The 69,523-nt window shown below is 39.5% G+C and overlaps 7 protein-coding genes across 13 annotated transcripts in view; 4 read left to right on the forward strand and 3 right to left on the reverse strand.

Annotated features, from left to right (window-relative positions):
- The window catches only part of LOC110042942 (uncharacterized), a 15,138-nt gene extending 1,073 nt beyond the window's left edge, over positions 1–14,065 (reverse strand). The window contains exons 1-9 of one of the 4 annotated variants that reach the window (XM_089275560.1): positions 13,956–14,064; positions 10,391–10,472; positions 7,239–7,840; positions 4,953–5,210; positions 4,130–4,204; positions 3,897–3,971; positions 3,695–3,769; positions 2,952–3,026; positions 1–2,469 (exon numbers count right to left, since the gene is read on the reverse strand). The exon at positions 1–2,469 is cut by the window's left edge and continues 1,073 nt beyond it. In XM_089275560.1, coding sequence (XP_089131686.1) covers positions 1–2,469; positions 2,952–3,026; positions 3,695–3,769; positions 3,897–3,971; positions 4,130–4,204; positions 4,953–5,210; positions 7,239–7,840; positions 10,391–10,410 — 3,649 coding nt within the window. In that variant the 5' untranslated portion in view covers positions 10,411–10,472; positions 13,956–14,064. Of the gene's footprint in view, positions 2,470–2,951; positions 3,027–3,694; positions 3,770–3,896; positions 3,972–4,129; positions 4,205–4,952; positions 5,211–7,238; positions 7,841–10,390; positions 10,473–13,955 lie in introns of those variants that run through there. The other 3 variants (XM_089275561.1, XM_089275564.1, XM_089275563.1) reach the window with 3 other exon arrangements.
- Positions 14,066–15,047: 982 nt separating this feature from the next.
- LOC110043030 (WD repeat domain-containing protein 83-like) lies at positions 15,048–20,301 on the reverse strand. Its single transcript, XM_020748437.2, has 4 exons — positions 19,897–20,301; positions 17,639–17,817; positions 16,675–16,851; positions 15,048–16,284 (listed from the first exon to the last, which is right to left on the reverse strand). The coding sequence occupies exons 1-4, from the start codon at positions 20,200–20,202 to the stop codon at positions 16,026–16,028; spliced, it is 921 nt and encodes a 306-aa protein (XP_020604096.2). The 5' UTR covers positions 20,203–20,301; the 3' UTR covers positions 15,048–16,025.
- Positions 20,302–21,843: 1,542 nt separating this feature from the next.
- LOC110042997 (uncharacterized) lies at positions 21,844–25,171 on the forward strand. Its single transcript, XM_020748388.2, has 4 exons — positions 21,844–21,938; positions 22,733–22,794; positions 22,935–23,618; positions 24,794–25,171. Exons 2-4 carry the CDS (start codon positions 22,758–22,760, stop codon positions 25,075–25,077), a joined length of 1,005 nt encoding a protein of 334 aa, XP_020604047.2. The 5' UTR covers positions 21,844–21,938; positions 22,733–22,757; the 3' UTR covers positions 25,078–25,171.
- Positions 25,172–26,862: 1,691 nt separating this feature from the next.
- Positions 26,863–34,040, forward strand: LOC110042943 (uncharacterized). The gene is made up of 9 exons (XM_020748332.2): positions 26,863–27,021; positions 27,179–27,259; positions 28,149–28,169; positions 28,900–29,016; positions 30,112–30,330; positions 31,357–31,476; positions 32,179–32,298; positions 32,709–33,068; positions 33,312–34,040. Exons 1-9 carry the CDS (start codon positions 26,994–26,996, stop codon positions 33,587–33,589), a joined length of 1,344 nt encoding a protein of 447 aa, XP_020603991.2. The 5' UTR covers positions 26,863–26,993; the 3' UTR covers positions 33,590–34,040.
- Positions 34,041–34,897: 857 nt separating this feature from the next.
- Positions 34,898–37,998, forward strand: LOC110042998 (Golgi-associated plant pathogenesis-related protein 1-like). Of its 3 annotated transcripts, none has more exons than XM_089275061.1 (6): positions 34,898–34,965; positions 35,780–35,855; positions 35,960–36,022; positions 36,453–36,736; positions 36,974–37,132; positions 37,758–37,998. In XM_089275061.1, the coding sequence occupies exons 1-6, from the start codon at positions 34,960–34,962 to the stop codon at positions 37,824–37,826; spliced, it is 657 nt and encodes a 218-aa protein (XP_089131187.1). In that variant the 5' UTR covers positions 34,898–34,959; the 3' UTR covers positions 37,827–37,998. The 3 variants fall into 3 exon arrangements, with proteins under 3 accessions (XP_089131187.1, XP_089131188.1, XP_020604048.2); XM_089275062.1 differs by having other exon boundaries at positions 34,917–35,075; positions 35,767–35,855; XM_020748389.2 differs by having other exon boundaries at positions 34,917–35,075.
- LOC110042996 (uncharacterized) lies at positions 37,710–47,511 on the reverse strand. Of its 2 annotated transcripts, XM_020748387.2 has the most exons (12): positions 47,332–47,511; positions 47,061–47,156; positions 45,442–45,890; positions 43,376–45,104; positions 42,993–43,106; positions 42,410–42,472; positions 41,886–42,005; positions 40,533–41,399; positions 40,146–40,199; positions 39,524–39,822; positions 39,190–39,333; positions 37,710–38,735 (listed from the first exon to the last, which is right to left on the reverse strand). In XM_020748387.2, the coding sequence occupies exons 2-12, from the start codon at positions 47,119–47,121 to the stop codon at positions 38,640–38,642; spliced, it is 3,996 nt and encodes a 1,331-aa protein (XP_020604046.2). In that variant the 5' UTR covers positions 47,122–47,156; positions 47,332–47,511; the 3' UTR covers positions 37,710–38,639. The 2 variants fall into 2 exon arrangements, with proteins under 2 accessions (XP_020604046.2, XP_089131185.1); XM_089275059.1 differs by lacking the exon at positions 40,146–40,199.
- Positions 47,512–50,400: 2,889 nt separating this feature from the next.
- Positions 50,401–57,361, forward strand: LOC110042938 (uncharacterized). The gene is made up of 5 exons (XM_020748328.2): positions 50,401–50,799; positions 51,546–51,710; positions 52,078–52,293; positions 52,900–53,783; positions 54,365–57,361. The coding sequence occupies exons 1-5, from the start codon at positions 50,706–50,708 to the stop codon at positions 55,331–55,333; spliced, it is 2,328 nt and encodes a 775-aa protein (XP_020603987.2). The 5' UTR covers positions 50,401–50,705; the 3' UTR covers positions 55,334–57,361.
- Positions 57,362–69,523: the final 12,162 nt, after the last annotated feature.

Genomic DNA, 69,523 nt, shown 5'->3' on the forward strand with positions numbered 1-69,523 from the left:
CGTGCGCAAGATGTGATGCTCCTACATCGCAGATTCTGTTGCCTCTCAGTTGCAAGTGTGTAAGGGTGCAGTTTGACTGAAGAGCTTCCCCAATCGCTGTAGCTCCTAGGTCACTGATCCTATTATTCTGAAGATTGAGACGAGTAAGCACACAATTTGAACGAAGAGCTTGCGCAATTGCTGCTGCCCCTGAATCACCAATCTGAAATGCCTTCAGGTCCCTACCTCGCAGTAACTCGAGGAAGCGTGGTATCCGTAAAGCCATGGTTGTCACTTCATCTGCGTTCTGTGTATGTCCCAGATCCAAAAATGTTAGGCTACGGTTGGATTCCAAGGCCTTAGCAAGGGCTTGAGCTCCTGAATCACCGACCCTGTTATTGCTGAGATCTAAATACATTAGTGCACAACTGGATTGCAGAGCTCTGGCAAAATCTTCAGCTCCAGGATTGCCAATGAGATTGGCCTGTAAATTTAAATGAGTCAAACTGCGATTCGATTGAAGAGCTCCTGAAAGTTCTTTTGCTCCTGAATTACAGATCCAAGTAAAATTCAAATTTAAATGAGTTAAAGTGTCCTTCGAACGGAGAACCTGTGAAAGACATGTTGCTCCAGCATCACCAAAGGAAGAATTCGATAGATTTAGATACGTTAAAGAACAGTTTGCATTAAGAGCCCGCGCGAGTACTCGAAGTCCGGAGATACCTAAGCATTTGTCACCCAATCCTCTCAGATCTAAGTATTTAAGTGGGCAGTTAGACTGGAGAACATGTTCAATGGTTGCTAGTGCTGACTCATCCAATGCATCGTCCCACCGTAAATGCGTCAGTGAATGATTAGATTTCAGGTACTCGGAGAGGATGCGAGGATTGCTGTGAACAGTACATAACTTGTGGATTGGGAAGCATTCCGCTAGGGCTCGTACCATTTTCTTCTGGCAGTCCCCTAGTTCATTCGTGCCACCTGAAGATGCTAAAATAAGTCCGAAAACTTCGTTCAAAAGATTAATCAAGGTCTCTTCAGCAGCAGTAAAGAGTAAAAGGATGGGGAAATCATCCAGAGTGTCTTCACAAATGTTGAAATCGTAATCATCGTGGACCTCGTAATCACCGTCATCATCGGAATCACTGTCTTGCTCGTCTTCCAATTCCGCTTCTCTGCGGCAAAGAGCAGCACAGAAACATGAAATTACCATAGCTGCTGTACCATCACTCTTACTTGCTACCATCGTCAATAGAAATTCCCACACATGCCAGTACTTGAAAACAGGAGTTAGCTGAGGAAGCAGCGCGTCAGCTTGTTCTTTGTCGCCAGTTAGAAGCTGATGGGCCAAGTGGTGCGCAGCAAAATATTCCTGAAAGGTTTTGTGTGTAAATGCATAGCAAGGCATTGGCCTGAGTTTGCTTGCACTAGCTTCTCGGGAAAGAAAACATAATCTAAGAAAATCAATTGACTGGCATTTCACCTCATTTTCACTGAAATGCATTCGATCGTCTTTAAGAGCTTCGAGAGCCACCTTTCCCAACTGATTGAGCTGATCTGAACATGTCTTGACAGGATCTCTTGTATCCAAAGGAACACCCTTCTTTGCGAAATACCTCCTCAGAGCACATGAAACAAGTTCGTCATACAATTTGGTTCTGTTTGATGGAAGAACTCCTTTTGCATCTTCAAAGAGAAGGCATAACATAGCCGTATTCAGTGGATTAGTAGTCAATTCCCTGAGCTGTCTGTCACTTTTTAATCTTCCTATCACTTTGTTAGCAAGGTTCGGATCCTCGTGACTGGCGAAATACTTTGTAATATAACTATCAGCATCTTCATCAGTGTAACCAACAATTTCAAAAAGAGTGTCGCAGTATCGTCGCACTTTCATTCCTGCCTCATGGCGAGCTGTGAACAAGAGATAAGTCATGGGGAACACTCTGCCTCGAATCAAGGGTAAGAAACCCTGGAATAGATCATCAGGCAACTCATCTAGTCCATCAAGAACTAATAGGATCCTAGGCTGATTGCAGCGAACAAATTGGAAGAAGTTTTCCTTCTCCTTCTCGTCTGCATCTTGTGGTAGCAGCTGATCATTTATAGCTTCCTCAATGTCAGCATTCTTCATGTCACGGCACTTAAGCAGGAGCAGCATCTCCACTTTGGGAAACGAAGCTTCAGGTGGAATTCCCGCCACGGACCAATCATATGCAAGCTTCTGACAGTAAGTGGTTTTACCCATTCCAGGCTGCCCCTCAATCAGCCCCACTCTTGGTTTGCCACATTCGGCAAGTGGTTTAAACACTTCCGCCATTTGGACGATGTCCTCTGTTAGCAATGCTCGTTCTTTTTTCTTGCTAATGATTTTCAATCTTGTGAAGACGTTCGACAGTTCCAGTTGTAGCTCATCCTCGCACCATGGAAATGGACAAAGAACAGCACCTTTGTAGTCTCGTTTGATGAGTTCTACAAGTTTCTCCGGACAGGCTAGAAAAACAAATAACTGTGTCATAAAAACACCTACATAGCGTCCACAATAAATAAAATAATCCAAAGAGTACGCACAAATACTTCCGCCTCAACTTTGGTTTGATATAAAATAATCATAATTCTCGTCACAAGACCTGAAATTTAACGCATCGAAGCTTTCGACCGCATCTTACGGTCCTCTTCAGCAAAGTGAGCTCCGCCTTGTCACGTGGCTTCATGTTCATTCAGCCAAGTGACAAGTGGTTAAACATGGTGGGTGATTCCCGATTTGAGGGAGCATTATTTCGGAGAGGCAGCTAGTGCCCCGTCCAAGGCCAACCACAAGGAGACAAGGAGACCGTTGGACATCAATAGGAAAATAAAAGAGGTCATCCACATCTTGTGACGAGAATTGTTCATACTTTTATCCAGTGAAAGTAGAACTTAACATACGTCAAACCAATAACCCACTTGTAATGCAGAATTGTGACAAAACTCACCAGTTGACATGGGATTGTCTTGACATGACGTAGTTTCATCGGATTTTCTTGATGATGCTAAGTCTTCCACTTGTTCTGTAAGATGATATCCAGAAAATAAAATCGTTATTCATGACACAAAAGAATATTAATAAATCTTACATGTAAGATCTTCACCCAAATCAGATCACATATTAAAAAGTACACGTATATCCACGATTGTCTTGTATAATAAAAGACTCTATGCTCAACTTTAACATGGTTGAGGGAACAATTGCCAGTTGATGGTAAAATCCGTTCTCCGAGAATTGATCGACCTGGCGGTTTTTGACGATTTAGTTTCTAAGCAACGTGGCACGTCTTCATTGTGACACACTAGCGCGTCAGAGTACTTTTAACTGTCATTTTTTATTGGGTATATTAATAATACCCTTTGAATACATTGTTGAATGTTTGTCAAATATGACTCTGAATTTGATACTAATGTTCAGTGGTTGCATACCAATACTACAAAAATGTGGACTGGCATCTATCAGATCAGACTAAACAACGTGCTAAAGAGAGCGGAACCTCGTCCTAATAATTACATTTTCTCGGTAAGGTAGGGTCGGGTTGGGTATGGGTTGGTGCGTGGGAGGGGTAAAAACGTGATCATGACCTGAGTACCAGTACAATGTCTATTCCTCTAACATTCTAAACAAATTTAATATAATTCTCTTTTAATTTTACAAGAAAAAAAGTTCTCATTTAAATACTTTAATCACCTTGAAGATGATGCACTTTGTCTTCTGTGCTCTGCTTACTTCTCTCAAGTTTCTCCATCCTCTGGTTTACAGCTCCTGTATTACACATACACGTTACAAAATGTAAACATGACATGAAAAAGAACACTTGCAAAAAAATATCACTCTGAGAACAACTCATCAAACAACTAAAAGTTTTTTTTATTGAACGTGTTAATTTTACCTTGAAGATGATGCACTTTGTCTTCTGTGCTCTGCTTAATGCTTTCAAGTATCTCTATCCTCTGGTTTACAACTCCTGTATTACACATAAACGTTATCAAATGTAAATATGACATGAAAAAGAACTCTTGCAAAAAAATATAACTCTGAGAGCAACTCATCAAACAACTAACAGGTTTTTTTAGCACATGTTAATTTTACAAGAAAAAGTTATAATTTAAATACTTTAATCACCTTGAAGATGATGCACTTTGTCTTCTGTGCTCTGCTTACTGCTCTCAAGTTTCTGTATCCTCTGGTTTACAGCTCCTGTATTACACATAAACGTTGCAAAATGTAAACATGACATAGAAATGAACACTCGCAAAACAAAAAAATATAACTCTGTGAGAAACCCATCAAACAACTCACAGTTTTTTATAAAACAGGTTCAAAACTAAACTACTCTGTTTATTTGAAAAAATACAACTGTTGCTGACAGAAATTAAATAAACAAAGTAAGCTTTTCCAAGTATATTCTTTTGTCCACAAGTCATGTTACCCCCTTTGGGCTGGCACAAGCGTCCTCAGAGGAATAATTGTCCAGCCTACACCCCTGGTATCAGGTTAAGCAGGTTCTTGTTTCATTTTGAGTCAGTCTTGCAAATTTGGATTGGCTGTGTTGGTACTATTTTGTCTCTGAATCCAACTCATCCACCCATCCTAGGTATTTATTTTTTAAATTCTTGTAATGAGGCGTGGCAAAGAGGTTTATTGGGATTTTTTATTATCAGTTGTTGTTTAGTAGTTCATCTTCTTAACTACCCTTCACTTTGTACCAAAACCAAACTTTGTGTTGCTTTTATAGGATGTTTAGTTTGGTGAGTTATACTTATATATCAATGTGTTCATACAACTTTGTGAGCATCGTCTGTATGCAGCATTTTGAACAGTTGTCAGTTTATTATTGTTGTATCAATTTACTATAAGTTCCCAGCTCCAGCCATTACTTTCTCCAACAAATATTTTTTTAAATATTTAATAAATAGTAATCATTGCTTAAGATTTAATAAGTCACCTTCAAAATTATCCATTCTGTCCTCAAATAATACACTACGATGCTCTAAGGTCTGTTGACCAGTCTCCAGCATTTGCACCCTCTGTTCCATGTCTTCTAGAGTTGTTGCAACACTTTTCAGTTCATGTTGTACCTTTCTCTTCTCATCTTCAAGTTCTACAGACATGCTTTTCACATCATCTTGTAGTGACTTAAGTTCTTGTTGAACCAGTTGTAACAATGTTGGGTCTATAGGGGAATTCATGCAGAGATGTGTTCCTGCCAAACAGGAAATAAAGAAGATCACTGCCAATTTAATGATTACTATAATGGTAGTTTAGAGAGACAATTTTCTGCTGAAGGTATTATGCCAAAGTCCCACCACACACCTGTGTTTTCTGTCCAAAAGGTATTTAAAAAATATATTTTAGGGTAGTAACCTCTTTGAATAGATTGAATAAGTCCAAAGAACATCTTTGAGACCTAACGGAGTTACCTGATCACCCCAAATGCCAAATGTGGTCACTCATGGGAGGTGGTCACTTACGAGAGGTCAGACTGCACAGGGCCTAAATATGAGTCATAACCTGTAGTCCTTTCAGAGGCCTAACGGATGCACAAATGCATATGTAAACCCAAAAAGGCTTTCAAAAGAACAGATTGTCTGAATCAGGTTCAGTAAACTTGATAAACTCAACAGAACTTTATTTTGACAACAAAAGCATTGCTACATGGCTATGTTGTAAACTGAACTGACGACAAGAGCATATCGTCATCCTTAACACTGATTGGCTGATTTTGACAATTGACATTATTTTCACACACATCTTGACTCATATAATAACTAATAAGAAAAGACTTCATTGCCTCCAGTGTGATTTCCAAATAGTGACACTAATTGCTGTCTTTATGAACCAAGAGTCACCCAGAAACATTGAGGATGGGAAATAATTAATGCCCTCATGTAAGGACAAACTTTATCTTCATATAAGAACTTGTAAGGCATCTTGTTACCCAATGGCTGCCCATTGTAATGTCAATATCAAAAAGACAGTCATGAACCATCAGCCCTTACGAAAGTCCTGAGTTGTCTGTAAAAACTGGTTGCATATGAGAGGTGCTAACTATAGTGACAATTTTTGACAAGAAAAAATTTGGTAGTTTGGAAGAGCATATACTTAAGAGAGGTGATCATTTAGATTAGAGAGGGTATGCAGGGAGGTTTTGTGACTACCAAATTATGGTTTCAAACTATATAAAATTATGTGGTAAATAATTTTAGCACTTTTACTCTTATTTTATTTATATGTATTTGTTGTAGCACATGATTTAGATACATGTATTACAGTCAAGGCAGTATTACAACCTTTTTGGTTTACACAAATATACAGTGACTGTACATGTACAGCCCATAAGATAAATGTAATTATAAATGCATGCATACAAATACATCCTTTATTTAACAATGTAGGCTACTAATACAGGCAGCTAAGCAGGAGAGCTGATGTGAACCTGCCACTAAGTTATCAAATAACAATATATATCATTAATAACTGCATTGTTAAATGGAGGTTGGGTGCTTGAGAAATCCACTGGAGCTCATCCACCATTGGCAGCCAGCTTCGAGATGGAGACTGCTCCCATGGCAAGCTACTCCTGCCAACCCAGTCAAGGGCCCTGACACAGAGGGGAAATACAGGCACCCATCACACTAATAAAACAGTAGAATGTGAAGGAGGGTATGTAGTGGTGGGGAAAGAGCCTAAATTGAAAAAAGTCCCCACACTTGAAGAAATGCTCGTGCTTAAGGAAACTCTCACTCCAAGCAAACCACTAAAAGGCACTTTGATCCAAGAGCATGTGGAATCTTGGTGCACATGCACATCTAAATACCACTGACTGCAAAGGTAAGGCTGGTAGTCTTTGTTGTTTACTCCATGAAAATGCATTAAACTGTATCAAAAGTAAATAACTAACTAATTAAAAAGACTTACATTTACTGAAAAGAGTTAGATTAACATATTAATTTTACAGTGCATAAGCTAAAAAAAGTTCTCCACCAAAACTCAGTAGTTAAGCTTGGTCATCAATCACATTTCTCACACACGCTTAACTTTTTTTAACATGCAGTGGAATTCTGATTTTTCAAAACTCCGAGGAAAACAAAAATTAGTTTGAAAATTTGGGTAGTTTGAGAAATCGGGGAGAATTACAGTGTTTGATAGTGGAAGGGAACAAATTTTAGTTAAAGTTATTGGGTGGTTCAAGATATCAGGATTCACTGAGTGTCCATTTTACCTACATTACCTTTAGTTTCCCAGTCTTTTAGTTCTCCAAGAAGTTTTCCTTCATCTGCAGCTGGCAGGGACATGACTCTCACTAGGTGTTCCATGTCAATAAAACTTTGTTGATACTTGACTTGATCCCATTTGCTGAAGACACAGTGTGCCCAATCATTCCTCCCCATTCTGACATCAGCTGCAGCAGTTTGTACAGGTGCAGAGAATGCAGGGACCCCACCAAGTAACGTCAACACAGCAGAAGCATCACAGTGGTCGTCAAAGGCATTGAAGTGGGCCATGTAGTTCTCAACATACAGCCTGGCAAAGTCAACATGAGACATTACTCGACAGTCAAACAGAGAATAATTGAATCTTCCACCAGGAAGTCTGGGATGAACATTATTTCCATTGATGTTCTCATATTTCAACACCTTTCTAGCTGGCCACCGTTGAAGACGTCCTGATGTGCTCTGTCCCTGAATATTGTGGCTGGTCTTGAGGTTGTTGTATTCAGTGTTGATGCCTTGTTCCACAAACGGACGTATCTGTGGTATGAGGATCTTGTTGAGTGTTATTCCAGCCACAAGCCATCGTTTCTGATTTTCAGTCACACCAAGATGGCTTGGCCTGAAGGTATAATGTTACACATTAGCCAGGGGATTACAAAATTCCCAAAAGATGGCAGTTTCTCAATAATTTATTGTCATGCTGGTTGGAGAGAAGGAATATTACCTGATTACTTTCCAAGTAATTTCAAATGCAAATTACTTATAAAACTCTTTAGGGATGAGTTATTTAAACAAAGCGTAATTTAATTTAAGATTTGGTTTACTTGGCTAAATCAAGGTTGAGGTGACTTGGAGTCCTTTGTCTTCGGGTTACCAAGGTCAGATAGATAGATAGATAGATAAACTTTATTTAAACATGATAATAATTAAAGCTAAAAGCTTGTGGGGTTGTGTATTTAAATTTAACTTTGCTAAAAATTTGAAATTACGATTAAAATGTTTAGATTACAATTCCAAGATTTACAATAAATTAATTATTTAATTAATTGCTAACTAGAACTATTACTCAGTTAATCTACTATATGATTACAATAACTAACTAAAACTAATTGTATATAAAGTCACTATGTTTGTAGCGGGTTGTCGAAGCCGACAGGGCGTTAAAGTTAAAATCTTTAAAATAGGCTCTATTTACAACCTGCTTTCTAAGGTCGAAAAAGCTTGAAAAACTTTTATGTTGTTCGTGGTATAAAACTATGTTCCAAAGGACAGATCGCTTATATCTAAGTGAGTCTTTCATAAATCGCGAGTTAAATCATGGTATAGAAGAAAGTACTTTCCCTCAGAGCAAATAGCCGTGGCTGGAGTTTTCAAGTATCGATTTCATCAGGGGCTTGGGCAGGCTGTCGTTGTTTGCCTTATAAAATAGTCTTAGGATGTCGAACTTATAATACAGGGAAAAGGTAGACCACTGATCATATTTGAGCACGCCATTTGCCGACATGTCCTTGGGCAAGTTGAAAATGATTCTTGCCGCCCTACAATGTAGTCTTTCTATAGAATCAAGTATGTCGGAGTTACAACACGACCCCCACAAAACTAAACCATATTTTACAGATGGTAGTATTACTTTAAAATAAAAATCCTTTAGCACACCCTTTGGAAGAAATCTGGATCGTTTCAGTAAGTTCAGCTTATTAGCAAAACTTTTCTTGGTCTCAAGTGCCTGAGGTACCCAGCTTAGATTTCGATCGACAGTCATGCCTAGCAGGCGCGTTTTTGTAAGGCATCTAAGAATTGAGGTTCCTAGTTGAATTGGTGCATGTGGTCCCATCGGGGTTCCTTTACTAAGTAGCATCACTTCACTCTTTCCTGGGTGAGGTGTTAAACGATTTGTTAGACACCACGTGTATACTTCCTTCAGGGTCTTGTTTAACTGCGCAATAGCGATGTCCATAGTTTCTCCTATACAATAAGCCGTTGTGTCACCCTCCTCTATTGTTTTTCCTGGTTTTCTTTACATGCAAGATAAGATTACCCTAGGAGGGGGGGTAACCCTATTTTGCTTGCTTTAAGTGTTGCCCTTCTAGGTTAGGGTCAACATTTTATTCATTAATTAATTAAACCATGTAAAAGCCTATTTTTATGTTGCTTTGTTGTTCCTAGAAGTCAGTCAATTTGAAAGACAAGGTTGATAACATGTGGTCTTTTAATTCTTCGTATCAAATTGATTCGTGAACGATACATCACATTTCATCATGAAAAGAAGCATAAAATTAATGTTTAAACACCGAAATGTATCCCTTAAAATATACTCAACCAACCTTGCGAAGAATCATTCTCCTTCGACCTCTTTTGTTTTTATGCTGGGGCAAAATATCCTAATAAGAATTGCCTTTTAGCAGCCATAATAATTCATGCTTAGACCCAGTTTCCTTTCAATTTCAGCTGAAGTGCCTTTTTTCACCTCCAATTGTTTTTTCTTGTACCTTTCTTTTTCTTTACCTATAACATAAGACTTATTTTGCCTAATCTCTTGAAGAGAATCCTTAGCCGTGAGAAAATTATCTGATCTTAGTTATTTGTGTTCAGCTACCCGGACGACTACAAGCGGGTAGTCCGCTCATATTACAAGGGGTAGATCTACGTGCTATCCAGCTATTATTGAAACCCCTGGTCTGGGTAACAGTTTGGCAGCTGGAATAGAACATTCTCCTGACTAATTAATAAGCAAAATTAAGTCTTGTCCAAAACAAAGGTTCGACAGATGAAGGTCCTTCTTGATCAGCCACACAATAAATCAAAAGATAAAAAAAAAAACCAGGCTCCTCTTTGCCAAGGAAATGGCATGGACTGCTTCTCAAATATATCAGACACAACAAGATGAAATGCAAATTCAATGGTGTCAACTTAGTGGCTGATCTATCGAGCATATATACATGTGTACAGCTATGTCAGTAGAGATAAGTCCCAGAGATAACTGTACAAACCCAACACATGTAAAGGAAGCCCTAGAAGGGTAATCCCAGCTCCATGTTAAAACAGGCTTTATTGGAAATTAGATTACTGGTTTCAATTTCCATCATATGTACCTAAAAAAAATTGAAGTCTACTACATGATTTTCTAATAATAACGTTACAAGACAAACTGACCATTCCTTTAACTTACCCAGAGGAAGCTGTAGCCATCTCGTGAATTTTATAATGATGATGAATTACATGTCTTTGACCATCACATTAACTAGCAATGCCTAAATACATTAATTTTGTTATACAATATAAATGACAATCATCTTAAAGTTGATTTAAAGTGATTTTTAACTACAGTTGGACCCCACTAATTTGAACGTGTTTATTTCGAACTCCCTCAATTTCGAACAATTTTTTGTTTCCCCAACGAGTTCAAAATAGCAGGGTTCAACTGTAGATGTACGTGTAATAAAACCAAACCAATTTAGTAGTCCCCTAGTCCAACAAAATTGACAAAAACAACACAACAAACCAATCCAACCTCAGAGCAATATACACATGACTTAAGCACAAAATATGGGAACAGACACGTAACCAAGTCACAATGGCTTTTAAGTTTGACATCTGATTGGTTCAGAAAGGCATGAGTTTTGAAACCAATCAAATAAAGAGCACAACAATTACAATAAAGCATTTAACCTATGCAAATCCATGTACTTTCAACTCTTGATTGAAAACCACTCTTATCAAATACTTGCAGTCAACTCTCTCTCTTAAGTGACCACTCCATGCATGTGCAGCAAAAAGACTGGTGGTCTCAGTTTTGAGAAAAATATGGAAAATAAGCCAAAAACAGCCTGAGAATGGATCCACTGTAATACAGAATGGGTCCACTTATACAATTAACCTCTTACTTAAACCATGTGTGAGGGCCAATTACTCAGTAATATTGGCCTGAGGATGTGGCAGTACAGACTGAGCAGAGTGAGGTTTGTACAAAAATGACCGAGGGCCATTTGAATATTCCTAATTAGTACTGCACAAGCAAGCTTCAATAGGTTTACTTAGTTAGTAGTTTTTTATATGGCACTCTGGCCTTAAATTTACTGGTTTTCAAAAACATAAAATACAGAGCTAATGACGGCCTTTCTATAGGAACAGTCTGTATGGCAAAATCCTGATCAAGAAAGAACCAATCAGAACACTTGGATTTTCTACCTTGCTACTACCTTGCCATATAATAAAGCCAGGTATACCAATGTAAGCCTTATTAATTAAAATGAAGAAAATATACAAAGCTCCTTTGAGAAAATTGTATAAAACACATCACTGTCAGTAAAAGTTTTGTATCGCAATAACATGTATACACGGCTCTAAAAAAGTGCCATCCAGTTGTCTGGGACAAGATTGTAGATTCTCCTTCTGGGCAAGTAACCCTGCACTCTCACTTGCTCAATGCGCAAGGGATCAGGCAAGTCATCTGCCAACTAACTCATCAAAACACCAAATAAGAGCAAAGTTTTAGAGCTACAATACTTGTTCCATTAGGGCAAGCTGGAATTTAATTTTTATTGCTGTCAGATAATGAGTTACCTGTGTCAGAAATGAAAAAAAAATTGGGTGTCACCAACTTCATTTCAGAGATAGAACGTGTAGAAAACTACCCTGATTTTGAAAAATTGGCGCACATAGTTCAGCATGGTCTACAGGAGTTTATAGTTTAAAAAAGTGTTGCAGGTGAGTCAAGGGAGGCAAACGATCTTAGTCATATTTTGTAGATTGAATTCCAAATGTTGCCAAGGTTTTCACAAAACTTAACCCCTCAAGAGGCATTTGAAACCACCGCACAGATAAACGAAGAGCTAAAAAGAACAGAATTCCATGGTCCACTTTGCCAAAAATTCAAACTTATAATCGATAGTTTTGCTTCATATTTTCGGTAAATGTAGAAAATTACTAGAAAAAATTATCCATCAAAAAAAAAATAGGGGTCACCGAACATCCAAGATCATTATTAAGTCCAGGCAAAGCTATAGCAATGGCCATCTGCCCTATCATTGTTCATTTTATTACGTGCACTCCATGCATGACGTGATGTGTGAATTTGCGTGTGCAGTAAGGACGCATAGAAACAATTAGCGCGAACATCCTTAAGAGAGTGGTCATTTAGAGATAGTTTCACTTTTTCACTCAAGTCCAAGTGCTTGATTTCATGTCAGAGTTTGTAGAATACAAAAACAATTCATTTTTTAGCCCCTCCCTCAACAAGTATAGGCCCACTTTTGTAATGGTAGGCTCACCCACAGATTTTTGTCAGGCATAAATGTACTATCTTGTCAGATCAATTACTGTGGATGATGTGGATTTGACAAAACATGTGACATGCAAGAGAACTTAAGAGACGTTTAGGATCGAAAGTTTAAAAAAATTTACATTGGAAAGCATCGGAAAAGTTGATTGATGCATTATGGCCTACATGTATTCCTTATTTTAGCCAACAGGGTCAGGAAAATTTGAATGATGTGGTGCCAGAACATCAGACAAAGAACAAAGTCAACAAAGAGAGGGATAACCTAAACATCATGCTCAAGAGACAAAACACTCAATCAAACTGATGTATAGTCTTCTGAAGAAAAGTGACACCAGTCTCTGACGAAACCAGATCGACACAAGTGAATTTGAACTGAACTAGAAAAACACATTAGGCAAATTACAGTGTGTCAACTTAACAGCAGGAACCATGCAGGCCTACATGTGACATTCTGACATGACATTTGCTATATACTACAATCAAACAGCTCTGCTCCACTTTAAACATTTTCTTAGAACTCAGACAAATTTCGATGTTTTAATATACACAGATAAGAGTTTTAAATAGCTCTATTTCATTGTACAAATGCATACAAAATTGCAACTCTTCCAGTGCAATATCCCAGTTCCCAAAGTAATCATTCTTGGAAGTTTGTCTCGTAAAACTATTCAAAGTTTTTGTGAAGTATAATTTCATAAATTGCTTCCGTTGAACGACAGCAATCTGTCCTAAGCTACTTACAAAGGTTACAATTGATAGTCATTTCTTTCCTTTCCTGAACTGACAACAAATTCTAACAAGTTCTCTTCAAGAGTGATGAACATCTCATAAGTCAAGAGAAAATCAAAAAATACATCTAGTACTATAAGAAATGTAGAAGAGACTTGCACTACTTCTAAAAGTCTGAAAACAGAGTTTCGGCTTTTGAACTAAGTTTAACATGGGTTGTCGAAAATCGCATATTTTAGTCTCATTTGGTCTGTTTCAAGGGAAGCTCCACAATTTAACACAACAGAAAATGTTTTCTATATAAAGGACAGTCGGAAAGTTTACAGCCCTTAAAACGATAAGTTTGCAATTCAATTAAGTTTAAGCTTAATATATGAAATGAACTTCAAGAACTCCTAGTTGAAGTTCTGTTTACTTCCGGGACAATGGAGCTGAGGACTGAAGCTTATAATGGAACAGTATTTCGACCTTTTTGAGCATGGACTTACCAGTAGAAATATGCTTGCTTTAACTTATATTTCAAACCACAAACATTCAGAGAACGGAATTCTTGATTGTATCGAATCATTAAGTCGACACGGCCCTGATCAGCCCCTCTGGATTAAAAGTTCATCATTGTACAGTTTAATAATTGTAGAGCGATCCTTGTACCGAAGGGCCTCTTTAACCAACGAGTAAACAAGATCCCAAAAGCAGGATTCTTACCATGTCTGGAGACACTTACCGCTGAATTATTGCTCAAAACTGCATCAAATACCATCGTCGTACGGAGTACGAGGGCCACGGATTTTCAACTTCCAATTTTCATTGCCTTGTAGTGTCACGTGACCCATTTTCTTCCCCAGGGTCCCCGGGCTCAGCCGGCGAATAGCGTGGATTAGTACGCTATGTAAGATTACGTATAATGTCCCGAGAATATGGCTGTAGCACTAGTATACCCCTGTATACCTCTTTATACCCTTGTATACTTTTGTATACCCTTGTATACCCTTGTATACCCCTGTATACCCCTGTATACCCTTGTATACCCTTGTATACCCTTGTATCACCTTGCTTACCCTCGTATACCCCTTTATACCCTTGTATACCCTTGCATACCCCTGTATACCCTTGCATACCCTTGTATACCTCTGTATACCCTTGCATACCACTGTATACCCTTGCATACCCTAATTTACCCCTGTATACCCCTGTATACCCTTGTATACCCTTGTATACCCCTGTGTACCCTTGTGTACCCCTGTATACCCTTGTATACCAGAGTACACAACGGTATACAGGGGTATACAAGGGTGCACAAGGGTATATGTGCAAGGGTATGCAAGGGTATACAAAGGTATACAAGGGTATACAGGGGTATAAAGGGGTATACAAGGATATACAAGTGTATACAGGGGTATACAAGGGTTTACAGGGGTATGCAAGGGTATACATGGGTATACAAAGGTATACAAGGTTATACAGGGGTATACAAGAGTATGCAGGGGTATACAGGGGTATACAGGGGTATGCAAGGGTATACAAGGGTATACAGAGGTATACAGGGGTATACAAGGGTATACAAGGTGACACAAGGGTTTACAGGGGTATACAAGGGTATTCAAGGGTATACAGCTATATTTTCAGGACACTATGCATAGTCTTACATGAAGTACATACCATGGGTGGTTTCATGGGTGGTATTGTTTCTCTGGCTAACGACCCTGATATGCATGGTCATGGGTTCAAATCCATTGATATCGGGAACTCGGGTTTGTTTTTAATTTGCGCAAGGGTGCAACATGCTTGACATTTTATCCTTCACAAAACACTAAACTTTCAACAAAGTGGTCAAGTTTAATTTTTTGGCCAACAATTAGTGACATCCCATATGCAAGGACCCCATATGATGAATGTCAAAGCATTGTTAGTCGTCAAACTTTGAAAATTAAACAGAGATAAAGTATGCCAGAAAGAACTCTGCATGGCAATCCGTTTGAGGAGAGAGCAAATTAAATGGTTTTAATTATTGTCTCACATACAGGTATTATGATAGTAAAAATAAGTTTGTGTGATATATGTAATAAGTCTGTGCAGTAATTAAAAGACAAAATTATGTGATTTGTGGATTGACAAACAAACCTGTTACATTTAAAAGTGTGTGAAGAGTGAATTTTGTCAAAATCTGTGCATGAAACAGGATCTTAATCCCCCTACCCCTAACCCTGGCAGCCCCCACCCTAACCTGATATTCCACTATATCACTTCTATTTCAACTCTCCTGATTTCATCTAAGTGACACTGGCACTGATACAGTTATACAGTCTCCTGCTTTCACGTGACACATCATATGTAAGTATTGTTTCCAGGACCAGCAACAAAATTCTCTATATAAATGGTTATACATTTTAACATTCCGTTTGGGAGAATTGTTTCTGAACACTACACATAATGTACTGGAAGAACATGCAGATATCAAAGATGCCAGACCAAAAAAAACAATAAATCTGGGAAATCATCAAATTTATGGAGTGCAAAGGTATATTTTCAAAGGCAAAAGGGGGCTTTGAATTCCATTGAAAAATATATAAATAAACACCCATTGTTTTGTCATATCCAGGAGATTTGACCACCTGTCGTTATCCACAAGCATTGCAGGTGTGAAACTGAATATATGGGCCAAAGACACCTTTTCCTTGCTTTGACTCCATTTTAAAATAGCTTATCATAATTTGTGGCAATGTACATGTACAATGTACAAATCAAGAAACTGAATGCTTGCAATCTTCTGTCAGTAAAGTGACATTAGTCTTCTCTATTCAGGCTCCCACTTTGAGTCACGCCAAACTTTGACTTTTCCATCTGAAGAAGCAGACAGAAGACAAATTTCTGTTGGGTGATAAGACAAAGAGTACACAACAGATTGATGAGCTTTCTCCAGGGTGTGGATTATCTTGGCTTCCACCAGATCCCAGAAACAGATTCTGCCATCCTCTGAGCCACTAACAACCTGAGCATCGCTGCTACTCAAACAGCTGTCTACTTTGTAGTCTTTGTTCACATGACCTGTAAATCTGAAATATAATTTGAAAAAGTTGTTAACATTCAATGATAACTACATGTATGTCAATTACTGCCAGAGGTTTCTGTATTAGCAAATTAAGCCAGAGGCAAAATTGTGTTGAGTTGGAATTTAAAAAGAAGAATTATACCATCCAGTTTAATTCAATAATTTATTTTCCAGAAGACCAAATAAATGTTTTGAATAGCCAGATCTGTAAGCCTTAATTTGATCTAGGGTTTAGGGTATGAGTGATGTAATTGAAATGCACTACACCACTTGGACTGGAGACACCACTGAAGGTACACGGTAACCTTAATCAATAGGTTTATGTTGGTTAGGCATGTGCTTACTAGAGTAATAAACATTTGTTATACCAAGAGGCACAGTTTATATAACTTACTCATTTAGTAATTCCCCAGTGTCTTTATCCAAAAGACGAATGGTATCATCTAATGTTGATGCCAGCACACACTGACCATCCCTGGTAAAGCTCACACTAGTCACTGGCTGGCCAATACAATCTGCTTGCAACTTACCCATGCGGATATCATAGTTACGGACCTTGCCATCGACAGAACTTTCCAGAGAAGGGTGAAAAGAAAAGAGGAAAAATAACACCATGAAAGTTAGAACTATTGACAGAACTAAATCTTGTGATCTACTAAATCTTTTATTCTTCACTTCATTTTATCCACTAAAATCTGTGTTTCAGTCAGCATTATTCTCAAAACAAACACCATACACTGTTACTAAAAAGCTCCTTAAGGAAAAACCTCCTAAAAAAAGACCTCCAAAAGGAGAGACCACAAATGTGATTTGAAATAACATTTAATGATTGTTAAATTATAAATCCTGTAAATAGTGATCCCCTTAATATGTAATAACACCCAAACACCAAATTAACTGTACATGGGTCTAAATAAAAACAATCTTGTTTTAGAGACCCCTAAATCTGGTAAAATAGAACCAGTAATCTCCTGAAAGTCATGACACTGTGGAGAACATCACAAAACTGGCCCACGCTTTCATTGTTTCACAAAGATTTATATTGTCAACTGAAACAAACTTCCTTCTAGACAGATTCTAACCACCTTATTCTTTAATCTTACAAATATAAAATATATACAGTCATCTCTAACACTCAATACATCAGCAAACAAATATGTTATTTTCTGACTGGTCTTTAACTCTTACTACATGTATACACCTCAATATATTCATACATAAACTCACACTTGAATCTTCTTATCACACCTCGCAGTTATATTAGCAAAACAAAGAGACACTGTATCATTTCATGCTATTGGAGAATCCATGACAACCTGTAGGTGAATGTAATAACCCTCAATATATCCAAAACATACCCAGAGAGAATTTCATGCTGAGAGACAGCCAGTGAAGACACACTGTCCTTAGCATCATCAAGGATCTGTATGGGTTCAAGACTGCGAGATCTACAATCCCAGCAGCGCACTGTGGCGTCATATGAACCAGATATTATAACGGTGCTGTCTGGCTGGTTGAACTTTACACAGTTTACTTTCTGAAAGTTGACAAATAATGATTTACAGTTATTTGGGAGAGTGGTTTCTCCAGAAGATGTCCATATACAGTTTCAGTTTCAGTTTTTTTATTATTGCACACTATTTACAGAAAAACAAATTAACATAAGATGGTTTAAAATGATATAGGAAAAATAAATACAGATAGAAATTAACTAGAAGAAACAATATTTAATTGTGTACAGTGACAAAATCAGCCAAACGGTCTGATAATAAAAGGAGACTACTTTATGGTAAAAGGTTGGCACATAAAATATAAATTGGCTGCATTAACAGCCTTATGCAACATCTTTTCAGCAGACAACTGAACTTTTGTCTTAACCTGTCTAGATAAAATAGTAATATTGGCACTGGACACTGTCACTAGACAATGACTATCAGTCAGAATAACCATCACTCAAATTCTCCATTATGTGTACTTTGAACTGTGACAACAAAAAGTAGTCATATAAAAACTTGGCATTGTGAACTGAAGGCAATGGGCCAAACTACAGGCACAGATTTTGAGGACTTGAGGAGGTATAATTTTAGTGAAAAACACAGAAGAAATCAAAGGAATTCTCTAGTGGAGTCAAAAGACCATTGGTGAGCAGATAGAATTCTTTGGTGAAGCAAACTGAGTGGAGGGGGACAGGGGAGTGGGAGACTGGGAGAATAGGGGGTGGGAGGCAGGAGAGGAAAGGGTGAGAGGGGTGACTTCTGAGAGGGTAGGAATAGGGAGAAAAAAGCAAATATAAATGCCAATTTTTGTCACTTGTTAAGCATTAAAATACTTTCAAAAACAAGAACCCAAAATGTTTTAAGCTTGTATTCAGCATATTTTGAAACTTCTGGACCAATGAGCAAACAAAAATTCTCCCCTGAGCTAAAAAACTAAGGCCTACTTCTGGTAAAATTGGAAACCCTCTTATGGTAGTTATGTCATAGGTCATGAAATGTCGTCGCTTAAGCTTGCAAAAGATGCCAGTAAGAGGAGCAAGGCTGAAAACAAAGGAACAAAATGAAAAAGAAACACATATGTGAGTCTCCTTTAATATTTACAGGGGATTGGAGCAGGATGGATAAGGGCAGGAGTAGGGACATGAAGGTGTGGAAAGTAGGAAAGCAGGGTACAGGAAGCAGATGGTTCTGACCCCCTTGTCCCTCCCCCAGTCCCTTCTTTCCCCTCCCCATTGAGTGCAGATGCCAAAGTTCTTTTAAGGTCATTCCTCACATTTGCATTGCGCATCCTTACTGCGCATAATTTATGGCATCATTAACATGCGCTCGTGCATGCGCATATTGAAAACATGACAGATTTGCCTTGATATTGAGCTCTGTCAGCTGAAAATTGGCTCTAGCTCACCAATGAGCACAGGCACCCCAATTTTTTTTCCAGCCATTGTAATCAACTAATCATAAGCTTTGCATGAGAAAAGACTGATCTAATTTCCATTGCTGAAAATTGAATAAAATTAATAAGAAAAATAGCAGATACACTGTGGTCTTTTCTATTTTGCAGTCAGTAACCACGTCAAGAAATTTGGTTCAAATTTTTAATCAAGGATATATATTTAGCTTTCTGCCTGAATCAAACTTAAAATGTTTATTTGTGTCCGACACAACGTATTGACTGTAGTTTAATGCGTATTCTTATGAGTCTGGGTTCACAAAGGTTTTACAATTACTGGGAATGCGTTCTCATAATAAACATTAAATAATACCAAAATGGGGCATTTTCAATGCCTCACTGCTCCTTAATGAACACGGGCACCCCCCTTTTTAATTTCAAAATTGAAGTTATCATATGACAAATATTCAGTGGACAAACTTTGAACAAAAATCTATTGTCACTTTTATTTCAGAGGAATTACCTTAATTAGTCTTTGAGGGGTTTTCAATAATGATGTTCCTCAACATAAAGGCGGGTAGGGACTGTGTCAATACAAATGTTCATGTACCAGTCATTAGGCGTGTCAGTGCTAAGGGCACATGTGGTCTGAGATCTACTCTGTTTGCTTTCCCTGAGACCCTTGAGATAGTCTACGTATGTTTCTGGTCGTAGCCACATGTACACTTACACTGGTGTGTCCTCTGAAGCGGCGTATAATCTGTCCAGTTGCTACGTCCCATTGCGCTACAGTCTTATCACCTCCACAGCTAACCACCCTACTGTTATCACTGGATCCTACAGCATCCAGCACCTCATACCCGTGTCCACTGTACGTCTTTAGCAATGTGCCTTTGTGAGGGTTCCAAAGCTTCAGCAGTTTATCGCTTCCACATGTAAGGCAGTAGTTGCCATCATAATTGAATCTGGCCGCCCGAACAGCTCCTTGATGACCTTCTAGATTTCTTGTTTCCTTGCATGGAAGGGGTAAGTCCATTTCTTTACTACTCACTGGTCATTTTCACCCGTCGATTCGTACGTTCTTTCAACGAACTCATCCGCCATATTGTTTTGCTTGGTAACCTTTCCTTCCCATTTGTTCTTGTTCCCAGGACTCCATGTTGGTCAAGCGCAGCCAAGTTGTAATCAAAGGTGGTTTTGTGCTACCTTGGTGAACAAGTATTAACTGGCAGTTCATTTTTTCTGCAGTATAACTTGGTTTTGACAATGTTATTGCTTGTCTGACTCTCTGACTTCCGCTCTGATCATAAATCAAAATTGCATTTGCCAATAATGATAGTTTTCAATCAGCCATAGGTGTAACCTGTGGTCTCCCAGGAAGAGAAAAGAAAAACAAGGCGGCGCGATAGAGGGAATGAAGGAGACTCTCACGTCCGCAGAGCTGCGAAAACTCGACGGGAGCTTGGTGATGGAATACCGATCAATATGCATGGTGGCAAAGCGGATTACCTTGCCCACCTACCCCACAGTCCATTATGTTCAATCAGTAAGGCATTCCATTTGCAAGATAGATGACCATGTTCTTTTCATTCACAAACAAACGTCTGATCTGATCTGAAGCCTATCTACTCCATTTCGTCTGTCCCTAGCAAGGTATCCCATCTCGGTCCAGGACCATTTCCTTTTCATAATGTGTTGTTGCACAGGTGCTTGTCGTGTGATCTCCCACAAGGTAGAATAACTGATGGTAGAGTGGATCTTAGAGTAACTTCAACTGTTTAACTATTCTGGGAACGACTCGCAACTATAAACTCATATATACTTCCACGATTCGAAAATCGACGAAGAGAAGATAACAGACGAACCTTAAGTAAGTATCGTTAATTTATTTTATTGAAATTATACTTGGCTCTAATACCTTGTTTGGGTAGCTTAATTCTTATAAGAAATCTTAATATCTTGATAACCTCTAACAATAGAAACAGAGAATGATAATCCTGTAGTAATAACGACCACATTATAATGAACAGTGGCCAAGTTATGTAACGGAGAAATCTACTTGAGATTTCATCGACGAAAAATGTCTGAACCCTTAATAGAAAGCATTATCAATTCGCACAGTGACATTTCCATGGCGTATAGAGAGGCTGGATCAACAGGTGTTACTATGGAGGGCGAGGTCTTGTTCACGAACCTGAAAATATCGAATTCTTTGATTTCAGTCCTACGCAATGCAGCTAGACCAGGACACGAGAGAAAAAAGTACTGACATTGAAAGAAGAACACGAGAACACGAAAAGCAGGTCCTTGCGCTTAACTCATTTTTTGTCGATTAACGGTTGCAAAATCTTCGGGTCCAAAGGTAATTGACAGGTGTCAAAAGACCATCCATGAACTTGACAAATGTCATTTATTTTTCATATTCTAGTCAAAGAAGTAAGTTTGCAGACCGTTCAAAACTCAGCGGGAATTAAAACAAAATGCGCTATAACTTTATTTGATTAAACACCAGCCTAGATACTGTGTTTGTTCTTATTCAAGTGTACAAAGTATACCATTATCCAACTAAAACCGAGTAATTTCATTTTTTATTTTCAGGAAATCCAAACTCTGTGATGCAATCGATGGGTTGATCAAATTAGTCATTCAATCGTGAGTCAAAATGACCTCAAGTTTTGGCGATTTTCGTAATAAACCTGAGTGAAATCTAATAGGAGCAGATATCACTACCATCAAAGAAAGCTATCTTGACCGCATCACACGACAATTCAGGTACCGTTTATTGCTTATTGTTTTATACTTTCAAGCTTGCCTACAGCTACTTCCTTAAATGCGATGTTTTCTTTGAGACAAAGCGTACGATCCCTCAGACAAAGCAAACAGTGATATCATTGTGTTGTCTAAAACAAACAACAATGCATAAAGATATTTCATCTTACCTAACTAAGAAGCTTAACGTAAATTCAGTTCCGTGACAGCCATATGAGAACCCATTTCCTTATGTTTTATCATTCTGTGGATTCTTATTTAAGCTTAAACTGAATAAGATATCTTACTAAACTCAGTGGCACCTGCTCTGAGATAAAACTAGCTTCAATTTCATTCTGTGAAGTGGAGAAATTAAGGTTTCATTTATCTCGTTTCAATTCAATGAGATTTTCAACGTATTACGTAAGTCTATAGAAAGCATAGAAAATCGCAGATTTTGGCCTGAACCATTAAGTCACCACGGTTTCTCCAGTGCAAAATATGGCCAAACCTTAAAGAAGAATAGAATGAACTTTATTCATGTTTATTTAAGTGTCGGAGTATTTAACTTAACAAATTGTGAGCACTCCCTGCTGCTGCACTCGTAGGCCAGCCTCTGGAGCAGCAAGAACCAGTCACGGTCTCTTAGTGTCAGCTCCTTCAGCTATATACGTATTGTAATCATTTCAGAAATATTTTTTTCAATCTAAAACGTTACTATTCACCAGAAGAACGATAATTTTGTCTTCGATATATTGTCTTGAGCTATACGTTTCTGCTCAAATGCGTAACTAACAATGCCTACAATTTTTCTTTAGAGGTGATACTCGGTGAGATAGTAACATGAAGGCTATACTCTGGTTGGCAGCCATTTTACTCGGTAAATACAAAGTTTATTAGCTATTTTAATAGTTTTTGAATTAGCCGCGGTATGTTGAGAAAAATACCTGGATGTAGGACGAAAGGCTTTTTGGTTTCCCTCCGAGTCATTAGGTATTTACTCTTTTTATTACTTTGCAGTGGCTGTGGCTGATATCTCGGCTAAAAGCATAAAACACCCAAAACAACATAAGTCAGAGAAGAAGCGCCATCACGACGAAGGCCATCGCCGACAACCACCTGCGGTGGCTCCTACTGCCGCTCCTGCACCTCCAGGTCCCACTATCGGACCACCCGCTGCTCCAGGCGCCACACCTGCAGTAGCACCAGCTGCTGCTGCCCCAGCACCTGCTGCACCAGCCCCTGCTCCTGCTGCACCAACACCTGCAGTTGCACCAGTTGCATCTACTGCAGCCCCAGCACCCGGACAGGTGCCAGCAGTAGGAGAACCAACCACTGCAGCACCTGCCCCTGCCGCTGCACCTGCAGTTGCCGCTGGAGCAGCACCTGTTGTAGCACCAGGTACATCTACTGCCGCACCTGCCCCTGCTGCTGCTCCTGCCCCGGCTGCTGCACCCGCAGCTGCCGCTGGAGCAGCACCTACTGTAGGACCAGGTGCGTCTACCGCGGCACCTGCTGCCGCCGCCGCCGCCGCTCCTACTCCAGCTGCTGCTCCTGGACAGGCACCAGTGGCAGGAGTAGCTACTACTGCAGCACCACCAGCAGTTGGTGCTACAACGGCCGCCCCAACACAACCTGCTGTCGAAGCCGCCACCGCCGCGGGTGCACCAGCTGCAGCCCAACCTACCACTGCTGCGCCTACTGGTAAGCTGATAATTTGATAAGCTGATATTTCAATTTTCACCGGATATTTTAATCTTTATAATTCCGCTGTGTAGAAGCTCTTTTCAGGAAGCTGGTGTCAATTATGTCAACACTGATAGATTATTTTCTCCAGGTTGAGACTATGTTTTTGAAATTGTAATATTTCTGTTTTTCAGCTCGTTGGCTATATTTTAATGTATCGAAAACCTGTTAACCCGACCCTAACACTAAGTAAAAAACTCAATACAAAACGAATCATCATTGCTACCGTCTAAACCGTGGTAGTTCTGGAAATTTATAAAGACATCATGGGAATTTCACCGAGATTGTGTTTTTCGTTACGTCTCCTTCCTGGGAGGACCCTCTATAAACATGACAGGACGTTATCTCTCTTCCTTTTAAAGAATAAACTTTGTCGGTACCGCTCAGGGTAGTGCTTGAACCTAACTGACTGCTGTTAGAGTCACGCTCTCATCGCGATAGCTTTTGGCGTCATCGGATGAATTTTCTTTTCTATTTTTCCGGCGAGCACCCTGCTACTTTTTTTATGGGAGGATTCTCCTCTCCTAGTGTTATTGATATTGTACGGAGAAACAAATGTTGATCACTTGGGATTCTTTCAAGTCGCAGTCGTAGTTTAAGTGGGCGTTAGGTCTTGTGGCCTGCAAACCCAGCCAGTCATTAGATTGTGAACAAGCTTTCCTTTCCCTCCCCTTCCCCTCTCTTTGTTAGGCAGCCTTATAAATGCTTAGCCTGTTCATGGGTTTAGCAGAGATTCAAGCCAATGGTGATTTTGGTGACGTTTTTGTTCTCCACTATTTGAAAACGTGATAAGATTCAGTTGCTAGTATACATAATGACGTGCCTAATATCTGTTTAACAATTAAACCTCTGAAAACAATCACATATCAAATAGTGATTGCAAAACAAGGACCATTAACCAATCAAAGCCTGAAGATAATTTGTGACTGGTAAGCGTGGGGAAGGTTAAGTAAGCCAATAGCGTTAAAGGTCAGTTTAGTTCTGTACCCAATTCGCTAAAAAGAGAATATCTTCACTCTCATAGGGAAACCATGTTTACGACGTTTTTCGTCCGATTTTATAATTTTCTACCGTCAATCGTCAGCTTCTCTATGAACAAAAGATAGCTGACTTTTTTTGTTGTATTATTACAGTTCCGCCCGAAATCACACCAAGCCCTGTTCCCGCCAAAGACAAAGTGAATGATAAGACCGAGGAAAAGACGCACGCTAAAACACAGGACAAGAACAAGGATAAACACGAACACAAGGAGGACGAATCTGAGGAGATAGAACCTGAAAATAATGCTGAGGATGAATCTGAGAAGAAAGTAAAGGACAAATCTGAGAGTAAATCAAAAAATAAATCTGCGGAGAAGGAAAAAGACAAACCTGAGGAGAAGAAAAAAGACAAGACTGTTAAGAAGAGTCGTCATTGATAGGACAAATATTTAGTAATATCCAAATCAATGATCCTGGCTTGGACTTTAGAACAAAACCACTAATAAATATAATTTTGTCTGTTTTGGCGTATATTTTGTGACTGTTCTGTTCTGAATCACCAAACTGATCGAAAGAGAAGTAAACCTTTCATGATCGATTGGAAAAGAGTGACTTACGAATGCATCTTTTATTTTTACACATAGCATTTATTTACATAATGCAAGAGGCGCTAGTTGGGACAGCAAAAATACGAAGACAAAGATCATTGCATCGCGTAGTAAAGAAATGGTATAAATTAACACCACGAGTTCTTTTTCCAGTAAAAAACACATAAGTATATGGCAAACTAGTCCAATATGAAAAGGAAAATTCTGATTGGCTCCTTGAGCTTGAATTAAACATGTTTAACTTACACGAAAGAGACCTGTAAAAAGTGAATAAATGCTTTACAAGAAATAACAAGAAAACCTGCGGTGATAAACATGAAGATAAAACGAATTGTTGGAAAACAAAAATTTTCTTTTATTACTTGACGTTTCGTATGTTTCAACATATCTCTTTAGAATGCTTTAGAATGCTCAGCTTTGGCGCAGGCGCGTTTACCGAGAAAGGATCGCGGGAGAGTCATCGTAATGAATACTCTATTAAACGTCCGTATTGGGAAATATTGGTTTCGTTCTTTTTTATGCAAGCTCCTGGCGCGTTCCATAAACTAGGCTTGAATACCAGCTGCTGTTCGGGAAAGGAGCCCGCGCTCCTCTCCCGAAGGGATTTCTCGGAGAGGAACGTAGACCGGACTCGATAGAGCGGCGGAAATCGAGCTTATTCATGAACCGAATTGGACGTAATTTAATCCTTGCTCCTTTTCTAGAGACAAAGCGTAACTTGACTGCTGGTATTTTGCTAGAGTTTTGTCGCGTGAAAAGCCGAACTCAGAACAACTTACAGGTAACTGTCGAGAAACCCACATCCAAAGTAGCAACTGAAGCACTTGACCGAGACAAATTGTCATGAAGCGCGCACAAGCTAGGCTTGGTGTTGATCAGCTCAGTTTGTTTGTGATTGGTTAACAGAGCTCCATGTTAACTGTCATTGGCCAGAGCGCATCACGGCACATTTTTGTATGACAACAAATGTAAGATCATTTCGTCGACAGTGAATCGAAAGCTGCACTGATCAGTAAGCTATCCTCCCTCATTTTCGTCTCTAAAATAGAATAATTACGTACAAAAACAACGAGACTAGTCGATCATCGGGATGCAATTGAGGACCTCAAGTTTAACAAGTTGTGCATAAAGAGGAGTGATCCTCACTGGAAGTTATAATAACGATATTTTGTGAAAGCTCTCTGTGACCTCTCAAGAACTTTCAAGTTTGTAGATTTCCCACTTTTGAAATATGTTTACCGAGTCAACCTTACTACGTTTAACAGTGGTTGAAATCTTTAAGCAACCTACTTTGTTTAACGTCCGTTCACCCAGCATAAGAGAGAAGGTATATGGCTATTCCCTCTGGATAGGATGTTAGTCCATGGCAGGTCACTCCACAGTCAGGGCAGTTTAAACCACTTAGACCTTCAAAGCCGACTTACAAGCTTCTTTAAACTGTACAGTTCCACAACGTTACTTTTAAGGTTGAAACAGAAAATATAGGCCCACAAACAACCCGTTCACTCATGTACATAATATGACAAGGCAGCAATTTCCAACCCTGAGTTTTTCTTGTGTTCAGATTGTCTTCTGACAGAGTCGGTCACACGGACCACCAATCACGCTGCTCCAAGAGCAAGGAAATTCTGACCAAGTCTCTCGCTCTTTTGATTATCGGATGCGAGGAGAATAAATCCCTTTCGACGAGCACGTCTTCTGTGGCTGTAAACAATCAAGTAGCCTATCAACATCAGACTCGTGGAATGACAAAATTCGACAACTGGAATCAAGGTATCACCTCGAAACTGTAAAATAGTTTCTCCTTTTTTTGTTCTAATTAATCCAACCTGTAAGCCGACACCGTGTGTTTTTCTTCACGACTATCTAGCGAACTCTCTCGTTTACCACGCAGTTATTTTTGTTTTGGTTATTGTCTTTTTGTTCACAGAAGCGCGAGAAGTGTTCCAAACAAACATGAAATACGCGTGTGCAGTTTGTGTTATTTTATGTTCGTTTCTTGCCCTAGTAGGTAAGCTGTTACATGTGATCATGAATGTATCTTTGTGTTTAAATATTGATTGTTGTTGGGTCAAAATACAATGGTAGATGACTGCTTCACCACAAGATACATTTTGTGTAATGAAAAGGAATGAATATAAGTGTAAACGTGTTTGGTTCTTTTACTGATTGCTCGAAATGCTTTGTTTTTAAATGACCTGTGCGTCTGATCCAATGATAGGGACGGGATTCCGGTGAAAAGTAAGTTAAAAAACCTGTTTTGATAGTGGTGTGACAATTCTTTCGACGCCACTTTTTCAGTATTTTCGTCCTCATTTTTACTTGTCCGGGTATCTTAAAAACGCAATTACATGCCCTGATCTTCTACAAATTGAGAGTAGATTTTACACGAAAAAAACTTGGAAGACGAAGAAGGTGTGTAGGAGGAGGAGACGTAGAAGGGAAGGATCTATATCTGGTAGTTATGAACAGCCTGTTGGGAAAAATAGCATGTAGTATCACCTTAAAATAAATTGATATGGTAAAATAGTATGTGATACTGCCATTCCTTTTTTATGTGTCATTTTATTATATTTTTGAAGTTGACAACGCATAATATTGTGTGGCAATTATTCTTAACTGTCCGATTGGATCAAATAATAAAGATAATCCACGATCGTAAGTTGGAAAGTCCAAAATTACAATTTGTCCTGCCAGTTGCTTAAATTTTGTTCTAAATAAGTTGAGAAAATGTGATAGGATGTATTCAATTTTACGACAGGCTCCCACTTAAAGAGACTCATTTGCAAGGACACACGTGCACATAAAAGAAAAAACTATTCGTTGAGTATCATAAGTACTAACTTTGTGATTTATAATGTTGCTTTTTTTTTTTATTTATCATATATTTCTTGTTTTAGATTGCCGTGCAGCACCCAGAGGTAAGGAGTAGGGAGATTGTAAGAAAAATTACTGCAAGTAAAAGACTGTACATGTAATCAACTAAACCCAAAATATTCAACAATGATAATGCTTCCCCAAGTGAAGGAATAGGGGGCCTAAACCTGAGATACTACTCCATCGCAGATTATCCCTCCCACCCCCTGAATTTTGTCAATGCGCCCCAATACATGACGATACCCCTAAACCTGGGCGGAGAAAGTCATTATGTGAGTGGGTATCTTGCCCCAGAACACAGAGGAAAGAAAATCAGCCAAGCTGGAATTTGGATTCCAATATAGCAACCGCGCCTCCGCTCATAGTGTCATCAAAAAGCAAGCCTGAACCAAACCCTTCTGTTAAAAGTAGTAAAACAAACAAAACAGAGCCCAAGCAAAAACTCAGGTAATCGGTGAAGGTCGGGGAACATTGCGTAGGCTAAGCTCGTAGGCTAAGTTCCTATTCAAAGGAAAATGAATAACAATATTTAGAGACGAAGCTACATCAGCCTTAGCTGGTGTTCATGCAGGTCCTCTGTCCTGGTCGAGTTGGATTTTTGAGATGTTAGTTTTTGTAATGGGAGGAAAACCGGAGAACCCGGAGAAAAACCCTCGGAGCAAGGCAAGAGCCAACAACAAACTAAACGCACACGACGATTTGTAAAACTATGACACGACAAGCTGTAAAAAGTAGTTGAAACTGCATTCTCTTTCTTTGCTCTCTGTGGCATAGATTGCCGTGACAAGTTTCGTAACTGTGACACGTGGAAAAGATCCGGCTTTTGTGGAGCCAACTCACATGCGTTCTACCTGAGGAATGGCTGTGCCAGAACTTGTGGGTTCTGTAAAAGTAAGTAATAACTACATGTATTAGCGGACACATTTTACGCCGCCATTTTTAGCTGAACAGACTTTGCAGTGGATAGAGACCGCAACAGAAATTATTAAAACATTTTTGATTAAAAAATATCCTGAAAATTAACTGCCCAGGATGTTTGCCATTGTAATCCTGGCCATGTTGACAGTACTATGAGAAATATCATCGAAAACAGCATTGTACAGTCAAACCTCTCCTTACGGGCACCTCCATAATGCGGACACCTATAGTGAAGGACAGTTAACTTAGTTCCAACGTAACCACAGAATCAGTGGCGGATCCAGACCTTGAGCTAAGAGGGGGGTCCGGTTTCGTTTTGCTTGCCCTGTCGGCTTTTCTTCCTTCTGTGATTTGTTCTTTTTTTACCCAAAATAAGGAGGGGGCGGACCCCGGACCCCTCCCCTGGATCCGCCACTGAGAATTCATATAATCTCTTCCTCTGTAATACTGCCACCATCGATCATAATAAGGACACTCAGATCTGCCCCTTCAGTGTCCAAATTAGAGAGTTTCAACTGTACCAGTGTAACATAGATTGACTCCGGAATGGCAACTTTGTTTTTTCATAGTCGATACAACGGCAAGTTTTCTTTTTCTATTTACTGAGTTAAATCGGCTCCAGTTGAGAAGCAGTGGCACGTTTTTATGCGATTTGACAATATAGGGCAGAAACGTCATTAGTTAGTGCACGGTAATGTATGTTTTCTTTTTTGCTTCTAATGTTAAAGCTAAGGTAGAAATAGCTTAAGCCTGCATACGAGCCAAGTGGCCCACCAGACCACGGTTTCTGTAGCATGAAGCGACTAGGAGTATTTCTAACACCCCTGGATGGGATGCTAGCCCATCGCAGGTTCACCCCTAGCATTTAGTCCTCCGATACCCATTTGTACACCTGGATGGAGAGAGGCACTGAGAGAGTAAAGTGTCGCCCAAGAACACAACACAATGTCCCCGGCTAAGGCTCGAACCCAGAATGCTCGATCTGGAGACAAGCCCACTAACCATTAGGCCACCGTGCTTCCACTAAGGCAGAAAGCTTAAGTGAAAAAATCCATTTACATTTTCCAGGTAACGCTTCACTGGATACCAATCTACATTCTGTTCAAGATGCTCTCTACGCAACACATAAAACCGGTCAGAAAGCGCATAACGGAGTTGTTACATTATCACATAAACAGAGTACCGCTCCTTCAATGGGTACCCTGGAGCATCAAAAGCTTCATGCTCTACCACCAAAGATAGTCAAGCATCTGAGGACCTCAGACGAATCTGGAGAGGAAAAGCCAGGTGAACTATTGGAAAAACGAACTTGGAAAAGTGTCAGCTAAATACTTACAAAAGAGAACATTTTGTCGTTAGGGTGTCTGAAATTCTTTTGTTTTTCTACTCACATCACACGCGTTGTTAAAAGCCGTCTAGTTGATCATCAATCAATGTTTCTTAAGTTTGTCACTTAGTTTTAAAACCACAGTCGCGGACCCTGTGTGAATTACAGGCCTTCAATTCAGTTAGTCTCAATTGTTACAGAGTTTCAGTTTGTTAAACTTATTAGTTTGACTAAGTACGTGGCCTGCCAGAACCTGTTTTCCTCACTGCAACTAAGGAGGGCTGCTTGCGGCAAAACAACCCGTTCTCTTACCTGCTAGAACCTGTTTTTCTAACTTCAAATAACAAGGGCTGCTCGCTGCCAATCATTAATTAACGATAGTGGTCAAACGTTATCTCTCCCGGTTTGAAAAATCAATAAATTGTTTGTTTTATTTTTTTTTGCCGTTCTCTAATTCTTAAAGAGAATCAAATTTTCATGTCGGGACTAAAAAAGTCAGTCCTTTAAGCCATGTTAATATGTTTTGCTGAACTAAATCAAACTATAGCTAGTATCTGTTAGCGATAGGAAAACTCTGGGGCATCACGGTATGCAATGTGCTGAAAAGGATCGTTTCTGAGTTGCCTTTTGCCTTTGTTTTTAGATGAGTCCGGGAGCAAACCTTTTCCTTGTCAATAGTCATTGTCAAGAGCCTGAAATGCTTTGCGCTGGAGTCGTTTTAAACGTTACGTTAAAAAACAACTCTGCAACAAGATGCACATTTTCGCGCCAAACGGAGACTATTGTTTACATATTTTCGTGCGAAATGGAGGCTATTTGTTTATTTAGTCTAAGGATCTCTATAACTCATTAACAATTCAACTTTTACTGTTTACCACTCACTTTTGCCGTCTTTATCTGCTCGTTGTTTATTTGTTGTAGTTATTTAACATGATAACGTTTGCATGCGTTCATTGGTTGCTTGTTTTCTTGCACACGTTGTAAAGAATGCAAAGATAGGTTTGTGACTCAGACCTGTAAGAACTGGAAGGATGGTGACATTTGCATGGATGATCGTTACAGGAAATACTTGACTTACGGCTGCGCCATGACATGTCGCTTCTGCAGTAAGTAAAGTGTTCTTGTTCTAAAGCGGTTTTCAACCTACTGTCAAAACCAGTGATATGACACTGATTTGGTTTTGCTGTACTACGCTCCCTGATTGGTTAAAAATCTCTCGCCGCCTACTCAACAAATCAGATGCGAATGCAAAACCACCGCCCTTGCGCTACCTTGGACCAAAATTATGGGCAAAACTGCCTAAAAATATTAGATCTGCAAAAACTTTGAACAACTTTAAAAGTACTATTAGAAAGTTTAACGTTAGCTCTCTGCTGGACGACGGATGTATGCGTTGTTCTTGCTGTTCATCTATGTAGTTGGTTGTTAAATAACTATTAGGTGATAATATTATGATATTATTTTTTTAAATTCAATTTTAATATTTTAATATTTTCTTAATTTTACTAAATCTTAGCTGAATACATTTTACTTTATATTTTAGTCTCCCCAATTAGTAGAGCACTTGTGCTCAGCCATTAAGACTGAGACTTAAATAAAGTTGTCATTCATTCATTCATTCACTCACACCTGTATCCAGTTTCCTTCATATCCTTCGTATTCATTGTTTTTACTCTAATACAATTAATGAGATTAAAATGACTAATAATTGATTAAAATACATGTAGCCAAGATAAGACGTTTTATTTATGTCACTTTTGTCAAACAAACCTCGCTCAAGCCGTGATACTGAATTACTTCCATGGCAGATTGTCGCGATACATACAGGGAAAACCCGTATTGTGAAGAGTGGAAAACACGAGGATTCTGTGAGACGTACAAAGAGCAGCTGGAGACCTACTGTCCCAAGACTTGCGGTTTCTGCATCAGTAAGTATTGACTCTTAACAACCAGTAAGGGAGAAAACTTCTTACTTGACTGAATGATAAGAGGACAGGAATGATTTTTCAGTTACCCGAATACAGTTAAACTATATCGGTAAGGAACTGGAGGACAACATTTTCAAATTATGACGTTTGATTGTGTTGTGTGGGACCAAGTCTGTGCGTTTTGGTGAGCGTTAATTATGTTTTTGCTGAGTAACTTGCAATTCAACTTACAGCTTTGAAAGTAATCATTTCAAGGTAAAGAAAATCTAACAGTTTTTTATCAAAAAGAATAGTAAACATAGTGGTCAAATTACTTAATCCAGCTCTCATGACCAACTAAGCAGAAATATAATTTCCCAAACGAATGGTAATTGATCGAACAATGATATAGATTCTTATTTCATATGAAGACGCAGAATACGTGGAGACTCCGACCGAGAATGTAACAACAACACCTTCCCAGAATTCTACAGCTACGCCTGCACCGTCCCAGAATTCTACTGCTCAGCCAACACCGTCCCAGAATTCCACAGCTAGCCCTACACCTTCTCAGAACTCGACAGTTAAACCTCCAGGCCCTCAAGACAGTGGAGCAGCTGGTCATGTTGTTCCACTCACTGGCGGTCGACCAAGTCAATTTGCCGAAACTGGAAACACAAATTCGAAAAGAGGTTTGCCGTTAGTCCCTGAGAGGAACTCGCCATTGTGGTCTGTTAATGCTGATACTCGGTTGACTTTGCCACAGCCTCAGCAGTATGATGATATGGGAGGTAAGACGCAGCTATCCCTTGCTGGAACATTTTAATCTTGTAGACTCTAAACATGTGTAAACCCAACAATTTAGGAAACAGCTGAACTTCTCCCTCCCCACCATAATTTAAGAAAGTTACTTTCTCTTTCTGCAATGTAAACGTAACTTACTGCTTTGAGAAAGAGCAACCCTTGAAAGATCATCTTTCAAGTTGTTCCGTTAATGGCTAATTAATTCTACTTTAACGTTTTACTCATGTAAGGTGCGGTGAGGCGTCCTCTTGAAGACGGTACTTACTTCACTCCCGCCAAAACTAACGAGAAGTTTGATTACTACACCGAGCACTACTCACCAGATCCCTACGTAGCGGCCGCGCAGAGAGAAGAATGGATGAGTTCAAACAATGGTGGCTCTCCGTCACCAAGGCTTAGCCGGAAATCAAAGAAACCGGAAGTAAAGGAAGAAAAGGAAGTCGTTGAAGTGTTAAAGAAATCTGACGTAAAGCAAAGCAAGCATAAGCACAAGAATCCGAAACATTAAATGAAATGAAGTTCGGATCCATCCACTGGATTTCAACTTTACTGTCTTATTTCATCTATACAATTATTAGAGCAAGTCTTATCTAGTGGAATCACTTGAGAACTTGATGATTAAGGGGGTGGCGACTGGCTGCCGTAAACCCTGGTTGAAGAAAGAATCTCACTTTTCAGATGTAGTCTAGTATGACTGGGGTCAACTTTACAACTACTGTGCTCCTGACGCACCAGATGCGACAAGCTGTCAATTGTTTAAATTGTGACTCTTTTCAGATGGATTCAAGACCAACGAAACCGTGAAAGCAACCATCCCAAAAAATAAATATTCTGGAAATACTCGATCTTGAGTCGTTTCTCATTATCACAGACAATATTTCCTTATCAAAAACCAATAGAAAAGTAGATCGTTTCAATTTTAATTGTCAATAAACCTAAATGACCTTAATGTGTCATAATTTGTTTTCACTCATCTATGTGATCTTTATTAACAGCAGGTTCGTTCATCTTGGTCGGCGATTCACTCAGTTCGGTGGAATGAGCACAGCTACGTCCACAGTTCTTAAACCTTATTATTTAATGTTCTGATAACTGAGCTTACAATTTTCAACCGATTTTCAAAATATGAGCGTAGTGAAACCATCAGATCATCCTGAGGGGTACGTTAGTCGTAGTCGTTAGTCGTTAGTTGTACGGTATCGATTTTTCAGGCAAGGCACCATACGTTCAATTAATCGATGTCGCTTATTTACAAGAAACAACCAAGTATGCTACTAGCAATTGTAATATGACTAGGAGTTGCGTAGCTCGAAAATAGTTTTTTTTTTGACTTCCCAAAATTTGCGATAATTTTGAAGAAAGACTATTGATTAGCGGAGATCTTCTTACACCTGCTAAATCGGTTGATCAGTAGCTTCTGGTGGCAAAGGTGTGTTTTTAAAAATGCGTTATCTTCACAGGAACCTGAAGTTGTGCAAAACTGTGTTCGTTTTATGCTATGCTTCTGTTGTCTTCATGATGATTGATTATACATCTAAATGCTCGTGGATTTCTATGATTTAATCGGACACTTTCAACCTTTTTTGGTAGTTGTGCAGACGAAGTCAAATATAATTCACAGAAAATTGCACTTTTAATGTGTTTTGGCCTCAGTTTCGTAAGAGTTCATTTGCAACGGAAAACAATTTCATTCTAATTTATAACGTTTTTACGCTGTAATTACACGCGAATTGTTCCTACTTTTGATGCATTCGTTTCCTTATTTTTGGACCACCTTTCTCCCGCTCGATGCTAATGAATTCATAAAATATTAATCGGTTCCCCTTCCCCAGAGAAACCTGAGACCAATTCAAAGAAAACAGTTTGTTTATTCATCGAATGCAGGTAAAAGCCTTGTTTTTTCCATTTGTAGTTATTGTTATTCACAGAGGGATCACATACGCTAACAACTTAAAACTTAACCGCACTCAAAAGCGCGTATAACAGCCCAAAGGGTAAGTGGTCTTAATTATTATCATAGTTAGGGATCATAAACTGTTAAGCCAAGCCCGCTAATTAGCAACAGGTAATCAAGTGGCGAACAAGTTGACACCAGATTGATAACTGGTTCTACAGTCCTTTCTGCCCTTGTCGTCTCCCCCAAGAAACGATTGCTCTAATTTAACAATATAAACTGTCTCCGAGTTAAAATCAAGGAAAAGCCTGTGTTTATTGCCCGTCATTGATTTTCCACCAGTGATTGTTTTATTGACAGTATGGCAAAATTTTAAGATTATAGGCGGAAAACTGGAATTCCCGTGAAACCTATGTTAACAGTATATATCTGCGTGTCGCCTAACTATGTTGTCGTTATTAAACGTTAGTTTTGTTCTGCTGCAAGCAAGCAAATCGTCTAGAGAAAAGAAAAAAGAAATGGCCGCGCGGAAACTGGAGCTGAGACAGGAGATGTACAGAGAAGGACTGTGGACACAGCTAGTTGTATTCTCGTGGCCAATTCTTCTCGTGTTGTCGTGCGTGTTTCATTCTTCTTTCTCGCTGTTCCATTAAGAAATGACTATCTTGAGGAAAAATAAAACTCTGTGAATGCGGTTATACTCTCCTTGTGCCATTTTCTCCCCAGTATTTATGGTTATTTAAGCATGTGCATTGTCAATGACCGAAGAGCTGATTAAGTTGAAAACTTAGTTTTCTTCAACAGTTCTCTGTCTTCCATGAGCCCGTGATGATCTTTTCCACATTACTGTTCACATGCTGCGCATTACTTTCAAGAATAGGTAAGGAACACACTATTTCAGTTGTTCACTCTTTACGTTTACAAGACTGAGCGTCTAACGTACATTTTACTTCCGTTAGCGTTTGACCCCATTTTGTTTCCTAGATGGTACGCCGTTTCATGGACGAAGCAAACTCCTCCGTCGGTCATTTATCGGAGAAACCAAAGGTATTTAGCTTCCATCGCAGCCGCTATTTTTATCGTCACGCAACACAGTGACGACCCAAATGTCGGTTTCGAAATTACGAGCAAATATGATTACGAAACATAAAGCAATGACAATTCAAGTGGCTTCAAAGCCAGTTACGCACTTAATCACGCGGTGGCAACAGGAAACTATGGCGTCTCGCGTGTTACAGATGTCGTCATACAGTCGAACCTTAAACATACGGCCACTTCGAGGCAAACTTAATCGAGCATTCTACACAGGAGGCTTTTGAAAGGAAGTTTCTATAAGAGTTTATCATGTTGATCAGCGCTCGTCGAGATAAAGCACTTGGCTGTTATAAGTAGAAGGCTGTAACTGTCAAATGGGTTTTAAACACCATGTTGAGGCTTGATTACCCTCAACCCTTATACGTTCACTATACTTTCCAAGGTTGTGATCGAGATTGCCAGAAAGAATGCATTGCTGTCCACAACAAATACCGAGCTAACCATGACGCGCCTCCGCTGGTTTTTGATCAGAAGTTGGCGGATGAAGCACAAGCGTTGATTGACAAGGGTGTCTTCAAGCATTCTGATTGGGTGGAGCTGAAAAATAACGGCGCTGCATTTGCTTGGGGTTCTCTTTTCCCAACATTCACTGCGGTCATCAAAAATTGGCACGACGAAGGAGCTTATTACGACTATCAGACTGGAGCACCAAAGAAGCAATCACAGGTATAACAGAATAAAAACGGTAATTAAACAAACAAAGTTGAGTTGATCGATGTTTTTGTTTAGACAAAAATTGTCTTGCTTAAGGGAACAATGTTGTTTATAGTGGTCAATGCGGTTAGCCACACTCAGCTAGTTCACAGGCATGCCAATTAAACTGAAAAAAAAAAATGCTTCAACCAAAAATAATAGGCTTAAAAATCCCAGTTTTTGTTAGTTATTAACAATGTATCATTTCAGGTGGTGGATCATTTTATGCAGATGGTGTATAAGAAAGCTCGCAGGATCGGCTGCGCACGAGGTGGATTGTACGGTGAACCTTGGTACGTGGTTCATTACGACAAAGCCCCAACTCCCGGACAGCCAAGCATTACAATGAATATCAACAAACCGAAACAGGTAACAGAGTAATAGAAACATCAACAGTTGTTGATAACATGTTTTGGTTCGATTGTATAAACGTAGGCTCCATTTAGTGCAAAAATAGGCTCGGATGTTTGTCCGCGGACATTCGGCTGTTCCGAGAGGCGAACAGTCTTCTGAGAGCGTAGCTCGAGGAAAATTGTGAGCTATATTTTCGCACTAAATTGAGGCCATTGTGTTAGTATCCTTCAAAATTTTTCGCAACACGCACAATTTTGAAAATTGGGGAATTTCCGAATATGATTCGGATATTTCCCAGTTTTTGCTGGGGCATCTTCAGTCACGTTACGCGACCTCAGACCAATATGGCGCTAGCGAAATATTTGCTGATAAGACCGTATATTTTAAACTACAAGAGAGAATAGTTAAGGTTCTTATTGTATTGTTTTATACAGTTAAGAACTGTTAAAGTAAAGTACGGACACAGTTTAACGTTTCATACGGCTGATGTTTTAAGTATTAAACTTTCTTGAATTGCAAATAGAATTGCTCTGCCGCGTAAGATTCGAACACAAAATAGTAAGTCATCTAAGTAACTAATCCTTCGATCCCGTCTTATGAACTTTCTGTTTTATTTATTTCAATTGTTTTCATACAACAGGATGACAGTGAATGGTTCAAAGATGGTTCACCGTTTTCTGAAGAGCTGAAAAACATGCAGGAAGTTTAGAGTCAAATTGCACCATGAGGAAAAGAAGCAAGCAAGTTGTATCACTTGCAGTCAGAGTCTACACCAGTGTATTTCAAATATAACCCACAAGCAAGGGAATGTATAGCCGCTCATCTCTGTTGAAATTAATATACTGTAATTACACTTTGAAATAAAATTATTTTCTAACTCAGTTAAGATGTGTAATATCTTTCTTTATGTCAGACAAAGTCATTTAAGTACTTTCCCGCGCAATCTTGTTGAGCAACGTAACCGCCTCAAAAATCCTACTGATTACCCGCAGCAATCATTAAATCCAAACGGGTGAAAGAAGTAAATCCCTAGGTATCAAGAAATGGTCCACTGTACCGGCTCAACATTTCCCATTGAATATCACACAATAGTGCTTTTGTTAGCAGTAGCGTTGAGGGACTTTTGCCAAAGCTAAGCGCAAAAGCTCGTAATCATCCGAAAGCATTGTACGCACAACAAAGTAGCTGCACTAGGGAAGTGGGTAGTGATAATTTGCAATGGTAATATCAGTTTCCACTAGCGCAAGCCAAGGAAAAATTAAAAAAGCGATTTTCCCCACGATTTTTCAAGTGATGATTAAATTTCTTGGAAGAGTGACATGGGCACGATTTCCAATGCTCTCTCGAGTTCGGTCACGCCGGTTTCAGGAGCGCGGCTCCTTTTTGGAACAGCAGCCAGTAATCGAGCTCACGTCATATTCAATGGACAATCTGACGTACAAACTACTTTCGACATCACACTAGAATGTTTTCATGTTTTAGCAGCGCTACACATCTTGATATATACAATTCAGGTTTTGGATCAGAGTATTCGATGTTCGATGTTCTGAGGAATGAAGTTCTTAGTCTGCATCTCTTTCCAATATGGCGAACTGTCCATGAACCACATCAGATCCGGCTAGTGAATAAAGAAAGATTATTTTCTTGTGTTAGTGATTGGAACGAACCTTTCCACACTACAGCAACCAAACTTTTTATGTTAGTTCAAAGATACATGTAAAAATCTAGAAGTACCATCTCTATTACTCTGTTTTTTAATGTCATATCAAGACTTTGTTTCCTTCTTAAGATATTTCTTTCTTATTACTCGACGCTTATAATCTTTTGAGGTAAGTTAAAAGTCCTCGGGTCATACATTATATTAAATTGTAGCAGTTTATAGAGAAAAAGTGAAATGTTTTACAGAGAAGTCACACACGGTGATTTTGTGTGGCCCTGATAAAGAAAGTAAATTTCACTGTCTGGTTTGCCCAATCACTATAAAAGATAGTTTCAAACATTTCGGCTTCTTTAGTCTGTCTACTGAGTTTCAAGGTCGCCCCCTCCCCTAAGGTTGAAAAACTGCAGTGTACCTCTTTTGGTTCACCCACGTTGGACTTGTCATAACCTGGTACACCCGCTATGACTCCTGGTGTATCCATTTGTGCAATATAATATGGTTCTCCATTGATAAAAGTTTTGCCGCAACCGAGCAAATGTGCGCCCTTCCAAACCACCTGCAAATAGAAAAACTTAAAATGAACTTGCATGGCTGACAGCAAACTTTCTTTAACTAAGGACACCCTGGAAAGTTGAAACAAGAGCTACTTTATTTCCAAGCGAGTGACAGTGATTGCATCCAACTGTGACAATTTATACTAGAACTAAAAAAAAAATGGGTAGGGAGAACCTTGTTTTTAACCAGACCTGAGTGAAGTGATTGACCTTCATGTCTCCATTGCCAGTGCCAGTTGACCAATCATAATCTCTCTCCTCGTCATGCCAGGCTTTTACGGCCGCAGTGAACGTCGGGTAAAGGCTACCGAGCGCAATTGACTCCCCACCCTGCCCACCTGCCCAGGGAGAATGTTTAAACACTTTCTTATCCGCCCACCGCTGTGCCTGGTCTGCTAATTTCTGGTCCAGTAGTAGGGGCGATGCGCCGTGATTCAAACGGTACCTGTTATGAGCCGCCAGACATTCCCGCTGACATGAAGTGTCGCAACCTCGAAAGAATAAAGACAGACGCTGTAAACCAAATTTAACAGCACAATAAAAAATAATACAAAATGTCATAGAATAAATTTATGACTGTGTGAGTACTTTGCCATTGAAGAATTACTAGCTTCTTTTAGCTTTCAATCAAAGCCTCCTAAGCCCGGCAACTCGTGTATGCCACTTGAATAGAAATAGCAGTATGCTGATTTATTCTACACAAGGTCTCCTATTGAAGTGCCTCGCGTGTTGTAAAAAGACTCGCCCATCTCAAGAGTAAAACGATAAAATTAGTGAACACTGTTCAGTTACTTTCTTAACAATCATTCCTTACCAGTTGTTGATACAGGCTTTTGTGCAGCGTTGCTCGCAGAGGAAATATCAAGTACTAAGTGAAATAAGTAAGAACTTTAACATGGTAACATAGTATGCCATATAGAGGAAGTCAAGCGTCCTCAACCGCATGCTGTTGCCAGAGCTTATTTTTGGATTTAAACTGAAAATAACTGACACCATCAGGAATTGTATTGTGCGTTATTATAAACTAACATCGAAACAAATCACTTTACTCTGCGTATAATGTTCCTCTAGATCAGCCCTCTTTTTGAGAACTGGACGAATCATTATGAAATCTTGTCCGAGAAATATTCTTCCAAAAAAATTGAAGAAGGAAACTTGTAGTGAAGCTGAAAACACAAAAATACCTATAGTGGTTTCTCACCTTGGTTGCTTATGGTCTCTCTAGTTTTTGCTTGTTGTGTTTTGACCTTTTCTTTGCAGGGTCGTTCTTTGCATCCTGCGCTACTTTTTGCCACGGCACTTATCTGTAAAGGAACCTGCAGTCTGTGTTGTAGAGCGGTTATACCATCCTGAATCATTTTGTCTTCTTCTGAAACGAGTTTTTGGCTCGCGACCTTCTCGTTGTTAGAATATGCGGCCAATTGAGGGCTTGATGCACTTAAAGAAGTCGCAACATTTTGAATTGGTGCTTTTATAAAGTTGTTGATATTTTTGGTTACGCCCTGGAAACTGAGTGCTTTAAGACCTGGTAAAGCAGTTTTGTTATTTTTGATAATCGTAAAAGCACTTGATTTAAGTATTGTATGGTTGAGATTCTTAGAGCTAGCAACTCCTTGGTTTTCATCCTGGTTCTTTGTAGGCAAACTCACATTGTTATCAAGTGGTCTTTCGCCATCAAAAGTTTGGGTTGATGAGCCATTTGCTTTTGTTGCATTCTTTACACTGTTGAGGTCCGCGTTTGTACTAAATATTGACCCTCCAAATGGTTTGAAAACCTTGACACTCGACGATGTTGGAAGGTTGTGAATGTTCTGTAGAAGTGACACCTTTGGTTTTAATGGTGAAATGTTAATCGTTTGTACGCCCCAAGACGGATTAAATTTGGCTGGATTATTTAGTTTGAAGCTTAGATTAGGCATCGGCAGTGTTGATGTAAATGGTTTTGACAGCATCGGAACTTGTACTTCATCGTTGTTCTTATCGTCTAATTCTGGCCCAGCATGCGATGTTTCCGACGAAGGTTTGAGTGTCGCAGAATACCTCGACTTTGCTTTCCTTGTCCCTGGAACTAAAAAGAAGTCCCGAACATCGATTAGGACTATCCGCACCACATCAAAAGTGTTTGAAATAAGTTCTAAATACTTTTTTAGACTTAATGCCACGTAAACTAGAATAAGCTGCGGCTGTGTTAGCCACCTTGACCACTAAATTGCAACCATAACTATATTGAGGTCACAGTGGTTTTTGTGTCGGTCTCGAAACCCAAACACTGTTATTCTCGAGCTACTTTATCTCTTATGTTGCCTCTCTCTGATCTACCAAGTAGTACGTGGTATCCCTTTCAATTTGTCCCCATCAAGTGTACCCATCACGGACGCACCAGCTATAAGTAGGACCATTTACGTCCACTCCCTATCGCAGTCAATCTGCTAGGAAACGTGGCGTATACATTATGGATTGGCAAACCCACGATTGACTTATCTCCCATCTCTTAACCTCCTAATACTACACAGGCCGAATACAAGCACCGGTTTGTGCAAGGCACCTCACTCACCACAGAAACCGCATGTTTTTCTACAGACTACTTGCATTTCCTTTTGTCTTTTTTCACAATAGCCTTGAGCCTGCCATCTTGGACAACTAAATTCATAACTAGGTGCGTCTTCGCAGGGTTCTGGAAAGAAAGGAGAAAACATTCGCAAAGGAGGACATGTTAGTCGTGGATGAAAAGATGGTGGTAGACAACGAACAGTCCTTCTTTACCATAAGGAATTGTTGATGAATGAACATCTTTTAAAATCCAGTTTAGTGGCTGTCTTCAGTTTGCTTTAGTATTCTTTTCTTTTCCCGAAAGCTCACCCTTGAGTTGGTTTCTCTTATGGGTCTTTGAGGTATCAGTACAGGGAAAGATTGAAAGGTGCTACGTTTGAATCTCAATCTTATCTTGCTTCTTTTTTTGGCTGATTATGGTATTCAGAGCTTTGCTACCTTGAAAAACTCAGTACTGTAATATCTAAACTAAACGGTAACTCGCCACGACTTTATAAATCGTGACGTAGCTCCTTTAAATGAACTTACCATCTCGGGATAAAATGTGAGTCTGCATATGATTTGCACTTTGTTTGATGACGGAAGGAAGACCTGAAGCCGGAAAGTTATGAAACTCAATGTTACACGTCAGTTCTAGAAACTCGTAGACCATTTCCTCGTTTCTGTTAGTGTATTAGGTAAAAGTACTTATACGAAATTGATATATTTTGATATTCAAGCAAAGCAACCTCCCAGAGAGAATCAGGATCGAGCAAAAATATTGTTAACAACGCCTATTAATCTCAACAATGTAGCCAATTTAGGGTTTAGTGAGATCAGCTTGAACAATCTCTCCTTTCTCAAGCGAGAACCCCCAAACCGTCAAAATTATGTGTGTTCGTTCAATTCGTGCGATGATTTTAGTCGCAAAAACGCGCAATTACCAAACATCGGTGCGACAAAAATTATCCAACAAGCATCTTACAAGGCACAATCAGCATCCAGGTCTTCGCTGGCTAAGCTGATAATCTATTTTAACAAGACACTCTGTCGACGATTGACAATCAGGACCACATATCATAAAGATGTGAAGCCAAGAAATTTTCTATCTTTTCTACCAACAGACCCTTACCGCAATATCCGCAGGTAGCTTTGCAGTGTCTTTTCATAAACTCTGCGTACGCTATACCTTTGCAGTGTCCATGGTGAGCCCACAGACGGCACTGTAAAGTGTCATCGTGGCATTCTAAAATAAAAGAGCAAAAACCTCTATGACTCCTTCTACCCAAGTCATTTTCACCCAAAGAACAAAGATAGAAGAACAAAGGAATTTTGTTTACCAAGTTGAACTTGAAAATAATATCACTGCATGAGAATTATTTTTCCTTAAAACTTTTAGGTTTTATCTCTTTTTGTAATTTTGATCGCTTGGATACTGAATTCGATTTATTTTATCGCCAATTTCTTCTTATTTTATTACTGTATTCTCAGAGTTTGTCTATGTATTTAAGGTACCTTCATCGTTCATTTTATGTGCCATATCATCGGTCGAGGCCAGTGTTGACTGAGACCCAGGTACCTGAGCATTCGATGACGTCCCTTTTGATTTCATGTCACTAACATGAAAAACAAGCTTAATGGGACGACTGCTAGTACTCGGCAACGTAATCAGAGCTGGTGAAGACACGTGATGCACATCAGCTGTAGTAGAATCGCTAGCTGTGATGGTGTTTCCAATGGGGGATTGAATAGCAGCATTCGTCCCAATTGCTTGTCCATTTGGCGACAAGCCGTTCGATACAAGAGTCGAATCTTCATGTTTTAGACCTCCAGAAGTAGCATTTACTGAAAGTTGATTCAATGCTTGTGATTCGGACTGCTGTGACTGTACATTTGCGGCTTCCAACTGAGAGACATGTGGGGTTTTCAACTCAGGAGATATAGACGCTCCTGGCACTATCATGTCTGTAAGTGTAAGTCGTGACTGTGAATTTGGCATCATAGCTGTTCTGTCAATCTCTTGCTGACTAGGCTTTGCTCCATTTTGAGAACTCAATGCCGTTGAACTGGAATTCAGGTTTTCACCTATCATTCCATCGTGAAAGCTTGTATTGTTCAAGTCTGTTGCAACTACGCTACCTGTTGAGTCTAATTGTTGGATTGTGATAATTTGATTTGCCATTTGTTCCCTTTGCGACGGTGAATTAGTTGATTTTTCCATATCTTCAGTTGGTTTATCTTCTTTCTGTTCATCAATTCCTTGGTGAATGTTCAACGGTGACTGATTGTTCACTCCATTGCCAGGAAGAGAAGAACTCGATATATCTTCAGATGAACCGTTTATTGCAATGAATTTTCTTGTATCATTTGGATTGTTACTGAGTGCTATGCCTGTTGCATAAAATGAGTCAGGCTTTTTTCGTTGCTGCTTTTCAGTGCTGGTAGTACTCGCGAGAGATTGATTTGAATTTGCAAAGAGTTGTGAAGAGTTCTTTGTTATGTCATTTGACAGTCCGATAATTGGTCCATTTAAAGTTGCAGATGGCGCACCTTCAGACATGTTACTTCCTGAAGATTCTTCGTCTTCTTCCGCTTCATGATTCTGTATCATGTCATCTTCCTGTTTCATCAGAGACTGGATGTTAGCGGCCTGTTCCCTCTCGTCACCTTCACTAAGCTCCTCGCCGTCGTTTGCCTCCGAAGGAAGAGTTGCATGGTCATCGACTTCATCCTTTGTCAACATGTCGTCGTCCTGAATCACCTGCGACTGGAACCTCGTCGCGTCTTTTCTATCTTCCTCATCCTCTTCCCCAACTGGATAGGACGATACTGCGTTATTGGGTGACATTTGGTTTGTGTTGGCCTTATCCCTACCCAGCTGTATGAGGGTTTCTGCACCTTTCTGCCAGTTAGCATTCTCCTCAGCTCCAGACACTACGTGGTAACTGGCTGTTTCTTTGTTTTCGTCTAGCACAACGTTGTTAAGGCTATCATTATACAGGTATTGTTTCAGCAGAGCATTGTTGTTTAAAACTCTTTGTTCCTCTCGTACTTCATTTAAATCACGGAAACTAGTTGGTTTACTTTGTTCACTTCGAGTCTTTCCTGTACTTAGTGCTACTGGTGCTAAAGGTTCCACATGGGTCCTAGCGGAGGAATCTTCGTCCTGTGCTTTCAAAGAAACCAGGTAGGTGGAGTTGGATTTAGAGGATTGTCTCGCGGGCTCAAACCAGTGTAGATCCTCCTGAAAGGGATAATATTAAAGAAACTTTGTTAGAAACTTTAATTGGGTAGTTTTTTAAGAAGTTGTCAATCTTGTGATTATGCTGTGGTAATGTTTGCGTTTTTTTCGTTTAAAAAATTCTATGCTGGACAAGACCAGGACGAGTGGAGCAAACGGTCATGGAACCCTTGTCAAAGCGCCACGGGAAGTTATCTTTTACCAGCTAGTTTTCCATAGCGAGATCGAAAGCCGCTTTGCATCCTAAACTACACCAAGTTTATGAGCACACGTGCAATCTCTATTATATCACGATACATGAAAGTACCACGACATTGTGTTGTCACTCTTTCCAACCTACCTTCTCCGGAAATCCAATACTTGCTGTACTAGTCTGCGTATTAGGACTGACAACACCATCGGAATCCATCCACACTACGTAATATTTTGAGCCGAAGATTTCGCTTTGTCCGCAGCCGGCCTTCCTAGCTTTTTTCCATACGATTTGTGTGAAATCGTGGAGAGTTTTTCCCGTCTTTGATCTCCCTGAACCAAAGTCAAAATCTCTCTCCTTGTCATGCCAATGTTTTATCACAGTTGTAAAGTTCTGAAGCTCATCCTTGACATCCCATTCGATCAGCTGCCCGTATTTCCCGCGGAATTTCATATCGTATCCAAATCTTCCACCGTCCGCCCATTTCTGGGCCTTATTAGCAAGAAAATGGGAGAACGTGACTTTCTTTGCGTGATGGTTCAAACGATATTTGTTGATGACTTCAATGCACTCTTTTTGGCAAACTGGATCACAACCTGTGGAAAAGAGCTTTAATTTATTTCGAAGAGCATTCCAATATTTAAGACGCTGCTACACAAGATATTTTCTCGCAAAATCCTCTTTTGGTTCGCACAAACTTCTATCATTAACGTGATTACTGTGATTTCCTCGTTATAAAGACTTAAGCGCCATTTGAAACTACATTTGTGTTCAATCGTTGCAGATGGAGCGGTGTCTCAGGCTGAATCAGGAAAACCACTCAGAAAGTGCACAAAAAACTTCACCTGGCCTGTTATAAGAATGGGAAAAGTACCAGATGGCCTTATTTTTGAGTGGGCTGCTTATAAAATGCTTTCCTATAATGTCAGGCTTTTTAATAGTTCATTAGAAAATAGTAGATTATTAATTAGACTAAGTGTCCCCAATTAGTAGAGGTTTTTTTTCCCCCATCGGCTAGATATAAAGACAATTTTATGTTTTATGTTTCAGAGGTATTAAAGACCCTTTGTAAAGGAGAAAACGACCACAAGTTGATCCAAATGGCCCGTATTCTAATATCAAAACAAAGAATTAACCCTTAAACGGCGTATAGAGGTCGATCATTTACAAGATAGGTAGTGTGTATCCATTACCCATTGATTGTAATTATCACAATCAGCAACTGTAATTGGTGGAAAACAGTCTAAGCGCTTGAAAAGGGGGTGTCATAACAATCAGTTTTGTCCTCAATTCTTCATTAAACAATTAACTCGTTGGTGTTTATCAGTTGCTTGTCAAGTTCTTTCGGAGTCTTTCCTTATGATCTTCCAAGCAAAAGCAGGAACACGTGAGCCATGCCCCGAATAAATTCAGTCTGGGTCATTTGTTCACATTTCCTGTCCTTCGACCATTTCGCCACTATAATTAACAAAACCTCAAGTTCCCCCTAAACTTGTTGATTATTGTTAATCCTTTAAGAGACTCAGGCACCACATTATTGTTCTATCACTTACAGGTGAGTTCCTCACCTAATGAGTCTAACAATCCAAGAATGGATGAAGCTGGTACACCGTAATTAAATCTAATGCGGCCATGACTCGTTCTACCTTGTTGTTTGGCTTCCCCACTGCCTTTGTAATAACGAGTTAAATTAAAACAAAACAGTAAAGAATAAGAGCGATAACAAGGATTCTATTTTGTTATGAATAGCAATTTGTCACAGTTACCTGCCGTGCACTGCTTTATCAACAGAAAAATTAAGGTGGAAGCGAAGATTGTTAAAATCATGTCTCCTTGTAAACCATCCAGCTAACATTCTAAACCTGTGCACAGAAACGAGGGGAATTAGTAAAATATTATTATAGAAATCTTTCAATTTCGTTAATTTTTCTTGGTCTGCAAGCAAATGTTATGGATTTAGAGAACAAACATTTCTCAGTAATTATAACCAGTTAGTTGAAAATGTTTTGACTGCATCACCAGACACCTAAGTCTTACCATCATTTCGTTTGTTTCTTTAACATTCTGTGTCCAGTACAGTATTTTGCCTTCTAGCGAAGCGAAGACATCATTTTTCACTGATTATGAAAACTTTAAGCCAGTTTAACTTAATAAAACTGAAAATATCTTTTTACACTTCAGGAAAAACTTCACTTTTCAGGTCAGTGAATGTCAGTCATTATTAATTTACAAATAACAGGTCAGGCCCTGAAAGGGTTTCATAGCTGTGTTAATAAGCCAGTCACTAACTAGGTGATAAGTGCTAGGTTTCCCAACTGATAGGTCTTTTCACGCTATTATAATTCACGCTTAAATTATTATCGCTTCATTAAGAAATACCATTCACAGCAAATAGTTTTGGAGGTAGTGGCTGATTACTCAGTCCCTACCAACTAAAGGATAAGCAAAAAAGACAAATACGTTTTCCCCTCTCTCTTCAGTCGGATTTATTTTTTACAGCTCAGCGCAAACGGAATATTAGTTCCACTTCACGCTTGACGGATCGGCGTGATCCTTGCGATTTCTCTTTAAACGAAACGCTGTTTTGTGACAGGTCGAATTTATCTGTTACCCATATAAAACAATGCACTTTTTTTCTTTTGGCTCCCACGCGCCAATCATGCAAACCAGCTGATTTTTGTAGTCTATATTAGTACATTTTTTATAACAGTTCGTAACTGACAATGATCCGCATGTAAATAAAGATAAGCAAAACAAAGATATTGTAGCAGCATATGTATCATGTAATGCATGACTACTTACAAGTTTTCTGTAGAGAGAATTTCGTACCTTATAATGAACAATTATTCCACGAGCGCGCGTTGGATATGATCTGATAGATAGCTAACGAGGCGCGTAGCACCGAATTGGCTACAATCATCTCATATCCAACAAGCGCCAGTGGAATAATTGTTTTATTAAAAACACCCCCAAAATATACAAAACTAAAATAAAAATAAATACGCCCCAAAAAGTCATGCGTACGCTTACCATATTTGTGGCTCATAACCCATTATGACTAAGCCAATGAAAACTCTTGAATTGCATTATCCAATGATCCAGTTTTTAATAATTAGTAAATAAACCCCTTCTGGCGCCTGGTATGTCGGCTGATAATGTCCGCGGCTGAGATATTGTCCGAAAAATGAATATTTGGCCGAGAAGCGAAGCTTCAAGGGCACATGTGAAATTTTGAGGTCAATCTCTCAGCCAAGGACATTATCAGCCGACATACCAGAGAGCCAGAAAGGAATTTATTTATTTTATAACCCTCCCATTAATTTTCTGGATATTTTGTTGACTCTTTTGTACTTATCAGAACAGCATTGGCGACCAAATTTTTTTAATGTCATTATCAGCGGATTCCACGAAAAAAGTTCGTTTTTCGTCCATGAAAAAATAATGAAGATGAAAAGGTGAAATTCTAGAGCTGGATTTATTCTTTTTAGCTTTGTTTCTTTTCGACAGAAACAGTCACAGGGCAATTATCGACGCAGGCGGAGGTTATTGCGTGATAACTGCCCAGTAATTTTGCACCAAGCGACGTAAAGTAGTCAATAGAATCGCGCGAAAATTAACCAAGGGTTATAACGACCTATAACCGACGTAAAACTCTTGACTAGCCCTCCCCTTGGTTACCCCTCTTTCGTGTAGGGGCTACATAGCATCAATTCTTTTCGTCTTTGATTGGGAAGGGGTGAGAGTGGTAATAATCTGGAGATCGAGAATGGATATGCTAATGATGATTCTAGCAATAGCTTTGATACGTAATTGGTATGAATTTCTCTCGCTAAGCAGCCTGTTATTTATTCATTTTTATATTGTTCACCGATAAAAGGTAAACGTTCTTGTATATTTCAACTGTCATTCTGTTGTTCAATAAAAGGTATCTATTGGCTATGGGCCGATGTTAGAAATGATCCCTCTTCTTGGAATCAATGCGCAATAACTTCGTTTCTCGACAGCCCCTCCCCTTTCTTAAGTGTTTTGATTGTATACGTTCTTTATTCTTTTGCGTCTAGTTCGAGAAACGGCGTTGAAACAACTCGCCAAAAGGCAACAGCAGGCCTGAGCAGTACAATTAGCACAAAAGCTTTACGGCTAATCGACCGACCCCTAATTTACATTTCATTTGCATAATTTGACCACCCACAACAACTCATAACTTAAAATCGGAATTCACGAGTTAAAAAGAGTAAGAAGCAGCGGCCAAATTGAATAACTAGGGCATCAAAAGCAAAAGCGAAACCTCATCATTCACTTGCAACAACTGGGGAAAAGAACTCGGTCCGCAGGCCTTGCAGCACCAACAACTGACTACACGTGCATTGCACCGTTGTCTTACTGGGAAGGGGCAAGGTCATGATGGCCTTACAGAACCGAACCCATAATGATCCAATCACAAATACGAACTTTAGAGAAAACAGGGTTTGTTGTGAGATGTCCTGTCGTCTTCGGCAATTGCTCTAACCAAGAGAGTATCTGCATGTGGCCTCGATTAGTTGCTGGAATGGCGAATTAATAAAGATACAGCTAACAGAAACTTCTTCTGAAGAGAAGAGTGGAGTGAGGTTTACATACTGAAATGCCTTCGGCGTCGTAACCAAAGATAACTTTCAACTGCTCGCTAGGGTCACGAGAAGGTTTTGAGCGAAGAAGATAAACAGACTCTTAAGTGTTATCGATCTCCATTAATTTCAATGATACTTTACCGAAGAAATATAAATTACCAGTACAAGGGCGCAGCTTCTTCACTCAGTCGCGGTCAGGTAAAATTGAACTATAACAGGGTATGCAAGACTTCTTCTGCGTCTTTCAAACCATGTGTATTAAAAATTCTATCTAAACAGAAATCTACTGGCGTTCTTACAGCTATTTGTATTTCAATAGTTTGTGACATTTCGTATTGGAGACCTGCTGCACGGAGTCGTTTTAAAGGTGAACCATGTTCAATGGGCGTAGACTTGTCGAGTGGTCACAGCCCTCTTTTTGACCAACCAATGAGTTCATTTCTCGTGACATTTGACTTTCCTTTCGAGAACATTAAACAAGTGATTCTAATGGGGTTTGCGAGGAATCAATTTTTAATTGAAGCACCAAAGAAATCGTCTGCTCTTGCGATAATTTAGATGCTTTTTCTTTGCGGAATTCAGTTAATTTGTAGAGGTGACATTGTATTCTCCTTATGTACGTCGAACAGAAAATATAAAGTCACATTTTAACACGAGCACTATGGAGTACTCGAAAGAGTCGAATTTCACTTTTGGAAGAGATAAAACTCGTTGAAATTACAAGAGAAACTATCGCCATTCTAAGGTATCCTCGAAGATTGAAGACACGCGTAAGGTGATGTGGAGCCTGTGAAAAGAATTATGGCGCTGCTGGCACTGTTAGGGAGTTTTCAATGGCAAAGATGGATCTCTTTTCTCGTTCTTGCTTGTGCCGTCCTCGCCTACAGGAAATTAGGTAATTGTCCTAATACGCTTCACTTCTGTGACAGTCTAATGCGTAGAGGCCCCCTTGTACAGTCAAACCTTTCATAATTGTTAACCTCGTTCCAGGTCAATTAATTTTACTATATTCCAACCCCATGTCACTTGACCCTCTTTTTGTCACTTAAGATTTATTTTACTTGTATTTGGTTTGCTGTTTAACTAGGTGGTCGCTTGCAAAGTTTTAGGACTTTAAGACATTTCACCTTTTCCCTGTCAAGTTCGAAATATTATTCCTTATCCTTTATTTCATACTTTATTTTTATGTTAATTGTGAGAATCTGTCTTTATTTTAGAACAATATTCTCAAACCAAAGTTTCCCTCTATTTCTTGGTTGTACCTTAAAGAAAATTAGGTCACACCAGAAGTTAATTTTCTATGCTATTATAAACCTCTGATAACACTAAAATGTAACACTGTACTGAGATAATCGAAATATGGAAGGCAAGTGTCTCGCAAATGACATTGGATTAACTCAATGAGTAGAGAAATAAACAAGAACGATCGACCCAATTAAACATAAAAATATGATTCATATCATTTTGTTGCGCCTTTTCTAAACGAGAAAATTGAGACAGATTTAATAAACGGATGTATGCAGGCGCCCCCACTGTTGGGTAACCATGTTTGTTTCCCTCCCTTTTGGTTGTTCGCTTTATGATCTTGCTGGTGCCTATTAACTTCACAATAAGGCTACATTTTTCTCACTTTATGCGTAGAAGATATTCCAGGAAACACAAGGCAGTTCATTTCTAAAATAAACCACAATTGCCGAGACTTCAAGGGAGTTCTCAATAGATGTCACGTGTGGAAAGATATGGGTTTCTGCTTCAAATATCGTCGACAAATGCAGCACGTGTGCAACAGAACCTGCCAGTACTGCAGTGAGTATTCTTTTGCCACACTGTCCTTGATGAGTAAATTTTTCAGTATAGGTTGATTGGTCACTGATGTAACAATGGAAAGTGGTGTAAAATTGGGAGAGGGAAATGCTTTGACTAATAATTTTACAGTTTGTGTCATTCATCGACTAAGCGTTTAGAACGTGCGCTTTCGTGCTTACTGAATTTATTCATTTGTTTATTTGCTGATTTGCCTACTTAGTCATTTATTTGTTTGTTTATTTACTATTTCTTCGCCGTAGAAGAAAAGTATATACGATAGCAGAATTGCAAAACAAGTTATACGTTCTCTCAACAACTAAAGTGGAACTTGGCATTTTGTTGTAAAAAAAATTCTGTTTGTTATTAGTTCCAGGTCAGAAGCAATGGCAAGTTATAGACATAAAGGGAGTCTGGGGTGAAGTAAGAAAACCAGGCGTTGCGCATGGCATGTCGTCAGCGGTGCAGCCCAAGGTTAAGGCTCTAGCTGTACAAATTTTGGGAAAAGAAAGAGCGCCACAAGTCGACGATGCAGCCAGTGCTATAGCAACGCAGCTGGAAGATGGAATTGATCGCGGAATCTCAGGTTTTAACCATAATCTCAGCGAACCTTGCTCTAACAAGAATAAAATACAGACATACATCCTTTATGTCTTGCCTCAAAGGACAATTTTTAAGAAGAACATCCCTAAATAAAAAAGGCCCTGGCTTTTATAGGAGAGACACCTGATCACATTTTTTTTTATTAGCTTTGCCTTCATGATACAAGAAAACAACATTACAATCAATATGTAGAGGTTTGGCAGGGACATCGCAACAGCTAAGTAGCCAATTACTGCGGGCCCAGAAATAAAATATATGTAAAAAGAAAGAAAGAAAAACCACATTACATGCAGCACATTATTGGTACGTCTAGAAATCTTGTGGAGTTGCAATTCAAACAGACGGTTTTAAACGTTCGAGGATTGTCCGGATTGAAGTTCATTCTGACATCATCACTTGATGACATGAACATCGTGATCACGGGTACAAAATTGTAGATCTTGTTGGAAAAGTTGATTCAGAGTTAACATTCCGCGACATGTTTTAAAATCTAAGCTATTTTTTTTCTTTACCCCGTATTTTATCAATTCACTTGTCTTTCTCTTTCTTTATTTATCATTTATTATTTGTTTATTTATGTTTCTTTTAGCCTCGCCAAAAGTTGTAAGCCAGCTTAACAAGTTTCACATAGGCCTTCAAAATGCATTAGCACCCAATGAAACTAAGGCAGCAACAAGTGACGAAGCAAAAGGGAAAATGTCCACATCCCAACCTGTTTCGCCAACAGACCAAGGAGAACACAAACCACCCCCAACTAAGGGTCCCTCGATTAGTGGCATAACACAGGTAAGCGCAGAGAGTAAAGAAGGGCATCCTGTTGTCGTTTTAATGGGATATGAGCTCGGCGAGAAGTCAAGTCAGAAAGTCAATGACGTTCTGAAGAACACTGACTCTTTTCAGCGCATTGATCCAGGAGCAACGAATAATGTAGGTCCGGAAGGCGGGTTCACTAATAATAGACTGCTAGCGTTAAGAGAAAACAACGTTCCTTACGTCAAGGCTGCTCAGGAACGCAACGTAACTAGCAGGATTCCCAGTGAAGAAAACGTCCCTGAGTCAGACCTACAGGAGATCTCGACACTGCTAGACAATGCAGCATCCTCTAGCGAGGGCTTGCGTAATAATCAATACATGCATGAAGAGACGAATGAACGTAATGCCGATACAAATGCTTTGCAGTTCAAGACTGATGCACCAAGTTTAGACACTCAGGCGATGAACGCTTTACAAAGCAACGTTACGCACGACGAAGGAACAGGAAATCCTGACACCGTCTTGCCTGTTAGCTCTGACGAGACAGTGAATCAACAAACTTTTGACCAACTGACTAAGCATGCTCAACAAGACACGCCAGTGGTAAATACAACAAGCACGGCTGATACTGCATTAAAGCCTCATAGCTTAGAAGGCATGCCATCAGATATATCAGGAATGCTTAACAAGCATGGAAATATCAATAACCCCATTGTGCAGGTTAGTGCATGTTAACAAAATGATTCAAATGTGGATAGAATGTCTGATTGACATCTGCCGGTGACACAAACGCATGATTCAATACCGGTAATTCGACGGAATAAAAAACACAGGCGAACCCAAATCTCGCTCTTTGTCTCAGGTATGTGCCCAGTACTTCACCTTGATTGCTCTACACTACATTTGTCGAGTTCAATTGCACCTGCCGAGTATAAAAGCAAAGAACAGCATCTTTTTCATCATCAGAATACACGCATGTATCCCTTCCCTGAGCCTGAAATAGCTGTTGAATAGAAGACGTATCGTCTCACATGGCATCAGACAGACGCGTCAATTGAGTGCTGGACAATTTGAGTGCTCGAATAGGATAAGTCCGGGTTTTTGACTGCATAATTTTAGCAGCTGGAAACCCATAACTCTGCATTGCAGACGGAAATTTACTGGCGGTACGTAAAGTATGCGCAGCAGGCTAGGGACCTATTGGAAGCTCTGGGTTAGATTTGGCACAATCGGCACCAGGTATGGATAAGATAACCAGCAAAAAAATAATCATTTGCAAAATTTTTCGTTTTCCTCACCAGATGAACAGACCGCTTCCAAAGCACGCTTTCCCGGGTTCCTCAGGGAAGCAAGTAACGCTTACAATCAATGAAAAACCTGGCACTGGGGAGGCTGTTTTTAAAGTTCAAAATTCCCCTCATACAACTGGATTAAGTTACGAGACTGAAGGAAACTCGGGAAATTTGCTTCCGTCATCTTATCTCCTCCAATCGGAAAGCGAAGAGGCAAGGGCTAAGTCAGATGAGGAAGAAACAAAAATCAGAGAAGCCACTAACGCCATTAAAAATGTGATAAAATTGTTTGGACAAGACAACCGTCGTGGTCGTACTAGACTTATTCAACAGGCAACGCAGGATTTTCGGGGCGATTCCAAGTCACTGGAAGACAGTCGTGAATTAAGTGAGTACGAAGCACAGGTTGCACAAGCGCAAAACCAGGAACGTGCAAAAGCCAGCGCACAGACCCTTTCGCAACAGAGTGGACAGGAGTTCAGTCCTAATGAAGTGGAACCTGGACTTCGCCCGCCAAACTACGCGGTCGTCAGCACGAGCGATTCCAAGGAGTGGAAGAACCTAGCTCGTGTGCTCGCTACGCAACTGAAACGTGTACTGAATCATATGGAGGACCGTGAGATGGAGAACCGACATGAAAAGGAAAAGATACAAGAGGAAATGATGCTCATGGCCCAACAACAGATCATGGGGAGAGATGAAGATGAAGACCCGGATAACGAAAACGATGAGGATGACGGGGACGACGACGAAATGAACAACAGAGAGAAAAGGCGCCATTCTGTGCTCAACCCTTACGTGAAACAACGCTCTGAAAATTCCACAAAGAACACAAAATTAACAGACAAGAAATTGTCCAAGACAAATCCCAGCAGGAAATTTACCGAACATAATTTGGTTCACAGAGCTGTGAAAAAGTTACCACGATTAGAAAAGCTCCATAAATCTAAGAGACATCAAAGCCGACTGGTTAAGTGACAGAAATCGCTAAGGTGAAACCTTCAAGACGTTTTCTCTTGCCTTATAATCTGTTGTTTATCTTTTTTCTCAAACTCATTAATAATTCAACAAGTTCAAAAAAAAAAAAGGAAATTATGACGGTAAGGGTGTTTGGATATCTGATCTTAATTAGCATATATTTTTACGATTTTATTTCTCCGTTCTCTCCTTAGTTTTAGTTTCGATTGGGAAGATATATCAAACGCTCAAGACAGTGGCTTGACCAAATTTCCAAATCCCTCGAAGCTCGTCGAAAACACTCCGCTACGCGTCGTATTTCAACTCTCTTCTCGGTGTTTGAAAATGTGGTCAAACACGATCTTTCGTGCTTGATATATTACTTGAACTGAGTAGGAAAACCTTTCGGGGCTGAGCTTTAAGGAGCTCAGTTACGGTATTTTGAGTCATTTTGGCCGCGTAACAGAATTGCCTTTAAATTGAAGAAACCCGCGGAAAATGATAGTTTACTAAGATGGAAAAACACTAAAGAGATAATAATGAACCACTAAGAAACAAGGATGGAGAAGATTAACATGGATTACAAACGACGAACTTGAAAAATTTAGAGTGAACTTTTCAAAATGCGGAAACCATGACATAGCTCCTTTAAAAAGCTTCTTTTAGTTGATGTACATCAGGGCAACAGAGAATGACATGTTTTCATCTCGAGGATTATTCAATCCGCGAATATATATAATGGGCATAAATAGCCTGACGATCTGTAAGTTTCTCTCTTTCGTGATGTGTTATCCCATTGGTATCATTGAAAACTCTCTGATGCTAAAGGTGTGAACTATGTCTCGAACTTTTTAAGTCCCTCGAACGGATTCAGTTCTCATGTTCACTTTGGTCAGCTGTACCTTGATAGTTTTCACACGGTCCCGATACCGGAATTATACCCAAGCGCCACTCAAGTTGCACCAAATATGTTTTCTTGTCCGGACTGTTTCACTGACGTTCTACGCAAAACAGCATAATGTCACAGTTTACCGATAAAAGCGCATTTAAACGCCTGGGACCTGTTTCTCGAAAGCCCCGGAAAGCTTCGGGCCCGAAAAGCCATTTTTAGTTAATCGTTATTTAAAGACAGAGAGGTATACACACTTGAAACTTCTTGTACGGAAAGGAACATCTGTTAATACTACGATTATGTGAAAAGAACAGCTCTGTAATCATGAGGTTTGAGATTTTGCTCCGGCTTTCCGGGTGCGAAAACCTTTCGGGACCTTCGAGAAACGGGCCCAAGAAGTGAAAAATACTCGGATAGTTTTTGATTTCAGCCCATGGTCTGTGTGCATCCTCCGCTGCACAAAAAGAGCGGGTAAGCCTTCCACCAACCGAGCCATTGGGTACTTGGGGTATGTATTTTCAAAATGATTTCATTTATCTTTATATCACCTATTGTAACTCTACATGGTCGTCTACATACGTAACTAACTTAAATAGAATTTATTGTTTGCAAAAACGGCCTGTGCGAGCTATTACCAATTCAGATTATAGAGCACATTCTCCTTTATTCTCCAAATTAGGAATTTTAGACATTTATCAAATCAACACGTTTCAAATAGCTAAATTTATGCACTGTTATTATAACAACCTGTTGCCTCCATTGTTTTTCAACTTGTTTTTTGTTAATTGTCAAATTCATGACTATAGCACCAGAACAGCCAATAATTATCGCGTGCAACATTGCCGGACTAATCTAAAAAAGTTCACAATTTTTTACCAAGGTCCAAAGATCTGGAATTCCCTTCCTCAGTACAATCACTTCATTGTCAAGTGTTCCCAATTTTAAGAAAAAAACTGCTAGAGTTTTTAGTAAAATAATTACTGAACTGGCAAAGCCGCACGCTGTTGCACTATTTATGTAACCGTATTGTTACGTACGAGGTGGCCTCAACTAAAAGCCTGATGGTTTCTAGAGGTCACCTCGCCTCACATTAAAATATTTATAAATACTGTACATTAAGTAAAAAGGCAAATAAACAGAATGAATGAATGAATGAATGAATGAATGAATGAATGAATGAATGAATGAAACAGAATGAATGAATTTCATAAATCTGAATCACCAGTGATTTTTGTTGTACTAAGTTAATCTTTTTAAAACTTCTACGAAAGTTTATGTGCAAAATAATGTGTATTCCTAGATTATATTTAGTTTAAGACAACAAGTCCAAGTTATTACAGTGGTAGAATTAAGTAATCCATCTGTTATAGTTAAATTAGTTCATTAATATATGGGACTCTTCTTAGAAAAGCTCAATAGAGTTTGCAAGGCCTCCAGCCATTACATTATTCATATTGTTATCATCTGTAGTAGATTTATGTCAATTTGTGTAAATAAATTATAACGGTCAAATTAAATAAAAGTTCTAATACCTGACGGGGAATCTTTGGCTCAGGGTAATAGCGAATAGTGAGCAAGTGCAGCAAGGCCTCTAGAGAAGGTAACCAGTCATGTCGCTCAAGAGTCATGTCGCCCGAGGTCACCTCGCCCGAGACTACAGCCAGGTTTCCAGAAAGTTTAAGTCGTGTCGCTCGAAATGTTGAGTGATTTCGCCTACTGGAAATTATGGTCCGCAGTTCGAACGTTTCAGTGTAAACGTTTGTTTGAAACAGATCTATTAAGTATTTATAAATTGATTCGAATACGGTGAGATAATAGTACGCTGGGCAAAACTGTTCTGGATCGACGTCTTATGGCCAAGAATTAAAACAAACGAAGTGACAAACATAATTTTGTGATTGTCTTAAACTTAACTAAATTCCACACATGGAAATATATTTTTATATGGATTACGCAAGAAAGGCCTGCGTCACACCTTGTCCAAATTTGGTAACTAAGTCACAAAGTATGCAAAATCACTTGATTTCTGAGGGAAAGAGTCACATTGGGAGTGTTGTTTTGCGAAGAAACTCCTTACGTGCTAGTGGATTTTTTGGTCAAGATTTTGACAAGAAATACGATACTGTCTTCAGAAACTGTCTTGCCACAAGATCGGTCTTTCACCTGTTTTGAAGATGGCTGCCGTTAGCCCGCGCTTCGTACGAGCCACAATTCCACAAAATACTGGTGTGTTAAAGCGTTGTCGGCCAAAAACCTCAGACACTGCTATTTGTGCTTTTAGGAACGTTTCCGGACCTGTCTCTGGGTTCATCTACCAGGAGCATGCCATTTTCTCGCGTTTTCTTGCTTAACAGCTTGAAATAACTTTGTTTGCTTTGCCTTGTGGCCCTTCAGTGGTAGCATCACAACTTGAATATTTGATTCTCTAAACCGCTGATGTATCACAGGATTATAGTACTGTTTAGATGGATTATTGCTTCTTCCTCAGGTCATCCTGTCAAATTCATGGAAAAAAATCCATAAACACTTAACGATGTTCTTCGCACAAAAACACTGGTCTAACACTGCGATGTTTATGTAAACCATAACTATTAATGTCGCAATTTTCCGTACTTTTGTGATTCAGTCCGCAAATCTAGATAAGCAGTGAATCAAGTTTTCGTCGAGGGATCAATATGAAAAAAACTTTCCATGTGTGGAATTTAACAAGGTTTAAGACAATCAAAAAATTATTTGCATCGCTTTGCTTGTTTTAATGTTTTCTCGCAAAACGTCGATCCAGAACAGTTTTGTCCAGCGTACTATATTATGTTTCTTTTTAAATATGCCTAAGAAAGTCCTAAAATCGTGCAAAACCTGAGATCTTGTTTGAGGCGTACTCTTCTCAGTTCGCGAAGAGTTTTGCCTTTAGGTTTCATCGATTTAAGATGACGACATGGCAACAAGGGCGCCTTGTCAAGTGCGACTTATATTTTACTAGTTGCAGGTTTTTCCTTGCTTTGTTTTATGCCGGCTTTCCTCGTCATTTGTTACCGTTCACTTCGCCAGTTAGTTTGTTTCGCTTGTCTTCCTGTTGTGCACCTTGGCCTCTCGCTATCTCGCTGCCTCTCTTAGTTGTTTTCACTGTTTCCCTTTCTATATTTTTCGTTTTGCTTCTTTCGTTGCTGCATATTTGCCGTTTGCGTACTTTTCTTACCGTCCCGGCAGATTTTGTATTTCGTTTTATATCCCGCTCGTTATCTTTCACGTGCTTGTACACGGCTTTGTTACGTTCCGCCCGGAATGTGGGCTGAAAAGCGAAGGAGATTTTATTACACTTTACTTCCGAGAGTGCCATTAACAGGGCTGAGAAGCCAAGAAGGTCTTTTAACTTGGGCTGAGTAGCTAAAAAGGTCTTTTACACTGTATTTCCCAAAGTATTAGTTGAGCTGAAAAGCCAAGGAGACCTGTTAAGTTGGGCTGAGAAGCCAAGAAGATTTTATTACAATTTCTTTCCCTGATGTGTGTTGCCAGGGCTGACAAGCTAAGAAGGTCTCTTAAATTGGGCTGAGAAGCTGAAAAGGTCTTTTTAAATTGCATTGCTCAGAGTATGAGTTGGGCTGGGAAGCCGAGAAGACCTGTTAAGTTGGGCTGACAAGCCAATGACGCCTTATTATTTTGTATGCTGGGTTGAGAAGCCAAGAAGATTTTTATTACATTTTATTCCCCGATGTGCGTTAGCAGGGCTGAGAAGCCAGGAAGGCTTTGTTATGTTTATATTTCCCAGTGTGTTATATAAACCCTTTTGTTTCATTATTTATCTTTTATATGTTTACTGGGCTAAGGTCCTAAATTTCTTTCTTCTGCCCTTGGTAGCCTGAAAGGGTGTCTAATGCCCTAGCCGGATTAATGGCGCTCAGGCTACCATCCCTTGGGTGGTTTCTTTTTATTATTCTTTTTCTCTTCCTTGCCCTTTTGTTTTATTATGTTCTCCCAAAGGATGGCAGCCTATTATTCCTTATCCTCGATTTGTACTCATGATATTGTTTTCTTAGTCCCCCTTTATTTTATTATACCCTGTGTGTTATAAACCCTTTTGTTTTATTATTTATCCTTTACGGTTTACTGGGCTTGGGTCCTAAATTTCTTTGTTTTTTTTCTCCCCATGGTAGCCTGAAAAGGTGTCTAATGCCCTAGCCGGATTATTGGTGCTCAGGCTACCATTACTTGGGTGGTTTCTTTTTGTTTTTGTTTTTCTCTTCCTTGCTTTCGGTTTTATGTTTTATTATTTCGTTGTTCCTGTTTGTTCCCCCAAGGGATGGCAGCCTGTTATTCCTTATCCTCGGTTTGTACTCATGGTATTATTTTCTTAGTTCCCCTTTCCTTAATTTTTTTTTTTTCCTTACTGTTGTGATGATGTTGAATACCTTGGGGTATGCAAATGTATAAGGGCCTTTTGAGTTTTGGATTAAATTGGTTTTGGTTTGTTTAGTGAGTTTGAGTCTTTGAGGTTTGGCTTGTCTTACGTTATGGCGTTTGTTTAGGTGGGTGTTGTACGTTTGCACATTTCGTTTGACCTTCCGCGGTCGCCATTTTTCTCCAAATCTTATACGAGCAAGAAATGGACTGCTGTGAATAGTAGCTATCCGCACTCGATCTAACGGCGCTGAGTCGCGTAAAGCAGGCTGCACTTTCGTCTTCAGGCGAGAAGAGAAATACGTTGAGCAAGGCGACGAGAAGTTCACAATGTGAAGAGGCCCAATCGAGAATGAGTAAATCCATCGGAGCAATGCAGCTCATGTAGTGGAGGTTTGCCATTTCTTGTACTTCATGTAGTATGCACGAAACGTCAATCTTTTTTTTTGAAATTCAGTTGTTGTATAACAAGTATAGCCAGAAGTCAATATGGTAACTCGTATAACTAGAATAACCCGTAAGCCACACATGTCAACCATCATCCACTGGGAAATCGACGGCTTTGCTCATAGAGCACTTTGATTGTATCAAGAATAAATTAATCTTCCATGATTGTCTTCGTAGCATTTTACCACATCGATGTAATGTTTTGAGTTCAGTAAAATCGTGCCACCTTTGCTGTGTCTTGTTCCATGACTACAAAAAATCTTTCTGCCCCACTCTGCTTCCCAAAAAGCTTTTGTTTTTTACATCACTGTATGTGTCTTGCAGAAAATAGAAATGTGCTTTTTGGCTCTATTATGAATGATTTGAAATGTGTTTAAATCATTCATAATAAAAAAAGAATTTCAAATTCCTACTTGTATTCTTTAGCATTTGTTATATCATTATTTATAGAGGTGTGAGAATACTTGATATTTGCATGTAAATGTTGGGCATAACATTTTGTCTCTTGATATATGCTAACTTTGTGTCAAATATGGAGCGTTGTAGCATTGGGAGAAAAAAAATCTTAAAGTGATAAAAAACACGAACAAGAATAAAATCGAAACGATGAATGACGAATACTAACAGAAAAATATTCCGACTAACTAAACATAGAACTAAGGTTCATTTTGACCTGATCAAGCTAATTCTCTCTCACAGAAATAAGAAGAGAGCACTTTACTGAGACAATGACTTTTTAACCCTTTCCCCCTCCCCAAAAAATTCCTCAGAATTAAATGTTCGAGTTGCGTTTTCTACAGCAACCCCAATTGCCTTATCGACCGATCATTTTTGGCAGTGCGTCAGATCATATCTGAATCTGGTTGTCGTAGGAAAGGTTTGAAAGAATGCCGTCCCAAACGGCTGAAACGTAGAGTTTGGTGTCATTTTATGCCGCTCGAGAAGATAGTTGTGTAAGTAATATATCAAACACGAGAGAGTGTTTCATCGGAATATTCAAACATCGTGAAGAGAGTTGAAAATACGACGCGCAGCGGAGTATTTTTGACAAAATTCTGAATCGAAACAAAAACTAAGGAGTAAACGGAGAAGTAAATCGACAAAATATGAATTAAGACCGGGTATCCAAACCCCTTCACGGTTATGATTCTTTGTTGTAACTTCATGAATTATTAATGAAAGATTACAAAAGAAAAAAGTTTGTGTACCACATAATGAAGGTCGTAATAAAGACCTAACTTAATTCAAAAGCCACGTTTTGTCATTCACAGACATAAAAACGTTGCCGTACAGAAGGGGATTTGGAGGGGTAAAGGTTTGACACAAATACTTCCTGTATATCAAAGCATGGCAAAGGTGGCGTAGACGTCTTCTCAATTCGATTCGTGTACAAGATCTCTGTCAACTTAGCCTGTGAACAGGCTCCCGATTGTGTTATAGGGGAAGGAAAAAACCGGTAGGTGGAAATCGCGGAGAGTGGTCCGGAGAGAAAAAAATCCCACCCCGGTAGGCTCGCTTCGCTCGCCCTATTTTATTTTATTTTTTTTCACGCTCGTCGGTAGCCTGTTCACAGACGATGCCAACTCTCCCAGATTATCCAGGAGCTAGTTCCTGGATACAAACCAAATCTTCCGTGATCCGGTCTCCTACACAGGCTGAGGTCACCTCTTATATTTTGACCAATAATTGTCGTTTTCGGGGGAAATTTTTGGAATATTTGCCGATGCATTTCTGTGGTTGAGTCGGCAAAGTTCTCCTTTTAATTTCAACGACGCTTTTAAGGTCGACAAAGTAAAACTGGCGATATACTTGAAGCGCGTGATTGGTGAAAAAAATTCTCTGTGATGCGTGATTTAACAGAAAAATTCAGCGTGATGGGGGATTGGCACCTCCCCCCACCCCCTCCTTTTTCCACCCTCTAAAAAGTACGCCCGTCCGCCATGCCGGTCACGCGAGTCTCCAATTTCTAAGACTGCTAAGATATGGTGCCCGCCAGGAGCTCCGCTATTATTCAGACTACTCACGCTGCGAATGTAATGGATACAAATTTGATTTCTATCATGACGTAAGCGACGCATACCGTGATATGTTATTCCATGGGTACCCAGACGACGATCGAATAGTATCCCATGATACATCTGGTTTAGGCTTATATTATCACTGCGTACATGACGTCATCATTCATTCCACGCTCTCGGGATGAAGCCATGGCGTGCTTTCACACACTGGATTCCGTGGCTTCTGCTTTTAAGAGTACCGAGCTAGTTTATATTCAATGCGTTTCAGAGGAGAATTTTGCCGTTACAGTGAAGGGTTTTACTTGTGTTTCGTTGGTCTGTCGAGAAATACATATAAGCTATGTGGAAAGCATGGACGAACGAAGAAGAGCTCTCGTTCCTGTGGTTGTTGTGAATTCGCCTACGGACGAATTATTCGCTGGGGTAAGAAGCCCTGTGCTGATACGAATAAGTTACAACAGTTACATTCTCCGAAGAGAAGTTCAGGGGTTTTCTGATTTTTCTTTTGACATTTCTTGTCCGCTTCTTAGCAGGCTTGTTCCGTGTTGTGCCGTTTGCTGCATGACATCTCTTGATTACGGCTCCATTGAACTATTGAAATTTACGAAGTTAAACACTCCGTTATGAAGGCTAGTTATCACTGCTGAGCATTTTGCAGTTTCGGAAAGAATAGTAACCAAAACACCTTCGAAAATAATCATTTTGACTCTAAAAGATGACCAAGCACGGGAATAAAGCGCCAAACGAACACACGCAACACTGGTAATTGCACTGGTATGTTACGAAATTTCAGTCCTCTTCGATCGCTTGAAAGGTCATAAAAATGTGGGTACTTCTCGGTACTTCTTTGCCAAAAATCATTATTATGTCTATATTTTGTGGCGTGATGCCCAAAAATCGAAGACATCAACATACTGTGCAAAGAAAAGCGAATATTCACGACCTTGTTGCGGGTCAACGAACACTTTGTGATGCGAATAGTCACAGAACACGATCAACGACAAGAACACTATAATAAGGCCGTGCTCTTAAACACTTACAAATCATTATAATCGCGTCAAAGATTTAAAGAATGCACTTTTCTAACCTTTTACTGCAATAAAAATAAGAAATAGACCGCGGAGAAAACCACGTTATTTCACGCTGAAATCCATGATAACTTCGATGTTGTGTCACGTACGTAGAAAATTGCATCATGGGATACTATCCGATCGTCGTCTGATGGGTACCGAATTGCCCTATTCCAAAGGTGCCAGCTGTATCTTATAAGAACCTTACCAGATCAGTTCTCACATTCAGTTCTCTCAGCTGTACCTTGATAGTTTTTGCAAGTGCCAGCACCGAAATTTTCTATAAACATCGAATCTTCTATCAGTTGATGGGTCACCTTACACCTAAGCCCCACTGCAGATTTCAGAATTCACCATATTCGGGTACATCTAAAAGTCTTCTGACTGTTGATTATACCACGCATTTGTTGACTCTGCTTCTTAAATTCAATAATCCGGGTTGCAAATTACACCACGAAAACAGGAGGAATGTGGTTTGATGAGCTAATGAAGCTTCAACAGCTATGGCCTTGTGTTTTTCAGTCTACGTTAAATTTGCCACGTTCTTCATTCTTTTGATAGATCATTTAATTATCTCCAGTTGTTCATATTTAGGGCAGTAAAAGTTATACGTGTTGTTCAATAGCCCGAGGTCAACACATTTTCTCCCCCTGTTGAATGTCTTTCGGTGAGCACGAAATGACAGTAATGTGATGTCAGATATCCTTACTTTTGAGTTCATAAAAATTACCTCTTATGACCATATTTCCTTGGTTTCAAGAGATCAGTTTCCTTATCACGAAGAACAGAACGGTTCAGACATCTGAGATTGTGTTCCTTCAGCAACAGCACCGAAAGTAATCATCTTCCGTGTGCGAATGAGCTCGTCACGTATCATCACAGCAGGAATATATTAGAACCTTAGCTTGAACCGTCTAATAGGAGTAGGACCTGTAAGCCAAAGAAAAAAGTATAAATTTGTTGGCGCTGTTTGTTTAATATCAAAGCAAGGACGCATTTCGATCACTCTTTTTGTTGAACCGCAGAGTTTCATTTGTTGCGTACATCTACACCAGATATGAACTTTCTGATGTACTTGGAGAACAACATGAAATTGTTTACGTTTTTGGCAACTTGCTACAGCGCGAATTTGTGAACTGGTCGGATTTCTCTGGGGCACAAACAACTTGCATTTGAAAGCAAAAAAGGGTAAATCTGCCAGATCAGTCATGTCTCCATGAAAACGGGTTACTCCGAAATTTTGCATTTTTAAAGTAGATACCCTCCTGGTAGAAAGATTCCCCATTTTAAAGATTACCCTTACCCGTTCCCTGTTCCCCGTTCCCATTCTCATTTTCCGATTCCATGTTCCGATTCCATATTCCCTGTTTTAAAGATAGCCATTTTGGGAGGAATGCATCCACTTTGAGCGAATTTATAGGGTATGCAGATCTGATGGATTTTCGTGAAATTTCGCCAGAACAGGGATAATGACAAACGAAAGGGTGTCGAAAAATTTGGATATTTAACATATTTTTCCCGTGGCGTCCATTTACGGAACCCGTCTTGTATATTTTTAGCTACTCCAACTTTGCGGATGTGGACATCTGGATAACCGATCAGAATTTCGAAAAAGCCCGACACACTTTCGTTGACTGATGCCTTGTGAACAAGACTGTGCAGCCATTTTGCTCGTGCGGCGGCATCCGAGAGCCGATAAATTCAATAGAAGAACCTCGGTCGTTTTACGCCTTACCGGCTCCTGACACTTCCTAAAAGAAAAAATCGCTTAAAGTGTATTTTTATCGTAAACTACATTTATTAAGCTTTCTTCTGATATATAGTTTGTTAGGGTTTTATTGAAACTGGCGCGCGTACGAATTTTTTCCCCAAGGACACCCGCGAAGGTGGGAAGTAACCTTAAGGACTGTTTTTACGATTTTCTGTCTCTTATTTCGTAAAAAAAGAGCTCAGTCGCACCAACTGTAGAAAACGTTCTTTGTTCCCGAACAGTAACGACCTCCCGAGAGTGTCTAGCCCCAAGGGCTAAGAAAGAACGAGGCCCTTAAAAGCGGGAATCTTTAAAATGGGGAATCTTTAAAAGCAGGAATCTTTAAAATGGGGAATCTTTAAAAGCAGGAATCTTTAAAATGGGGAATCTTTAAAAGCAGGAATCTTTAAAATGGGGAATCTTTAACAGCGGGAATCTTTAAAATGGGGAATCTTTAAAAGCGGGAATCTTTAAAAGCGGGATTCTTTAAAAGCGGGAATCTTTAAAATGGGGAATTTTTAAAAGCGGGAATCTTTAAAACGGGGAATCTTTTTTAAGCGGTAATCTTTAAAAGCGAGTGATTTCTTGACAACCACTGTTTCGCCCTTCCGTCCTTGTTCCTGGTTTTTGCGATAAAAACGGCTCAAAACGACCCTTGCCCTATCACATCTTGTTCGCCGAGATCATTTCACTTAAACTGTGGAAGACCTTCAAAGCGACCGATTCTTTCTTCTTTTAAGGAATTACAGTGAATGCAATGGTCACTTTGAAATTGCCTTCGCATGACCGCATGGCGTAGAAAGAGGTATCATGAAGCACACAATGACAAATTATACGCGAAATTCGCCGCCACATCGTTCGGACATCGAATTACGGCATTGCTGGTGTTCAGTGTCACGTCGTCCAAAATAAATCAAAATAAAAATCAAAACAGTTCAATAGATAAAGTCCAGAAACTTGAAAAGAAAGAAGGTAAATATGCAAAGACTCTCGCCAAGATTCAGGTCACAGCAAAGTTTCTTACGCAAGATATGGGGAGAAATTGTTTACCGAAATTTATAGGGATTTTTATGGAGACGCCATGCTGGTGCCCATCCGAATGGCGGTCGGAAACCAACAGAAACATTTGTCACTGAGTTTTGCTACAAAAGCGTGAATTTATCTCTCCAGGAACTCAAAAACATTTTTAAAATAATAGTTTTTCTAATACATGAACCAGGGCTGTCATTAAGGGCCGTAACCCGTAACACCTGTTACGGCTGAGTTCACTCGATGTTACGGGTGAAGATGTCGATTGATGGTACGAACATGCTACACTTACCTAATTTATTTTTAAACATTTACCTGTTGAAATAAACATAACTGTTTCATGGTGTCTTGCCTCCTTGGTTCTACTATTTATATTTTACTCTGGAGATGAACTTTCAGTTTGCTTAATCGCCCTGAATTACATTTAAACGCCATTTTAAGCAGCAAAACTTATTACGCAATGCGCTGCTCCTACCTTTTGAGAAATTCCGCCGACCGATGTAGAGTGTTGGCCAGGCTGATCGATCGTGTTTGGTCCCGCGCGTGTGTAGAGAAAGTTATGTTTTAATATGAATAAGAGAAAAGAACCCACGTCAAAACAGCCTGGGATCGACAGATTTTTTTTCTAAATCCCAACGGACCGATGGAAATGAGGAAGCTCGCAAAACAGCCGGTCGAGGCGGTCGACAAATACCAGCGATCACAGCTTCAAGTACTGCAAGTACTTCAGCAGCACGTGGGCAACCTGTAGAACCGAGTATTATGCTACAAAGAGTGGAAGAAAAATTTCCCGAGTCTAGAAATGGTAAAGCATTTCATTCTTATTACCACTGTAACGAAAAGAGCTGTTCAATGTCTGATCCAGCTTATTTGAGCTCCTCTAACGGTAAGATAGCTCGGTAATGTACAGATGTTATTATAATTTTTATTTCCGGTTTCACTCCCGTTTTTTGTATTTGACCATAATAACGAATTATTATAACTGTTAGCAAACATCAAACCATATTGCTGATTATGGACTGTCATTTTTTTTTTTTTTAAACAAGGAACACTCAATTCTGTTGGAGATATTTTATAACTTTATTCATTTGATCTCTGTAAATTAAGATGCATGAATTTGAAATTATGCACTGTGAAAAACAAACAGTACTAAAATAAGGACCACTTGCATAGGTTAGTGCGACAACCGTTATTTCACTATTTGCTGATGATGTACTATAACATATTATCACTCTGTTTTATCAGCGTTTTTGATTAGGACAGTTGCCATTTTCATGCCCTAGAAAGCAGGAAAATGCATTTCCAGGAGTTTCATGTTCAAAAAATTTCTGCGGGGGCATGCCCCCAGACCCCCCTTGATGCTCAGGTTCTTTCGAGCCTTCGGAACGTGGCCGTCGGCCACGTATTTTACCGCTACGGGTGATAACTTACATGCAACGGCTGCTTCAAAACTCAATGACAGCCCTGCATGAACTGTTCAGATAGCCAAATTCCCCGAAATAAGTCACTTTTTTAACCAACATGACAGCGCTCTTGCCCGTCATGTAAATGCCGCGTCACGCAAAAGCGTAGAAATTCAAGCGTAGTCTATTACAAAACCAATAACCACTTGGAACGAAAATTTGTATGAATATTAGTTTTCAGCTGCTCTTATACATCATGGAAGTAAAATCTCAGGAGGATCAATAGTTTTGTAGTTTGAATTTCAGCGACGTCAACCAAAACTGTGTTTTCCTTGCCATATACTTGTCGTTAAGTCGTAAGTCCTGCCATTAGCAAATGATAAGGCTAGGACAAATATCTATCGCTGCGAAACTCAATTTAAAGACGTCACAGTCCGAAGTTAAGATGAATCCAGGCGGTTCGATTCTTCGGTCGGTGTAGCGGATCTCAAAGAGTGAGAGTCGAGATTTGAACCGCTCCACTATCCCCCTAAACCGATGTGCTTTAATAGCGTGCAATATCATTACAATGAATAAATTTTACAACTGTATTTGTACCTCTTGAGTTGATACATGTGACAGAATAAAGAGCTTTCGATGCGAAACTGAGAGATTCTCGCTCACTTTTCAGTAAAGATTAACGCGATTAAATGTTCCCCATTTTATAGATTCCCGCTTTTCAAGAACCCCGTTTTAAAGGTCCCCGCTTTTAAAGATTCCCCGTGTTAAAGATTTCCGCTTTTAAAGGTTCTCTTTTGAAAGATTCTCGCTTTTAAAGATTCCCCATTTTAAAGATTCCCGCTTTTAACGATTCCCCGTTCCCCATTCCCGTTCCCCGATTCCTCGATTTCCCGTTCCCCGTTTTGAAGACAGCCACCTCAAAATCAAATGCGAGATTTTGGCTCATAAAGGTTCGTAAACAACTCGAGCCACGCCAGGAGATTATCTCGCCTTATGAAACCGCAAACCAATGGAACAACAGGACATCCTAGCGTCAATGACAATGGATCAGGATTTCCCGGGAAGAGCATCGCATTGCAACACGTTTTCTATCTCGCTGTCGCACTGAAGAGAAAGACACTCAAAACGGGCAAAATAACCAAAGGCAAAAGAACAAATGCGCGATATAAACAGTACCAAATAACATGAAACACGAGCTCCAAGATGA

The sequence above is a fragment of the Orbicella faveolata genome, unplaced genomic scaffold (genome assembly GCF_042242905.1).
Source record: "Orbicella faveolata isolate gen_17 unplaced genomic scaffold, um_ofav_v1 contig_36, whole genome shotgun sequence".
Classification (NCBI taxonomy): Eukaryota; Metazoa; Cnidaria; class Anthozoa; order Scleractinia; family Merulinidae; genus Orbicella; species Orbicella faveolata.

Excerpts from the sequence above, each read along its gene's own strand:
- LOC110043030 (XM_020748437.2), bottom strand. The coding sequence starts at position 20,202 with ATGGACTTACCCCTTCCATGCAAGGAAACAAGAAATCTAGAAGGTCAT. Across the intron at positions 17,818-19,896 it reads GCTTCAGAGGACACACCAGT|AAAGTAAACTGTGTAAAGTT; the intron begins GTAAGTGTACAT and ends GTCAACTTTCAG. Across the intron at positions 16,852-17,638 it reads CAGCATGAAATTCTCTCTGG|TTCTGTCGATGGCAAGGTCC; the intron begins GTATGTTTTGGA and ends TTCTCTGGAAAG.
- LOC110042997 (XM_020748388.2), top strand. The coding sequence starts at position 22,758 with ATGAAGGCTATACTCTGGTTGGCAGCCATTTTACTCG. Across the intron at positions 22,795-22,934 it reads GTTGGCAGCCATTTTACTCG|TGGCTGTGGCTGATATCTCG; the intron begins GTAAATACAAAG and ends ATTACTTTGCAG. Across the intron at positions 23,619-24,793 it reads TACCACTGCTGCGCCTACTG|TTCCGCCCGAAATCACACCA; the intron begins GTAAGCTGATAA and ends GTATTATTACAG.
- LOC110042943 (XM_020748332.2), top strand. The coding sequence starts at position 26,994 with ATGACAAAATTCGACAACTGGAATCAAG. Across the intron at positions 27,022-27,178 it reads ATTCGACAACTGGAATCAAG|AAGCGCGAGAAGTGTTCCAA; the intron begins GTATCACCTCGA and ends TTTTGTTCACAG. Across the intron at positions 31,477-32,178 it reads CATGACATGTCGCTTCTGCA|ATTGTCGCGATACATACAGG; the intron begins GTAAGTAAAGTG and ends CTTCCATGGCAG.
- LOC110042998 (XM_089275061.1), top strand. Across the intron at positions 36,023-36,452 it reads ATTTATCGGAGAAACCAAAG|GTTGTGATCGAGATTGCCAG; the intron begins GTATTTAGCTTC and ends ATACTTTCCAAG. Across the intron at positions 37,133-37,757 it reads ATATCAACAAACCGAAACAG|GATGACAGTGAATGGTTCAA; the intron begins GTAACAGAGTAA and ends TTCATACAACAG.
- LOC110042996 (XM_020748387.2), bottom strand. The coding sequence starts at position 47,121 with ATGATTTTAACAATCTTCGCTTCCACCTTAATTTTTCTGTTGATAAAG. Across the intron at positions 42,473-42,992 it reads AGCTACCTGCGGATATTGCG|GTCTTCCTTCCGTCATCAAA; the intron begins GTAAGGGTCTGT and ends TTCCGGCTTCAG. Across the intron at positions 40,200-40,532 it reads AGAGACCATAAGCAACCAAG|TACTTGATATTTCCTCTGCG; the intron begins GTGAGAAACCAC and ends TATTTCACTTAG.
- LOC110042938 (XM_020748328.2), top strand. The coding sequence starts at position 50,706 with ATGGCGCTGCTGGCACTGTTAGGGAGTTTTCAATGGCAAAGATGGATC. Across the intron at positions 51,711-52,077 it reads CAGAACCTGCCAGTACTGCA|TTCCAGGTCAGAAGCAATGG; the intron begins GTGAGTATTCTT and ends GTTTGTTATTAG. Across the intron at positions 53,784-54,364 it reads TCAATAACCCCATTGTGCAG|ATGAACAGACCGCTTCCAAA; the intron begins GTTAGTGCATGT and ends TTTCCTCACCAG.